This window comes from Vombatus ursinus, unplaced genomic scaffold (genome assembly GCF_900497805.2).
Source record: "Vombatus ursinus unplaced genomic scaffold, bare-nosed wombat genome assembly UNPS02000582.1, whole genome shotgun sequence".
Taxonomy (NCBI): Eukaryota; Metazoa; Chordata; class Mammalia; order Diprotodontia; family Vombatidae; genus Vombatus; species Vombatus ursinus.
Window position 1 is genome coordinate 21,804,753 of NW_020940360.1, and position 72,089 is coordinate 21,876,841.

Here is a 72,089-nt window from a genome sequence, read left to right on the forward strand (position 1 = left end):
TAGTTTCAGCCAATAAAACTGGGAACGAGAAGGAAAGATTAAAGAAACTGTATGCCTAGAATGAAAAAGAGCTTTTTTTTTTAACTAACACACTAGATTAAAATAAAATGAACCACATGTAAAAATAACTCAAAAAATATGTGGCCTAAAACATCAGATGAATTGAAGTTCGTAACCATTTCATAAAGTGCACCAAAGTAAATATTAATGACTTTTCAAATGTCATACCCCTAGAGTTTTATTATTATCATTAATAACAACTTAGTCATTATTTTTAATAATAATAATTAAATAGTTGACATTTTTCCACTGAGGAATGTAAGGTTTTTGGCTCCAATGCAATGGCAAAAAAGCAGCAGTGCCTTCCTAGGGGGAAAAAAACATGCAAAACTCAGTAAGAATACCTTAGCAGCATACAACAATACAACACACCTACAATTCAATGCAAAGTAGAGGCTCAATGAGCACTGAGAACAAACCCATTTATGTGGTAAGAGCAAAAAAAAAACAGGACCCACAACTTTTTCCCCCAAAGTGTGAGCTTCCCTTGAATCCTGGAGGTAACACCTATCATTTCTTCACTTCAGACATCCCTGGTAGCAAACAATAAAACCAATAAATAATTTCTCTCAACTTGTACATACATACCCATAAACACCCACTCAAATATACTCACGTGTACCTATATGTGAATGAATATATATACATATGTGTGTATATATTTGTATGTGTGTACATGTGTGTGTGCGTGTGTGTGGGTGTGTATAAGATGAGGAAACCATATTTTAAAAAATCAGTCAGAAGGTGGGAAAAAAACCACCACTCGTGTAAACATGCAATTGTTTTTGTTTCACACTACTGTTCGGTGCTCTGCACACACATACACAGCACTAGGGCGAATGCGTCGTTTTGTGTGGCCTGGGAGCTGTGGCAAAAACTTGAAGGACTTGGGCATTAAGTCTAGGCAGGCGTCATGAAATTTCTTGATTCTCCAGTAGTAAATCAGTGGGTTCAGAGCAGATTTGAGGTAGCAGAGCCAGAGTAGCCAGGTGCTGATCTCAAAGAAGTTGTGCTTGTAGTAAAAGTGGCTGTTAAATGTGGCCACGAGGCTGTAGGTAGTGAATGGGCCCCAGCAGATGATGAAGACGACAAAGAGAATCAAGATGGTAGTGAAGGCACGTGTCTTAAAGCTCATATCGATGCTCATCTGGAAAGGTCTCTGCAGACTCATGAGGCCCAGCTTGCTGGCTTGACTGAGGCATATGCCCTCAGGATAGCTATGGATTCGTACTGCATTGTGCCGCACAGTATTGAGGATGCCCATAAAAGAATACAGCATCATCAGGAAAGGAATAAAGAAAGAAATGAGGACCACCAGTATGACATAGGCCTGGTAGCCAGGGTTGGTGGTATAGCCAAACACACACTGAGGAGCTCTGGAAGGTATCTGCAGCTCTGGGTTGCCCACAGCCAAAGGGAACGCCACACAAAAGGAAGTGGCCCAAGAAATAGCAATGAGCATCTTGGCACGGTATGGGTTTAGCTTATCCTGCCTCTGAACTATAATCAGGAATCTGTCAATGCTGATAATTAGCAGGATGGCAACTCCTTCAATAACAAAGAGCCAGAAAAACATAGCAGACACCCTGCAGAAGACTTTCCCAAAAATCCACTGAGTTGTGAGAATAGTCACCAGGGCAAAGGGCATATTCAGCACTGCGAGCAACATATCTGCAAAAGCCAAGCTGGCAAGAAGGATGTTAATTGCAGAACGCATGGCAGCCTTCTGGTAGACCATAAGGCAGACAACAAAGTTCCCAAGAAAAGAAACCAGCAAAATAAAAATCATTATGGCAGAAAGAATGATCTGCAGAGGCAAGCTTAGGCTCTTAAAAGCTTCTGACGCTGAAGAGGCTGATGTACTATTCAAAGAACTGATCTCGGTTGTGGCCACGGTATCAGAGCCATGCCTCAGGGGTGACTCTATACCACCATGAAGGACAGACTGAGTTGTGGTAAAATTAACATAGGCATTTTCATAGATAACAAAAGTTGTGTTTACTGTCCCAGGATGGGCAGCTGCCAGCACCGCCGAGAAGACCATGATTTAATTCAGAAGGACAGAATGTTCAGCCCAAGATACCAGGGTCCTTGAAACATTTCACCACGGATCAGCAGATTCCATTTGGCCATCTTGGAAACACACGCCTGGAAACAGAGGCATTCCATCTTCCACAGCTGTCCATCTAACTGAAAATAAACCACAAAGGAAATCAATTAAATCTGAAATGAACAAAAACATTTTTTTCTTTAAATTTCTAATCTTACTTTTTTTTTAAGTTTTACTTTCCTTTGATACTCTGACTTGATTTCATCAGTGCGGTCACTACCCCCAGTAATAAAGATTATCACCTTCCCCACTACCCTCTCATCCATTTTATTATTAATTATTAATACTGAGTCATTTTTCTAACCTTATCAACAATGAAATACTGGTTTCTTATTTCTATATGTAAATTAAGATGGAGAAATTTCAGAGAATTTGTAATATCCTAAGGAAACAGAAAACATTTTTTTTATACCTTGTAACGCAATTTGGAAGATTACTTTTTATTTTATAATATATCATGGTGGACATTGGACAGAACATCGGACTTGGACTCAGGAACACCTGAATTCAAATCTAGCCTCAGATACTTACCAGCTTTGTGACCCTGGGTAAGTCACTTAGCTTCTGTTTACCTCAGTTTCCTCATCTGTAAAATGGGGATAATAATAGCACCTAGCTCCCAGGGTTAGTGGGAGGATCAGATCAGATAATAATTACAAAGTGGTCTCTGGCATGTAGTAAGCACTATAGAATGTTAGCTACAATTATTATTATTATTATTATTCTTTAAACCATAAATATGAAGATTCTAGATTTTACTATTTTGCTTTTCTGAGAACCCTGTCAGTCTGACAAATAACTCCCCCTCCCACCCCTAATCACTTGTCAGTGTTAATTTATTCATACCTGAATTTATTTGTCTTGCATGCTTTTCTTTCTTTAGTAATTCATCTTTAAAATAACTAAGTTGAATGCTACTGGGTAGGTCTCAAGCAAAAGTTATGAATTAAGGCATGTTGTAACACCTTTGTAGTGATTAGCCAATAGCCAGCTGAGAGCAAGAATGAAATACTGGATGGTTATCTAAGGGAAATGTGAAGGAAGTGTAGGGAAAGGTTGATGGGAGGGTAAAAAAAAACCAAAACACTTTTTTTTACTTAACCAGACCTATGGCTGACACTTTAAGGAGAGACTTTATTCAATTTATTTTTTATTATTATTTCATTATTATTCACAGAAAGGCCTGGGATCAAATCTTTCCTCTGACACATACTTGCCCAGCAATCCTGGACAAACCATCTAAGATCTTCTCAATCTTCCAGGCAGCTCTCTAAGACCAGAAGTTGCAAAGAAGATACAGACCTGCACTGGTAGAAGGAATTCCTTACCATGGGTGTTCACTAACCCTCTAAATGAAATTTAGCATTTTCTTCAAATGTTTAAAAAATATTATTCTAGAAAGGAGACCATAGGCTTCAAATAGAATGCCAAAAGGGTCAATGCCACACTCTCACACTCGTTAAGAACCCCTGCCCTATACCAAATCACAGGTCTAGTACCTGCCCTTATAACTGTAAAATATAAAATTAACATATGACATATGTTCCCTAGACTTCCCCAGAGAGACTGACAAAATGTTAACATCATGCCAAAACTGTCATAACTCAGACATTTGCACTACCAATAACTGGCAGGTGGAACAGTACTCAATTCTAAATCTAACCGACAAATACACTTTTATTGAATTAAGATACTTTTACCCATAATGCCAGTGGGGCAGAGCAGCCCTCACTAGTCCATTTTTAAACATTTTCTTTCTATAGTAGCCTATATTATATCTGTGAAGGTATAATCACAAAGCAAATCACTTCTATTATAACATGCTCTGAGAATTAAAGACTGAGAAATTAAAAAAAAAATGTAGGACTTAAAAAGTAGTTGTCTCAAGTGGCTTTGAAACACTTCAAGATCACAGACACATTAAGACCTAGCAGTCGGTCCACAAATAAGGAAATAACATATTCTTGCAGATGGGGAAGCTCACTTTTCTTCTGATTTTTGTAAAGAAGCAACCACAAAATTCATTTGAATTTCCCTACTTTATGTAAGTCAAATACAATAGAAAATCTTGTGAAGTCTTTTCAGAGTCTTCTATTTTTAAACCTAAAATGCAAGGCAGCATAGCATGATGGATACAGAGAAAGTCGAGAACTCTGAAAGACACGGGTCCAAGTCCTACCTCTGACACAGCCTGGCTTGTGTGTGACCTGAGGCAAGGCACTTAATTTCCCAGTGTTCTAGGTCCCTCTTGAAGACTCGGCCGTGGAGAAGTGCCAACCTACATTAGTGGAGGGAGCTTCCTCATCCAGGAATTCCCTACACCAGCAAAATTACAAAGTCCAGTCTTTATTCACATCCTCAGATGGAAACATTTTTAGCAAGATATTCATTTCCTCTGCTGCAAAACAAGGCGGATAGATTAGAGGATCTCCAAGATCCTTTCTGGACTGGTTGCATAATCATTTGTTAATGTAAGATCCTGTGCCTCAATTACAGGTGTTTGTAAATTAAAGGCAGATAGAAAGCTAAGAAGATAGAGTGCTGGACCTGCCTTCAGGAAGACCTGAGTTCAAATCCAAGCTTCAGACCCTTATTAGCTATGTGGTACTGGGCAAGTCATTTAACCTATTTGCCTCAGTTTCCTCACCTGTGAAACTGGCATAATAATAGTACCTACCTCTCAGGGTTGGTTTGAGGATAAAATGAGTTATTTGTAAGTGCTCTGCAAACATTATAAGCACTATATAGATGTTATTATTATTATTATTATTATTATTATTTCATTCGTTCTAATAGTCTAGTTCCATGTGAAGGTTAGCCATTCATACCCTCTAAGGAAAAATGTCATAAAATCACCACAAAGGTAATAGAATTACTATGCTAACAAGTAATCCTCATAATTTAGAAAAAATATCTATAAATTTGCTTTTACAGAATGCATCAGAGAATACCATCATCATTTTAATTTTTTCAGTCCAGTTCCAAGACCTCATTCACAAGGAATATTCCTAGTGTGGGGATCTCATCGTTAATCTAGATCAGTGACTTATCTGTCATTTATAGTCATTTAGAATTTTTTGGAGCAGTGAGGGGTAAAGTACTCCTGGTCACACAGCAAGTTGTATCAGAGACAGGACTGAAACCCAGTTGTTTCTGAATCCATGGCTTGTCCTTTTATCTACTAGGTGATACCTCCTCTCAATAATAACTGGCATTTGCACAGGACTTCAGAGTTCTGTAAAGCTCTTAAGAGACATGAACTCATTTGAGCCTTATAAGAGTGAGGTAGGTACTATGGGCATTATTATAACCATATAAGAAAGCAGGCACAGAGTGAATGATTAATTGACTGGTCCATGGTCACCCAATGAATAAGTATCAGAAGAATAATTTGAAGCCAGGTCTTTCCAACTTCAAGGGTAGTACTTTATCTGCTCTGTTACACTGCCTGGTCTTAGCTGTATCTCAATAAATACATTCCCACATTTGTTCATTTAGAATTCATTTTCTCTGCATTTGTCCTCTTTTCATTCCAGATCAACCTTCTACTTACAGAACATCAGTGTTCTGGATAACTGAATGTCTTAGCAAGGACCAGCTCAATTCCTAACTCCCAAGCTAATCTAAAAGTCATTTGCTAAGCACCTATTACAAGCAAGGCACCTTACTAGGCACTAGGGATATATAGATGAAATGGGGGGGGAGTCTCTGCCCACAAAGAACTTACTTACCTTCTACTGTGAGTTACAATAGGTAAACAGACAAGAATATGTTGGATAATTTAGGGAGGGAGAGATGGCTAAAGCTCAAGGGGTCAGAAAAGGTTTCCCGTAGGAGGTGGTACATCAACTGATGGGGGTTAAGAAGTAGAGATGAAGACACAGTGCATTCCAGGAATGACCCGGCCTAGGAGAAGCAAAAGCATAGATATAAGAAACATATCCCAACTTCAAGGAATAGCAAAAAGGTCAGTTTGGCTGGAATGTAGAATAAATAAAAAGGTAGAAAATAAGCCTGAAAAAGTAGCATGGAGCCAAAATTTGAATGGTTTTAAATGCCAAACTGAGGTGTTTACATTTTATCTTAGCAATAAGGAGAAGTGAGGATTTCTTGACTGAGAAATAATATGGTCAGTCTAGTTCATTAGGAAGATTACTCTAGCAGCTATGTGGAAGGTGGTTTAGAAGGGGTGAAAGATGACAAGCAGGGAATCTAACTGGGGGAGGCTACGATAGTCTAGGCTAAAGGTACTACCCATAAATCTTCCCCAATTATTCTAGCCCACTTAATAGATGCCAGGTAAATGATTAAACAGACCCTTTGCAAAAAGGCAGTTATCACACCTTAAATAAAACCACAGCAAAATGTTTGTGCTATTAGCCTTTATTGCCTCATCTTTCAATAATATAATTTTTTTCCACTAAAAGGGTGGTAGGGGGGAGTGATCATGAACGTTCTTTTCTTTGTTCTTCTGTCCAATTCCTAGATAACAGGGACAGAGGAGAGTCTTACATCTCTGTCTTGCCTTTTATTCTTAGCAAGCCCATCCTTGGTATATATATAGTGTTTTTGTACAGTCTTAGCCAGGTGGGAATCTCAATAAGCATCCTAGAGGTACCCTTCTGATCCTGCTCCCTTGCCTACATTTACATACTTCCTCACTGAAGTGGGATGTGAAAGAAAAAAAAAGAAAAAAAAAGACATAGGTTATAAGAAAATAATGAATGGAGATATACCAGACTATGAGCAAATGGGACTAGGACTATTACTAAAGGACATTTAAACGAAGAGACTAGGACTGGCAGAAGGAAATAAATGCTCAGGCCACATGTGACCCCCTACTCTGGGAGAGCTTGCATGGTGCAGTGGAAAAAATAATAACTGCCATTTGTATATCACTGAAAAACCTGCAAATCACTTTTTAGATGTAACCTCATTTGACGGCTCTCCTGGAAGGTGAGTACTACAGGTATTATCACCTCCATTCTGCAGATGTATACAATGAAGCCCATGGAGGCGAAAAATGACCTGCCCTAATTAAAATAGTAAGTATCATACACCTAGGTCTCAAACCTAAGTTACTCTTAACTCTCAAGCCAGTGCTCCTTCTACTATGCCATGTGGCCTAACCAGTATCCCCAATTCAAGTGTCTCCCCATTACGATCCATCCTCCATTCAGTTGCCAAGGTGATTTTTCTAAGGCACAGGCCTAAACATGTCACCTTCTGCTTGATGAGTTCCAGTGGCTTCCTATCACCTCTAGGATGAAATACAAAGTCCTTTGCGTGGTATTTAAAGTACTTTATAACCTTTCCCCTTTCTATTTTCCCAGACTTGCTATACATTCCTTCCCTCCACACTTTACAGTCCAGTGAGGTGGTGAAGTAGAAAGACAGCTAGGCCTGGCGCCAAGAAGACCAAAGTTCAAATTTGGCTTCAGCTGTGTGACCCTGGGCAAGTGACTTAACCTCTGTTTGTCTCAGTTTCCTCAACTGTAAAATGGGAAGAATAATAGTACCTACCTCCCAGGGTGGTTATAAGGCTCAGATAAGATAATATTTGTAAAATGCCTAGCACATAGTAGATGCTTAATAAATACTTGTTTCCTTCCCTTCCCCCAATTACACTTACCTACCTGTTGTTCCTCTAACAGAACAACTCCATCTCCTGTCTCTATGCTTTGTACTGGCTACCTCCCATACCTTCAATGTTTTAGTCCCTTACCTCATCCTCTTCTTTTTTCCCATGCTTCCTTCAAGGATCAGCTTAAATTTCACCTCCTATAAGGGGCCTTTCCTAGTATTCCTAGCTGCTCATGACTTCACTTTTGAAATTATCTTCATCTCTCTGTCTCTGTTTCTTGTCTCTGTCTCTCATATGCACACATACACATCTTTCTAATTTTATCTTTTTAAGTGACATCTGTCTTTAAATAGTACACTGGGTATGGAGGTATCGAATCCTAATCACTGTCATCTTTTTGATAACAGATTGCTATATCAATATTTAGCAAATATGTTCCATTTTGTGTCTACTTGTTGCCCTCTTTCCATTCTTAGATTCTCTGTGGATAAACTGACTTAGTCGAGCTTCACTGCTTTTCATCGTTTTGTGAAACGATACTGCTTATAGTATTATGATGGAAGTATATATTAAGAATGCAGGGGAGGCCATTGAGTTCACCACCACCACCCCCATTTTACAAAAGAGGAAAGTGAAGCACAGATGGTTTAATGAAATTGCCCCAAGTCGACAAGCGACTGAGAAAGGGTTCAAATCCAGCGCTTCCTCCATTTAAATTAATCACTCTGTCTACTATCCTATGATGCCTCTTTTTTCATCCTTCTCTGTTATATTTTTCAAATGAACTTGTATTCTAAACCAATTTTCTTTGGCAAGAAGATTAAAAAACGTTAAATTATTTCTGAGCTTCTTTTACCACCTTTTTGTGAAAAGAGTCTACACTTGGTAAGGATAAACTACCTGAAAACATTCTATTTACTGTTAGGTCACAACTGGCAAAGAAATTATGGCTCTTATAAAATTCACAAATCAGAAAAGAAAAAATGTATGTGCACACATTGTAAATAGTGTTCTATTTGTAGAACATTCCAACAGGCATATTTGCAAAATGGAAAACAGAATTTTCTCATCAATGTTTCGTTAGGCTGGTACTGTTCAAAAGAACATTTAGAGCTTCCACAGTCAAGTTTGAAATTAGATTAAGCATGGCTACTATTAACTTGTAGTCATGCTATTCTTGTTTCAAATTCAAAATAAAAATTCAGATGAATTTATAAAATATAGGTGTTGCACATAAAAGATCACTTTGATTTCAGAAAATACTTTACATAAGAACAGACCCTCAAGAGAAAGGAAATAGAAAGCAAGAAGATACATAAGAAGACAGAAGTTAGTGGGGGAATCCAACAAATATTTATTAAACATCTATCACATGGCAGACACTGGTCTAGGCACTAAGAATACAAAGAAAAATGAAATAATATCTACCTTGAAGATTTTACATCCTAGTGGAATGGGGACAGGTAACATGTTCTCAGATAATTACAAAATAAATAAAAAGTTATTGTGGGGGTGGGGGTGGGAGAGAAGAAATACTAACAACTGACAGGAGTCAGGTAAGGTCTAAGGCATGAGGGAGCACATGAATTGAGAGCTTTAACAGGGTCTGTAAAGTCTTCAGTATTTGATGGGCAACCCAGTTTCCTCAAGAGATGAGCTTGCAGAGCAGCTTCAATTCAAAGGTCAGAGGTAAGAAAAATTTACCCAATTAACCATCATTCACACCTTTTCAGCTCTCCTTTTTCCTTATATCTTCAGACACTTGAAGTTCTAAGTAAACTACCAGAGGAGAAATTGTTTTCTAGGCCATCAGCAGTAGAGACAAAGCAATAGTATCCTAGCCATCAAACTTGCCACCAGATTCAGTCCATTTGTTTATGTGCTCCACCTAATATAGTTAGACCCTAAAAATACTATGTATCTTGAAGCAGTACAACTCAAAGCATTTTATACAAGATAAAATGAGATAGCTACTCTGGCAAAGAGTTGATAAACCTATTTCATTAAATGCAAAATATTGATGGAATTAACAGCCTTTATTCACAAAAATTAGAAAGGGATGACAGGAGGTGGGAGAATTGGGGGTGGTGTTGACAGAAGCTGGTAAAGAAACATAAAAGTAAGTTTAAATCAAGTGAGGTTAACAAGCATTTATTACAAGCTCACTAAGTGCTGGGATAGAAAGAAGGCAAAAAAAGTCAAGGAGATTCCATCGCAATGGGGAAGATGACAAGCAAACAGCTATGTACAATTATATACATACAATATAAACACAGGATAAACTGGAGGTCATGTCAGAGGGCAAGGACTAGTATTAAGGGGGTCTAGAAAAGAGTTTTTGCAGAAGATGGTATTTTAGCTGAGATGAAGGAAGTCAGAGAAGTCTGGAGATAGAAGTGAGGAAGGTTAACATTCCCAGCACATGGGGACAGTCAGAGAAAATGTATGGGAACATCTTTATTTTTTTTTCCCAGTTTTATCTAGTGCCAAGGACCTATATTAACCTATACCCCCATTCTGCTTCCTCAAAAAAAAAAAAAGGTAGGAAAAGGCAACCCTTCTTGGAAAATCTGGCAAGAGAGTTCTATGATCCCTACCAGCTCTACTGCCTACTTCAAAAAGAGAAGACAAGAGGCCCATGTCTCCAATATAGTCTATTTATTAGATATTCCTAGAAGTTAATTAGTGCCCTTTTAAAAATGCGAATACCTTCTGGAAACATTTATGCTTATTGACCACTCACACTTTAGTGTGAACTACTTCAATCAGATTGTCTAAGACTTGAGGTCACCTGATTTTGGTGGGAAGAGAGTGTTGCTTTATAAACAATAGGCCTAAGTAAGGTCCCATAAGTGCCTCAGTACAAGAGAAAGCAGAACTTGGGCATAATAGAAAGAAACTCACACAGGGAGTCAGGAAAGCCAGGTTCAAGTCTTAGTCCTGACATGTATTAACTGTAATCTTTAGCGAGTCCTGACACCTCTATCAGAAACTATGTTTCTGTCTGTAAAGTGAAGGGGGCGGATCTGGGTGTTTTCCCAGTCCTTTCCAGCTTAGACAGTCTATGATTCCAAGTCTAAATGGGCAGGAGGGCTCCAGAGACAAATGTCATTTGCTTTCTTGCTGTGCTGTCTCTGGGGAAGTCATAGCACTTAGAATGCCCCTGAATTCATCCAATCCAATAAGCTTAATGCTTAATAAGTTAAATAATAAGTTTATGATTAATTACAAATTAATCAATTAATTAAAATAATAATTTAATAAGTTTGATAAGTTAAATAATGCTTAATAAGTTAAGCATTTAACTCATTAAGCATTAAGCATTATTTAACTTATCAAACTTATGTTCAAAGTACTGTATTAGAGGCTGGAGATACATAGACAAAAATATAACCTGTCAGCAAGAAATGTATGCTACTGGAAGGAAACAACATGTATCACAGGTGAATACAAGGGATAGAGACTACGCACGTGACTTCACTTGAATATGGAACACCCTGGTGAAGAAGCTCCCTCTAATAATGCAGACAGGCATCTTCTCAGAATTAATAGTCTTAGAGAGTTGTCTAAATAGAAAGACTCCTGAGGGACCGGCTCCAATTTGCTCATTATCACACAGCCAGTAGATATCAGAGGCAGAACTCAAACCCAGTTCTTCGGGTTTGGAGCCTGGCTTTCAAGTAAATATAAAATATTATATAAAGTAAATACAAAATAATTTCAGTTACAGTGGCTAGGTACTAACAATTGGGCCCATCAGAAAAAAAAATCTCCTAAAATATTGTGAGGACAGTGCCTGGTAAAAACAAAGCAATATGAAGGGAAAGCTATTATCATTATGCAAAATGCAAAGTTCACCAAATCACTAGACCTTTAAGAGCTGTCCCAAAAGAGATGGAAAAACATGGAAAAACTTAAATTGAGAATATGAACTAGGCATGAGAAGTCAGCGAAAGCCAAAAACGTTGAGGATTTCAAATGTGAATAAAGACATAAAGAGCTCTCAAGAGGAAACTTGAATCAGGCAGAGGGTGGCTTGGGGGGTATTTAAAAAAGCAACAAAGTTTTCACATTAATTAGGGCTGGTGATGCTGCCAGCTTTATAGACAATGCTAGAAGATCACAGGTTTAGAACCATCTCTAGAGATCTTACAGTACTGGAGGGGTAGGGGAGGGTGGAAAGGAGGTGAACACATTAATGAGATGCTCATGTTGACAAGTCAGGATTTTACTGGAAAGGTACACCAGGCAGAGAGTTGTCTCACTTTTCCCTTCCTACCAGGAACACTCTCCTATACCTTCTCTACTTATTTAAGTCTCCCTCATTGTTCAAGGTTCAACTCAAATTCCATCACCTTGATAAATCTGAAAACTATCTCTGTGCCTGGGAGGCAGCAATGTCTGGCATGCCCAGTAAACATGCAACAGGGTAGGAGTACTCCTCAAATAATAACATTACATTATATAAATCCAGTCAACAACCTATAGATTTCAAAATGTTCTTCTCACTTCGCTCCTTCCTTACTCATCACCCAACCTTTCCTCCATCTTCTCTGGCTCCCAGGCCCATCAACTGAACCAATTTCCCACTATTTTTAGCAGCTTCTTGGTTTGTTCTTCCTAATCTGTCTTCATAATCATGCCAGTTAAATGTAAGTGTGCTGAGAGGTCTACAGCAGATAATTTAGATATATTCATGATCATAGTCCAGTTTGGATGAGGAAACATCAGCATAATATAATACACCTCTAACACGTCCAGCATCTGACACATGTTGGCTATCAACCCAACCCTAAACAAGTTAACTTGGGCTCTCAGTATCCCAGGAAACTGAAACTGTAGGACAAAAAATTCCCTGTACTAATGAACCTACGTGTGGCCATATCATCTAGTCATTTGTTTATGGGGTGTGTGTGTGTGTCTGTGTGTGTGATATAATTGGTTTCCTTTGTCATCCTATGTATTTTCTTTTATGCATTTAAAAACATTATTCTGAAAAAGGGGGTTCAGAGGCTTCACCAGACTGCCAAAAAATTCATGCCACACACAAAAAAACTACACATCCAGGGAAATCCTGATGAGAAAACTCCTACAGCCAATGCTGACCCATAACCCTTTCTACAACTTGTAGTCCTAGAGAATTACCTGGGGACACTGAAAAGTTAAGTGGTATCCCAAATCATATAATCAAACAAAAAAGAATTTATTAAGGACTTCCTATGGGCCAGGCATTGTACTAGGCTCTGATACAGACACAAAAATGAAACAATTCCAGCCCTCAAGAAGCATACAGCATATAGGAGGAGACAAGATAAGAGACAATGTGATAATGGTAAAAGAGACTAGCTCTGGAGTCAGAGCACCTGGGTTCAAACTATAGCTTTCCAACTTAAAGCTATGTGATTTTGGGCAAGTCACTTCACTTTTCTGGGCCTCAGTTTCCTTACCAGTAAAATGAGGGTTGAACTAGATGACCTTGAGGTTCCTTTTAGCTCTGGAACTATGATCCTATGTACAAAGTAAGTTGAAGGTAATTAATTACATGGAGAGGGAGGAAAACGAAGGGAGAGAAAAAGAAGAAAAAGTGGGGGGAAGGGGGAGGGAGAGAGGGAGAGGGAGAGAGAGAGAATGAGAGAGAGAGAGAGAGAGAGAGAGAGAGAGAGAAGCAACTGAGGGGAGGTCAGGAAAGGTCTCATACAGAAGCTAGTGATCTAATAGGTAGAGATGAGCAGGAAGCACATGGGAGAGAGCCAGTACAAAGGAATGAAGGCAGGAGACAGAATGTCACATGTCCCCAGAGCATAGCACCTGGCCTTGAACAGAGAATACACCTAACAAATGTTTACTGCACTGAAGTTATATGATGCTTATATAATCATATAAGCTATAATGGACTACTTGTTGCTCTTTACACCCTGTACTCCATCTCTTTTCTCTATGTCTTTGTCCTGGCTATCCCTGTTTTCCTTCAAAACTAATTCGTGTCACTTTCTAAAGGCCATTCTTAGTCTCCTTCCTTCCTTCCCTCACCCCCAGGGGCTAATGCCTTCTGTCTCAAAGTTACATTTTATCGATACCACAGGTATATTGCATATAGCTATATGCCTATTTTCTTCTCCATTAGAACGTAAGCTACAGGGGGCAGCTAGGTGGCACAGTGGATAGAGCACTGGCCCTGAAGACAGGAGGACCTGAGTTCAAATCCTGCCTCAGGCCGAACACTCAACACTTACTAGCTATGTGACCCTGGGCAAGTCACTTAACCCCAATTGCCTAAAAAAAAGAATACAAATTGGAGCATCTTTTAGGGACAGCTAGGTGGCACAGCGTATAGAGGTCCAGCCTTGGAGTCAGGAGGTCCTGAGTTCAAAACTGGTCTCAGACACATAATACTTACTAGTTGTGTGACCCTGGGCAAGTCACTTAGCCCCATTGCCTAACCAAAAAAAGAAAAAAAAAAAAAGAACGTAAGCTACCTGAAGGCAGGAGCCATTTTCTCTTTTTCTCTGTATCCTGAGAGTTTAGCACAGTCCCAGGCAGAGAGTGCACATTTAATAAATGCTTGCTGTTTAGTTAAGATTGCTTTACATTGTGTGTGCATGTGTGTGTGCGTGTGTGTATATGCATGTACGTGTGTGTGTGTGTATCCTCTGAGGTAGGCAGAACAAGAACTTTACAGATGGAGAAACTAAGGTTCAGATAAGTGAATTGACTTGTTCAATATCATACAGCTAATAAATCTCAGCACTGTGACTCAAGCCCAGGTTCAGTGTTTTTTGCCATTGTCAGTAGTTTTGTCTTCTTCAAAATTTTAGGATCCAGAAAATCCCAAACATTCAACTAAAAAGTTAATTAAAATAATTAATAGTTTCAGTAAAATAGCAGGATATAAAGTAAACCCACATAAATCAGCAGCATTCCTGCCAGAAGAGATAGCTAGAGATACCCCGTTTAAAAAACTAGAAGAGATAGCTAGAGATACCCTATTTAAAAAGTACAAAATACCTGGTAATACACCTACCAAAACAAACTCAGGATCTATATGAACAAAACCATAAAAAAACTTTGTACACAAATAAAAACAGATCTAAATAAATGGAGAAATATTAATGGTTCATGGGTAGGCAGGGCCAACATAATAAAAATAACAATTTTACAAAAATTAATCTATATATTCAATGCCATCCCAATTAAATTACCAAAAATTATTTTACACAGCTAGAAAAAATAACAAAATCATCTGGAAGAACAGAAGGTCAAGAATATCAAAGGAACTAATGGGAAAAAATGTGAAGGAAGGAGGTTTAGCAGTACCAGATCTTAAACTACATTATGAGGCAATAATTATCAAAACTATCTGGTGTTAGATAAGAAACAAAAATGTGTATCAGTGGAATAGAGTACACCTACGATCTACAACAGCAAACAAATATAGTTACCCAGTGTTTGACAAGTGTGAAGACTTAAGTTTTTGGGATAAGAATTCATTTGGTAAAAATTGTTTGGAAAGCTGGAAAGCAGTCTGGCAGAAATTGGGCAAAGACCAATATCTTAAACCATTTACCAAGATAAGGTCAAAATGGACGCATGATCTAGATATAAAGGGAGATATTGCAAGAAAATCTGAAGAACATGGAACATATTACCTATCAGACTTATGGATAAGTGAACAATTTATAAACAAACAAGAGACAGAGAGTGTTGCGAGATGTGAAATGGATAATTTTGATTACATTAAATTAAAAAGATTTTGTACAAATAAAACAAATGTAGCCAAGATCAGAAGGTAAGCAAAAAACTACGGGAAAAATTTTATAGACAGTTGCTCAGATAAAGGTCTCATATATCAAATATATAAATAATATATAATATATTAAATATATAATATAATATATGCCTCAAATATATAAAGAATATATATAAAGAATCAAATCTATAAGAATGAGAGTCATTCCCCAATTGATAAATGGTCAAAGGATATGAACAGGCAGTTTTCCAATGAAGAAATCAAAACAATTCACTGTCATATGAAAAAATGCCCTAAATCAATATTTATTAGAGAAATGCAAATTAAAATAACCTTGAGATATCATTTTACATCTATCAGATTGGCTAAAATGATAGAAGGGGAAAGTGACAAATGTTGGAGAGGATGCATAAAAATTGGGACTTTAAATCACTGCTGGTGGATCTGTGAGCTGATCCAACCATTTTAGAGAGAGATTTGAAATCATGCCCAAAGAGTTATTAAACTGCCCATAGCCTTTGACCCAGCAATACCACTATTAGGTCTGTTTCCCAAGAGGATTAGGTAAAATGGAAAAGAACCTACACGTTCTAAAATATTTAAAGCAGCTCTCTTTGTGGTGGCAAAGAACTGGAAATTGCAGGGGTGCCCATCAACTGGAGAATGGCTAAACAAACTGTGGCATATGTTCATGATGGAATATTACTCTACTATAAGAAATGATGAGCTCAATGACTTTAGAAAAGCATGGAGAGACCTCCATGAAATAATGGAAGAGTGAAATGAGCAGAATCAAGAGAACATTGTATATAGTAACAGCAGTATTGTTTTAAGAACTTTGAGCAACCAAGTCATTCTGACTATTATAAATACCCAAATTAACCTCAAAGATCCTGCAAAGGAAAATGCTGTTTAAATCTAGAAAGAAATATTGCTGTAGTATAGGGAATGAGGAGCTGGTTGATTTAGAAGAACATGTAAATACTTGGACTTATGAAGGAAGATGCCATCTATTCTCAGAGAATCAGATGATAGGAGGAAATAAGCATAATACAGCCTTACATATATGTGTATGAGTATACATGTGTATATGTGTATATGTTTATGGATATCTATGTATGATAGGTATGTGTTTGTATGTTTGTGTATTTGTATGTGTGTGTATATGTGTGTGTGTGTGTGTATCCATGCTTAATTGTAGCTTTCTTTAGCAGGGGAGGGCAGAGGTAGGGGAAAAAATAAAGTAAAAAGTGCACAGCAGAGAGCAAAAGAAAACCAACAAGGAAGCAAAGAAAAGCTGGGCAGCTTTGAAAACAATGTGTAGTATTTATTATATAGGTTTTCTTGAATAGAGATTTATTGTTTTTTTCAAATATTTATTTATTTATTTATTTTTAGTTTTCACCATTCACTTCCATAAGATTTTGAGTTTTACATTTTCTCCCTCTCCCTCTCCCTCTCCTCTTCCCGCCCAAGATGACATGCAATCTGAAATAGGCTCTACTTATACCTTCACATTAAGCATATTTTCCCATTAGTCATGTTGTAAAGAACAGTTAGAACTAATGGCAGGAACCATGAGAATGAAGTAATAACACAAAACAACAAAGGAAAAGGAGAGCAAATAGTATGCTTCCATCTGCATTCAGACCCCATATTTCTTTCTCTGGATGTGGACAGCATTTTCCTTTGTGAGCCTTTTGGAGTTGTCTTAAATCCTTGCATTGCTGAGAAGAGCCAAGTCTATCAAAGTCAGTCATCGGACAGTGTGGCTGTTACTATGTGCAATGTTCTCCTGGTTCTGCTCATTTCACTCAGGATCAGTTCATATAATAAGTCTTTCCAGGTTTTTCTGAAGTCTGCCTGCTCATCATTTCTTATAGCACAATAGTATTCCATTACATTCATATACCACAACTTGTTCAGCCCTTCCCCAATTGATGGGCATCCCCTCAATTTCCAATTCTTTGCCACCACAAGGAGCTGCCACAAATATTTTTGTACATGTGGGTCCTTTTCCCATTTTTATGATGTCTTTGGGATACAGCCCTAGAAGTGCTATTGCTGGGTCAAAGGGTATGCACAATTTTATAGCCCTTTGGGCATAGTTCCAAATTGCTCTCCAGAATGATTGGATCAGTTCACAACTCCACCAACAATGCAGTAGAGTTCCAATTTTCCCACATATTCTCCAACATTTATCATTGTCCTATTCTGTCATGTTAGCCAATCTGATAGGTGTGATGTGGTACCTCAGAGTTGTTTTGATTTGCATTTCTCTAATCAATAGTGATTTAGAACATTTTTTCTATGACTATAGATAGCTTTAGTTTCTTCCTCTGAAAACTGCCTGTTCATATCCTTTGACCACTTATCAATGGGGGAATGACTTGTATTCTTATAAATTTGACTCAGTTCTCTATATATTTTAGAAATGAGGCCTTTATCAGAGATACTGGTTATAAAAATTCTTTCCCAGTTTTCTGCTTCCCTCTTAATCTTGGATGCATTTGGCTTTGTTTGTGCAAAAACTTCAATTTAATGTAATCAAAATTATCCATTTTACATTTCATAATGTTCTCTATCTCTTGTTTGGTCATAAATTCTTCCCTTCTCCATAGATCTGAAAGGTGAACTATTCCTTGCTCTCCTAGTCTGTTTATAGTATCTAAATCTTGTACCCACTGAATGTAAATTTGTTGTTTTATACTGAATCCTCTCTTATGGTCTGCTGTATACTTGACAACGTTTTTTTTTTTCTTTTCTCATTTTGTATTTAAATGTAAAATAAAAAGATTTACAAAAAAAAATTGGGGATCCAAATTTAGCAATTAGTTGAAGGGACATCAACTTCCTATTGCCAGTTTAAGTGGCTTGGGACCAAAGCAGATAAAATTCTTTTAGACGAGTGTTTTTTTTTTCTTAATAAAAATCCAACACCGCACACAAGTTACTAGACCATCCCACCATTACAAAGCTCTTTGAAAAATAGGAATTTGTATCTGGATTCTTCCAGAGGTACTGGCTTTTCCCAAAAACAAAAAAGATTTCAGGGAGTCAACAGCTTGTATACCCACATCCCAGGTATGAGATCACTTCGGCAACACCTACAGAATGTTAGTAGAATGCTCATCTTATCACTCTGCAGTTCTTTGTGTCCTGTCCGTCAAAATTTATGTTAATTTTTACAGTCCTCAGGCTCTGCATATTTAATTATCTGAACTAAGCAATACTTAAAAACTGAATGGGAGAAATCCCCCACAGCATAATGTCATCAGCAATAACTAAATAATGAGGTATATGAAGAAATGGCCAAGGGACAGATGACAAGTGATGTATCAAACTAACCAAATCTTCCTCAAAAACAGTGATGGTCTGGAATGCAGACAACATACAAAGTGCTATGCACACAGTTAATACTAAACAAATATTAGTTGAGAATTATGAGGAGAGGAAGAAATAATGAGATGCCTTAACTTGAGGAAAATTTGTGAGTCAGTCCTTTATGTTACATGCATCAAAAAAACCCAAAAAAACCCTGAGAAAATAGTATTGTCTATCAGATGTCATCAGACAATTGCTTTGAGCACAGTCACTGACAATGTAGGGCTAGAAAGGTACTATTCCTGGGCCTTTCACTTAATTAGCATTTTACTGGTGACATAGATGACAGAACACAGACCATGATTAATAAATTAAGCTCATGAGTGACTTAAGTTTGGGGAAGGGTAGTATTCTACTACTTCATTCAACAAACCATAAGTGTCTGCTATGGGAGAAGCACTGAGTATCAACTCAAGGGACGGACAAAGTTAAAATAAGATAGTCTAGTCTTTAGGAAGCTTACTTACAGTCTAACAAAAGGGGAAGACAACTGGATTTGGAGTCAGAAGACTTTTGAATCTTTGTTTTGTAACTGAGTGGGTAATCTTAGGCAAATGACTTATCTTCTCTAAGTCTCAACTTTTTAATCTTTAAAGTGAAAGGGATGGATTATATTGTATGCACAGTCCCTTCCATAATCTTATGAAAGATAAATATATAATATTTTGTGGTAAATGCATTAAATAGAAAACAAAATATTATGTGAAGCCCACTGCTGATCTGACAACTCTAAAGGAGATTCTGTTTACCTGCATGGGCACCAGGGAAGACTTTGTAGAAGAGGTGATTAAAAGATAAGATTAAAATTAATAAATAACTATGGAAAAATGAGAGAAGAGGTCAGAAATTAACAATGAATCTCAACAGATTAGAAGTTATGAAAAAGTGAATGGACAAGTTTAAGATATACAGTGGTATTAAAGAAGGTAAGAATCATACCAGACCACAAAATAAAGATCTTAAAATCTTTCTCGTCTTTTTAAAATACAGGATGTAGGAAATACAAGGCACTCTTTCCAGCAAACTGAGTTATTCCTACTTTCTGGAATTCAATGCTGAAATCTAAAATTTGAGGAAGATCTTCAAAGTGAGAAATAAGAGTAACTAAATAGTACCAGATCATATGTATATGTCACTTTGCAGTTTATGACCTGTCCTTACAACAACCCTTCGTAAGACAGGTAGGTGTAAGCATTAGTAGTATTAGGCCTATTTTACATATGACAGTTGAGACTAATAAGAAGCAGAGTGATTTGTCCAATATCACACAACTCTCTGTCAGGATGCAAGATGTGAAACCAGGTCTTTGGATTCCAAGTCCAGTGCTTTCTCCCACTATTTAGATAAGGAGCCAATGTAAAAAAAAAGAAAGAAAGAAAGAAAGAAAGAAAGAAAGAAAGAAAGAAAGAAAGAAAGAAAGAAAGAAAGAAAAGAAATTAAGATGAGAGATGATGAAGGAAGGGAACAAGGTCTTAGAGAAGGATTGGAGAGGATAGTGAGGGTTCAGCTAAAGTTAACTGTATAAATTTGGAATAGTCCCAGTCACTTGCACAGAGATGGATAACAAGTCACTTAACCTTCAATAACCCTCAAATGTCTTCCCTATACAAAAGCCCTTCTAAAAGATCACAAATAATGTGTTGGGTTATATCCTATCTTCTATGTATTTAATAATAAAGAACATCAAGAATTAGAGAAATGATGATATGAAGTTAAAATGCATTTTTACAGATTATTTTCTATGTCAATTACATAATAACATCAGCTAATATTTATATAGCATTTACTACGTGCCAGGCATTCCCCACTCTTATCCATCACAGGTACTATTATTATCATCCCCATTTTACATATGTGAAAACTGAGGCAAACAGGATTTAAGTGATTAGTCCAGGATTACACATCTAGTGTCTGAGGTCAAATATGAACTCAAGTCTTCTTGACTCCAAGCACAGCACTCTATCCCCTGAGCCATCTAGCTGCCCCAAAATATTTACACCTACTACAGAGATAATAAATATTTATTATCTATTACAAACCCCCAAGGGTTGTTGCTTTCCATTTCTGAACATTTGATAAATCATAAATAATCAATTAGCAAGTATGGCAATATTAAAAGACTTTTTCATCTTGCCAATACTAGTAACTTGACACAAAATTACTCTTGCTATGGTACATTGCGAAACCTATTTCACTTAGAATCTCAAGACCATCTTGGATAAAAGCAGGACCTACATCACAGGGCAATTATGAGAAAAGCACTTTACAAATTTTATTGGAATGAACAACCAGAAGATGTACTGCTTATCTCTCCTTCCCCTACTCCTTCAACCTGCACTCTTTAAAACAATTGTTAGAGGAGCTGGAAATAAAATTCTCAATCTAAGAGTTCCAGCTTAATACCAAACAGTAATTCTTATGACCTCAATTCTACTTGGAAGACTCTATACACGCGACTCAAGAATCTCTCCTGAGTTCCAGTTCCACATCACAAGTGTCTTTTGGACATGTCAAAGTGGATGTCTCATAGAAATCTCGAACTCCACTTGTCCAAAATAGAACTCATTATTTTTCCCAGATACTCCCCTCTATTGAATTTAGCTGTTTCATTACCAATCTTCCTATATCCTAGGTCTGTAACTTTGTTACCCAAGACTTCTTACTCCCTCTTACCACACACATCCAATCAGTTATTCTACCTTCGTGACATTTTTCATATCTGAACCCTTCTCTCTACTCACCCAGACATCACCTTGGTTCAGCCCCTCATCTCCCTGCCTCTATTCTCTCCCCACTCTAAAACATCGTCTAACAGCAGCCAAACGGATTGTTTTTAAGTAAAGTTCATTCCTTTACTCAAACTCCCTAAAGCAGCTAGGTGGCACAGCAGAGGATCAAATGAGATAATAATAGTAAAGTGTTTGGCACAGTGCCTGCAAGTAGTAAGCATTATGTAAATGTTATCTATTATTCCTAATTGTTACTATCATCACCATCATCATCACCAGTCATAAACCCCTGTTTGATTTTTAAGACCCAGCATAACCTGGCTCTGAAATTATCTTTCCAATTTCATTATACATTAATCTCTTCCCATACTCTGCAGTCCAGCCAAACTAGAGTCCTGTGTTCCTCATCCATGGCACTCCATTTCCCAACTCCATATCATCCCTTAAGGTTGCAATGCACTTTTTTTCCTCATCTCTTCCACACAGAATCCCTAACTTCATGATAACTTCAGTTCAAGGACCACTTTGTACATGATGCCTTTCCTGACTCTCCCAACTACTAATACCCTCCCTCACTAGTTACCTTTTATTTAATTACCATATATTCATTTTGTATCATGCATACAAATGTCATAAGTATATGTGTGTATATGTTATGTGTATCTATATGTGCACATATATACATATACACACATAAATGTTGTATTCTCCAATAGAATGTAAGCTCCATGAAAGCAGGCACTAGGGTCATTTCTGTCCTTGTAGATAAGCACCTAGCATAAGGCCTGGCACACAGTAGGTACTTAATAAGTACTTGCTGATTGGCTGAAAGAAGCCAGAGAAATTATAACACAAATCTGTTCCAAAATCAAGAAAATGCTACCTTTGGAACCATTTTGTAACCATGAAGGGAAAAAGGAGTAGCAAGTGGTTTCCATCTCAGGCATCCCTAAGGAATATTTTAGCTCTCTTTAGGGGAGCTATTTCTAGGCTACTAGGGAGAACCATGACAATGACATAGAACTCTGTTCAAAAGAACAGAATGGAATGTCATTTCTTTTATAACCGAGTAACTGTACAAGTGGCCATTGCAGCATGTTGTAAAAGTCTAAAGATTCCTTGCAATTTCTCCCTTGGTGCTGCTATTAAAAAAAAAAGGGTCTCTGAGCCGAGTTCCTTTCTGATATGTCTCTGCTCCTATGATATATTATACCTAGGTTGACCTAGGTTCTAGGATATATTATACCAGACAAGTCTGAGCTAGATTTTTGAATTAATAGGTAAAAGACCACAACCTGTGAGCATCAAAAATAAAACACAAAGAAGGACCAAAGTAAAAAAATTAATTAAGCATTTGTAAATGTCTAAATACTTGAAAACATCAAAGTTCTAAATTGCAGAGTAGAAATAAAATTCATTTTTGTTTATTTCCCCATTCATAGCAGACTAGCATATCATTACCACCAATAATGGTAATTATTATTTATCAAGTGCACCAATCACATACAAATAAAAATGATCACTTTGGCCCTGACTGCAAATGAAATATAGATGTCATTTGAGAAGATAATCTCTAGCATCCCAAACCTTAAGCAGGCATCAACATTAAAAAATTACTAATTACAGTGGTAAATATATTAGGATGATATGTCAGTGTACTATCTATATACTAAAATACCAGTAATGATCCAGTTGTTCACCCTGAATTATTTTATCACCTGGAATATGTCACGTATGTTATAGGGAACATCTATACTTAGAATAGATGATTAGACTGGATGATCTCTAAGAATCTATCATCTAACCCTGCTTATACCCATTTGCCCTTATAATGAACAGAAGGCATTCAGAAAACTTTCTCAACGTACAACCAGCTCCAAAAGTAGATTTCCATAAATATCTCAGCATCTAGTAGCTACTCCAATACCTATGGGTTATGTTGACAGATGCCTGCTTCAAGGAACCTTTGAAGTGCTTTATAAAAAGAGTACTGGACCAGAAAGCTAGTTCCAAAGCCACCATTTATTAGCTTTATGCTCATCCTTGGGCAAATCATTTAAACTCTTAGCCTAATTGAATCTGTAAAATACTAACTGTGCCCACCTCACAGAAGGATCAAACGAGAAAATGTGAAAAGAGCTTTGCAAATCATAAATTTTTAATGCAAATAACTATTAATTATTTGTAATTTATGGAAACATTTTGCTGATTAGTTATTGTAGATCAAATTTCATTTCCAAAATTGTTTATATAAAACATTGCTTTGCCATTATGGAATGCATTAAGCAAATGTGAGAGATGAAAAGTTTGGATTTATAAAAAAGATAAATTGGGATTTTCAATAATTCTAACACTCCTCAACCCTTAATATATTTAAAGTATACTAGATTTATACATTTTGTTCATACACAATTTTTCCATGAATATCTTATATAAAGTAAGGTATATCTATATTAATTTCACCATAATCACATTGTCCAGATCTGAAGACTGCAAGAACACTCTTCTTCTTCTTAGTAGTATAATGGAATGATCTCGAATCAGAGGGCTTGGGTTCAAATCTTTCCTCTGATGCACATTACCAGTGTGACCTTAGGCAATTTCCTTATTCTTCCTGGGCCTCAGTTTCCTCATCTCTAAAATGGGGAAGAGGGTCAGAAGTTCAAAGAATTACAGAAGGATTCCAGATTGTATATATTTAATTCCTTTCCTTTTGCTATATTAGAAAGTCAGACACTATCCTCACCTTAAAACTTACCAAAGGAGAATAGTTCATAATGTCCCATGGTTTTCTTATATCTTAAAATCTCAAGTAAAAAAGGAAAAAGGGGTTCTCTCTAACTCATAAAATAAAATTCATATTATTCAAAGCTTATTTGACAACCCCATCCCCACAATTTTTCCTTCACTACATTAAACATTCCTAATTCCATTAGCCTTTCCTGGTAGGGCCTCCTCCCCACATTTTAATCTTTTTGTTTCTCCTGGACCCTTCGCTTCTCCAAGGTCGTTTCTTGCTTAGGTCATGAGGTCCAAAATATAGAACTGCCACTTATGATGATCTCAATTTATGAAGAACAAGAACTTAGTCAATTAAACAGAGATGTCTACTTTATGGCAAAGGAAACCAACTATTGAAAACAAGAAGTGGTGATTACTTTAATTATAAGGGTCATAAAGTTTTACAGTACACATTCACATTTTCAGATGAAGAACTATATCCAAGATAAATTTAAGAAAGTACTAGACACTTCTATTTGTATATCTACCACTTGAGACAATTAAATATTTTATTTTTGAAAAACACATTTACAGTTTTGCTAGCAGTTCTAGATGGGAGAGGGGAACAAAAAGTTTCCAGCTACAAAAGGGTACTCTCTGCTGATGGCAAAAAGAGCATATAATAATAACAACGATAACAATAAAAGTATTTATATAGCACTTTAAGGCTCCCAAAGCACATTCCTTCAGTTCTTCCTTGATTTCTAACCATTTTAAACTTGTAGCTATACAGCTCTTGTGAATGTCTTGATAAATTAATGCCTAAATATTTGGCATAATTTGTCTTTATTGTAAAAGGTACTTCTATCACTTTCTTTTGATTCTTGGTCATAGTAGATCTCTTTTTTTTCATATTTCCCTTTTATCCCTAAATAATAAGTTCACATGGTCTATTGGGTTCAATTTAGGGTTTATTGGTACAATTTAGAACCCCACAAGATAAGTCAAATCAACAAGCATTTGCCAAGTGCTTATTACTAAGTGCCAGACAATGTGATGAGTAGCAGGGATACAAAGAAAGACAAAAATCAGTCCCTCTCTACTCTGAAGGAGTTCACAGTCTAATGGGAGTAACATGCAAACAACTGCATACAAACAAGAAACATACAGGATAAACTGGAGATAATCTCAAAGGGAAGCCACTAAAATTAAATTAATATGGACCAGAAAAAGCTTCTGGTAGAAGATGAGACTTTAGATTTTGAAGGAAGCCAGTTAAGCAACAGATGAAGCTGAAGAGGGAGAGAATTGGAGGCTTAGTGGACATCTAGTAAATATGTCCTGAGATGGAGTATCTCATGTGAAGAACAGTAAGAAGGCCAGAGTCACTGAATTGCAGAGTGTGTGGAAGGAAGAAAGGTGTAAAAAGACTGGTAAGATAGTAAAGGCCAGGTTATGAAAGGCCCTAAAAGTCAAACACAAGATTTTATATTTGATACTGAAGGAAATAGGGAGCCACTGGAGTTTATTCAATAGAAAGGTGACCTATGCTTTAGGAAGGTCAATTTGACAGCTGAGTGGAGGATGGACTGGAGTAGGAAAAGACGATGAAAGGAAACCAACCAACAGGCATGAAGTAATTAGGGCCTGTACCCGTGGTAGCAGTGTTCAATGAAGAGGTGGGCTTATATGATAAGAGAGTCTTCCCAATAAATCTAGCTTCAGATTAAAAGGGTCTCTCTTGTTAGTAAATCTAAATTGCCTTTAAACCACACACTCTTATTGATTGTTATAATCAATTTTCACTTATTGTTGTGGACGAAAGCAATAGCATGAAAAGTCAAAAAATACACAACGAGAAAGAACTGTGTGAGGTATATGGTAGCAGAATTTTTTTCCTAATTATGTTTTCTTAGGGTTGTGTTTCTTGAACGTACAAGTAACAATGAAGGAACGGAACCAATTTGGAATGAAACATTTTGCCACAAATAATCCCAAATTGTGGATAACCCAACCATTATTAAACTGGAAGTTGAAAACTATATTAGAAAACATTATTTGGAGTGAACATTGCCACATAATATAAATGTAATCACTGGTATTTACATGCTTCTACGTTTTTAAAATGTATTGATTTCTTTTTATACTCTACCTGAAGCAAAGTAATAAAAAAAAGAGTAGGGCATGGAAGGAGAGAGAGGGAGAGGAAGAAAGAGAAAGAGACAGAGAGAAACATAAAGGAGGGATGAGTATGGTCTAATATAATGAATGTTGAACTGGGAACCAGAAGACATGGGATTGTGACCCAGGTTCTTCATTTATTAGTCATGTGGTCTTGGGAAAGTCATTTAATTCTCTCTGGGCTTCAGTTCCCTCAACTACAAAAATCGGGGGGAAAAAACTAGATAACTTTTATGTCAGGTATTCCCAGCCTTTTCTTTTTGTCACCTACCTCTTTGGCAGGTTGCCAAATACTATTTACCCCTTCAGAGAATAATGCTTTTAAATGCACAAAATGAAATATATAGGATTACAAAAGAGACTAATTATGTTGAAATATTGTTATCGAAACATTTCTTTTTTTAAATAACAAGTTCATGGATACCAGGTTTAAAAAAAAGCACTCCTACTCTAAGGTCAACCTGGTTCTAAAATATGATGATTTCATTAGTATAGAAGGGGGAAAAATCTTTCCTTCAACTTTGCCATCCACATAACTACACATGTTGCCACAAATCTGATCAAATCTGCCTTATTCCTTAGAAAAGTGCTTCTCCAGAGGGAATAGAGCATCACCACTTACTTTCAAGCAAGCTGAGATGGGTGTTAAGTAGAAGCCAGTTATCACTGAAGTACTGCACTCCATAAAGGCAGAAAAAACAAAGTATTAAATCAGTCACACAATTTTTTAAAGTGCCAAAACATTCCCAGTGCTTAGTTCCCAGAAGCATTAAGACGACAAAGTGTTAGTGTGCCTCCCTCCCCACCCTGAAGTAAGCCTTCAGATCATCTTTCGGAAAAAGCTAGACATTTGGTTCCCAGGAATATCTTAATTTCCCACATAAACCTCAGCATTCAAGCCCTGAAAGCCAATATAATTTAACTATGCCATTTTGGTTTACCTCTTTCTCCATCCACTAGGGTTAAAAATACCACCTCCAACGTGGTCTGACATTCTGGGGACAATTCAGCTGCCATTTCATTTATAATATTAACATGTTTCCTTAGCAACCCTGTACCCCCATCTGGCAACACATGGCTAAATTCTGATATCACATTCCATATCCATAATAAAACCTGGCTACAATGGTATTTATTATTCCACTACCATCATTCACCATCTCAGGGGGATCTGTTTCCAGTCCCTTAAAACCAAGTGCATCTGATCACTGTGGTATGTCTCCATCATCACAGTCCTGTTCTTTGTCTTTCAGAACTTTCTGGTTTTAAAGCATTTCATTCAACTAATTTAGCTGTAGGCCTTTTCTTTTTGTACATTTGTATATGGAGAAGGCAGCTTTGGCATAGTTGGGAAAGGAAGGGAACAAACTTTTATTAAGTGCCTATTATGTACAAGCAGTATGCTAAGCACTTTAGAAATATTCTCATTTGATCTTCACAACAACTCTAGTTATGATCCCTCATTTAACACTTGAGAAAACTGAGGCAGACAGAGTTTAAGTGATTGCCCAGGTTCACACTGGGCAATAATAAGTGTCTAAGGCTGGATTTGAACTCAGGTATTCCTGACTCCAGGCCCAGGGCTCTAGGGGCCACCTAGCTGCCTCCTCTAAGACATATCCCCCCCGCCCAAAATGGGATTCAAGTTCTACCTTAGACACATACTGACTATGTGCCTGTAGTCAAGACACTTCTCAATGTCTCTCAGTAAACTTGCTAAAACTATGAACTGCAAAATAGTTACACATTTGCATTGGCAGAAATTCCCTGCACCAGTGTAATCAGGTGAGCTCCTTGAGACCAAAGGCTGTCTTTTGATTTTCTTTGTATCCCTAGCGCTTAGCACACAGTTGGCACCTAATAAATGCTTATCAACCGAATGAAAAAATAAGAAGAGGAAACATGAGATATTAAAAGAAATGTGGGAAGACATATGAACTGATACGGAGCAAAGTAAGCAGAACCAGGAGAACACTATAATGATTACAACAGTATAAACAAAACAAACAATAAAAGAAAGCCAAACTCCTCAGTGTAATAATTCTTGTAGCCCAGAAAACAGAAGATGAAATGAACTTTTCTGATTCCACTTGAGCAATGGAGCAGCTACAAGAGAAGAATGAGGATGGGAGTGATAGGTGGACATGGGAATAACTATCTAGAATGACTACGATGTAAAAACTATTTTTATTCATAAATTAGCTCTTAGGTCAGGATATTTTTGTTGTTAACTAAGTTTTATTAAACTACACTCCACTCCTTGAACTCTTCAATCAAGCAACACTGGCCTAGGAGCTGTTGCTTCATACATGATGAGCCATCTCCTGTCTCCAGGCCTTTATACTGGCTGTCCCCCATGCCTAGATTTGTACATAGTTGTTTGCATGATGCCTCCCCAGTAGGGGAACTCCTAATGATCTCCTCAAGATCAGGCACTGTCTTTTGTTTTTCTTTGTATACCCAGTGCTTAGCACAGTGTCTGGAACATAATAGGTGCTTAATAAATGTTTATTGACCCAAAGGGCTATAAAACTGTGCATATCATTTGAATCCAGCAATACCACTGTTAGGTCTATATCCCAAAGACATCCAAAAAAAAAAAAGAGAAAAGGACCTATTTGTACAGAAATATTTATAGCAGCTCTTTTTGTTATAGCTAAGAATTAGAAATCAAAGGAATGCCCCTCAGTTGGGGAATGGCTAAAAAAATTGTGGTATATGACCGTGATGGAATATTGTGCTATAAGAAATGATAAGCAAGATAATTTCAGAAAAACCTGGAAAGTCTTACATGAACTGATACAAAGTGAAGTAAGCAGAACCAGGAGAACATTGTACACAGTAATGGCAATATTGTACAATGAAGAATTGTGAATGACTTAGCTATTCTCAGTAATACAATGATCCAAGACCATCCCAAAGTACCAATGATGAATCATACTATCCATCTCCAGAGAAAGAACTAATATTGTCTGAATAGAGACTGAAGTATGCTATTTTTCACTTTAATTCTTCTTTTATTCGAGTCTTCTTATACAAAATGACTAATATGGAAATATTTTACATGACTGAATACATATAGCTTCTATCTGATTGCTTACCATCTCAGGGAGGGGGAAGGAAGGGCAGCAGAAAGGGATAGAATTTGGAACTCAAAATTATCATGAAAATTTCTTTTTTTTTCTTTTTATTTCTTCTCCCCCCCAATTCTAAGAATCACATAATTTTTAGTGGTTTAAAGATATTAACTTACTTTTAGTACTCTAAATGTCAGATTCTTGTCCAACGACCAGTAAGTAGACATATTCCTGTAGAAACGGAATAACAACGATCTTGACATTTGCAACACAAATGAAATGAAAAGGCAAAAGGAAGTTGCAACTAAATGGGAGGATGGCTCATAGGTTCTCCTCAGAGAAACATATAAAAGACTTAATGGACATGGTTTTACTGTGTGTTTGAAGACATCAAAAAACAATATTTCACAGGACATTTAATGGTCTAATACTGCAGTGCTGATGCTAAATATTTCCAAAAGATTAGTCTGAAAATAATTTCAGTTGATACATCAATATTTGTTGTAGAGGCTGAAGACATAGAGAAATCCTATGAATTAAACCAAAATATACTTTGATACTCCATGATCCCAATGTAAATATAAGCATGGGTGAGGAAAACCTATACTATGTAAAGAGAGGCCCAAGACTTGTAGACTACAATGAAACTTTACATCTATAGATTTTGAGCACTTTTATCAAAACAAAAAATCTGGAGGGCAATGAACATGGCAAGCCCTAAATAAAATACCAAGTTATGCTAGACTAAGCTAATTTCTTATTTATGACAGGATTATACAAATAGTTTAAAGAAATTCTATAGACATAGTTTACCTAGATTTCATCAAAGTTCTTGGTAAAATATCTCACACTGTTCTTGTGGAGAAGAGGGAGAAATAGGGATTAGAGGATAATATAATTAGATGAGTTAAGAATAGAGCACTGAGCTGAATAAAATGAAATTAAATGGAGATAATCATAAAGTGTTCATTAAAAAAATCAACTTTATCAGACTACAAGTTCAATAAGTCACCAGTATGCTGTGTCAGCCAAAAAAAAACCATGTTTTTGTACTGTACTAGGTACATTTTGGGTGAGAATATAACTTCCAAAAATAGAGATTTGACAAACTTATTGTGTTCTACTATCCTTTGGCCTTATCTAGTGTATTATATTTCATTCTGGACAATGTGATTTAAGAAAGACATCAATAAGTTGGAAAATGTTCAGAAGAGGGCAACCAGGATTATGAATGACCTTGAACTCACATCATATGAAGATCAACTAAAGGAAATGAGTGGGCATGTTGTCCAGAGAGGGGAAGACAGAGGGGAAACATGACTTCTGTCTTCAAATATCTGAATAGTTATAATGCAGAAGACAGATTAGACTCACTCTGTTCGGCCTCAGAGGGCAGAACCAACAGCAGTGGTTGGAAGGCACAAAGATATAAATTTAGTCTTGATTTCAGGAGAAAAAAAAACCTTGCTAATAATTAAAGCTGTCCAAGAATAAAATGGGCTACTTCAAGAGGTGATTTCCTTCCAAATTGCAGGTCCTCAAGAAGAGATTAGATGACACCTTGTCTGGTATGTTATAGTCAGGATTATTTGTGTACACTTTGGAATAGAAGGCCATCAAAGTCCCTTCCAAATCTCAAATTCTGTGATTTTTCTAGGCAATGAAATAGAAGTCAAATAAGATAAAGTTCATATAAAAATTTATATTCTAGTATTTTGATAGATATAACATGAAACTGAGTAAATACAAGGTATGTAAGAAGTAATACAAAGTAATTTCCAAAGGCAGAAGATGCTAGTAACTTGGGGAGGGGGGAGTTGAGAAGTAGGAGAAAGGAGAAGAACCAGCAATTACATTGTTTAGGTGGTGACTGAGCTGTGTGCTTTGAAGGATGAATGGAATTCTATGAGATGGGGTTGATAAAGTACATTCCATTCTTGAGGAATACCTTAACTCCAAGGTCAGAAGAAGAAGAAGGAGAAGAAAGAGAAGGAGAAGGAGGAGAAGAATGAGAAGAAGGAGGAGAAGAAAAAGAAGGAGGAGGAAGAGGAGAAGGAGGAGGAGGAGAAGGAGGAGGAGGAGGAGGAGGAGGAGGAAGAGGGTTATTTTCAGCTCCCCCATTAAAAACCTGCAGTCTGTTACCAAATTCAAATTCTACCACTTGTAATGTTCTCAATAGCACCAGAGACCCCCAGCTAACCTCAAGGAAGACAATCCATTTGTGCAACTACAAAATTAAAATTTAAGGAAAGAACTCAAAATTCTGTCCTATAGTACACAAATATAATTAAATGCCAGAGTATATTTCAATAATAAACATAAGGGAATAGACAGGGGTATTAACATTCTTCCCAAATAGGAATTTAGACAAACAGCACAGATTGAAAGGCGATTCTGCTCTACTATATGCCATTTCAAAATTTTAATTTTGAAGAGCAATACTGACTCATTCTCAGAGATAATGACAAGCCTGTTTTGACCTGGTAACACCTCCGTGAAAGGAGGAAAATATATGAAGCACTTGAGAAGACACTGAAAAATTTAAGACTTTCTTGAAATATTCAGGGTTTAAGAATTTGGTTTTGGAGCTCCAAGTAACAACTGTGCAGAAGCTATGATAGAACATTATTGATCAACTGTAATACTCTCCTCCCCCCTTTTCTTTTCTTTTTTTCAATCTGGAGCATGCTCATTCAAGAATAAGTAGTTAGGTTTGACAACAGCACAAGAGGACCGGAGAAATGAGTCTGTAAAAGCATCAGTCAATAAATATTTATTTAGTGCCCATGATGTGCCAGGTACTTTCTTAAGTGCTGAGGATACAAAGAGGCAAAAGACAAACCCTGCTCTCAAGGAGCTCATAATCTAGTGGGCAGAAGATGCAAACAATTATGACAAACATGCTACATGGAATAAACTGGAAATGATCAACTGAAGAAAGGCACTAGAATTAATGGGGGATTGGAAAAGGCTTCCTGTCAAAGGAATGATTTTAGCTGGGAAACCAGCAGAAAGATGTAAGGAGAGGGGTATTCCAGGCAATGGAGACAGCCGGTGAAAATGCAAAGTCAGGAGAGTGAGTATCTTGTGCAAGGAATAGGAGAACTACCTCTGACACTAGCTATGTGACCATGCACAAGCCATTTCAACTCGGTAAGCCTCAGTTTACTCATCTGAAACATAAGGACAACACTGGTAGGACCCACCTCACAGGATTATTGTGAAATTCAAATGAGATAATGTAAAAAGAGGTTTGTAAATATTAAAGTTTCTACCTAAGTATGTTTTTATTGTCCAACTCCCTCATTTAAAAATAAGGAAAATATGACTCAGAAGAGAAAAATAACTTGCCCAAGGTCACACAAGCAGCAAAAGCTCTAAAAGATTCAAGCCAGGCGTTGTTTCCGCTAACCCATAGGTTCCCAAAGTAGGCAATACTACTCCCTGGGAGGTGCTGGAACAATGAGGGGGGCAGTAGTAGCCTTGGGAGCAACTGAGGGGTGTTGAATAAAAATAAGGGTTAACCTAACCTAACCCCAGGGGGGCGCTGACTAATTTTTTTTGAGTAATTTTTTAAAAAGGGGCAGTAGACCAAATAAGTTTGGGAACCTCTGCTCTAGCCCACTGAGAAAGCCTGAGAATCCCACCTATGACTCCTCAAGGGAGCCTGCACTGGAGCTTCCCCGACAGGATCCAGACAATGAAGGAGACAGAGAACCTTGGTTCAAATATTGACTTTAACGCCTGCTATTTATGTGATTGTAGGGAGTTTGCTTCGACTCTCTGGATCTCAATTTCTTCATCTGTAAAATGGTGGAGGGAATCTTAAAATAGATGATCTCTAAGGTCCCCTCCAGGTCCAAATCCTATGACTCTAAGAGTAGAAAGGATAAACTCCCCAACCCATAGTAGGCATGGGACATTGACTATGTACAAGCTGAAAGAATGAATGGTCAGAGAAGAGAATTAAGAAAAGAACCAAGCCAGTGCAAAATAGAAGAGAATATCCTGATGAGGATGAACTATAAGAAAAGATAATGCAGGCAGTGTGTAAGGACTAAGAAAAGAACCTGAAACTTAGCCATCAGGACACTGATTACCTTTTAGGAAACAGTTTCCATTAAGTGACAGCGGAAAGATCCAGATTCCCTGGGTAGAAGAAAAAGTAGGTTGGGAGGCAGAAAGTATAGTCTTCTTCCCAGAAGTTTGTCACTGAAGATATAGAGAAAGAATAGGAAATGGTTTTAGGAGGAAAAACAAAGTCAAAGGAATTTAAGCTACTGGTGCACAGCAGCTTAAATTTAACAATAATAATAAATAGCTAGCATTTATGTGGCGCCCACTATGTGTGCCAGGAACTATAAAGACTTTACAAATATCTTACTTACTCTTAAGGCAAAAAGATGGTAAGTGATTTGCCCAAGGTCACACATCTAGAAAGCGTTTGAGGTCACATTTGAACTCAGGTCTTCAGGATTTCACTGGGCCAACAGCTGCCTCTCAAAACAAAAAAGATTGTTGCATCCTACAGTAGTCAGGAGAGTTTCTCTGGGACTTGTTCTAGGCCTTGTAGGATGTGCAGGATTTTCCTAATAATTTACATGGTGCTTTGTGCATATAATCGGACCCTCACAATAATACTGGGAGATGAGTGGAAGTATCATTTCTCCCATTTTTCCAAATGATGTCAAGAGACTTGCCCAAGGTCACATCAGGTCTGAGGTCGAATTTGAACTCGTTTTCCCAACTCCAGACCTAGTGTTCTACGTGCTCAGAACACAATAAGAAGTTAATAAATGCTTGGTGAATTGAACTGAAGGGAAGGATTTTGTTTTGTTTTGGTTTTTAATATCTTGTTTTGTTGGAAGCGAGGAAGAAAATAGATCTTATTTATACTCAAAAGGAATGGGAATGGAAAAAGATTAAAAAGACAGAAACAATATAATTGATAGAATATAGTCAGTGTGACTAAATGGGACAGGGTGAAAAACACAGTAAAGCTTCTGTAGGTAGGAGGCGTCCAAAAGGAGAAGGCTAAAAGTTTTTATTGTTATTCAGGAAAGGCTTTATGGGCTTACTTTTAAGAGTTTGAGTGGGAGGAAAAAGAAAGCAAACAAAACCAAATACTTAGAAAGCAGAATAAAAAGGACCATAGAGTCTAACCTCTTCATTTTACAGATAAGGAAAAAGAGACCCAGTGAGGTGAAATGTCATCTATGTGGCAGATTCAAACTTAAGTCCTCTGACTACAAATCCAACTCATTTTCTATTGACAGCTAGATGCCCTACTTAGCTTTATACAATGGATATACTCCTTAACAGCTGAACAGAAACCTAACCGTAATCAATCCAATAATATAAAATGTACTTCCTGGGGAAATGGACAAAAAGAAACCTAGTAGATCTTTTTTATAAAGCAAAGATTCCTCCTGTAAAAGAACAACCACTTCCTAATTTGTCTTTTGCCTAATTCTGTATTTTTACATATCATATCAGGTTTGTTTACAGCACAGAACTATAATAACAGCTTCTACACTTCAATCAATCAATCATTAAACATTTAATAAGCACCTACTATGTGCCAGGGACTATGCCAAGTGCTGAGGATATAAAAAGGAGTAAAACACAGTCCCCGCCTTCAAGGAGCTCACAATCTAATGGGGGACACAACAAACATACAAATAAGCTATATGCAGAATTAATAGGAAATAACTAACCCAGGGAAGGCACTTTAAACACAAACACACACACACACACACACACACACACACACACACGTATAGTAGATAGAGCACTACACTTTAAATTAGAAGACCTGAGTCCAAATCCTGCCTCAGACACTAGCTGTGTGTTCCTGGGCAGGTCACTTAACCTCTATGGGTCTCAGTTTCCTTATTTGTAAAGATAACCTCTAAGGTCTCTTCCAGCTTTAAATAGAAAGCCTTATGACTAAACTCCATCCATAATGTCCTGCATCCATGCAGTATCTCTAGGTATAAAACCACCCACCTCTTCCTGACACTTAAAAAAGATGCTAGAAAGGAAGTGCTATTTGTTTTAACCAAGAAATACTGAATTTTCTTTTTGAGGCACCATAAAAGAGCTTTTAAAACAAAAAGAACCCAGGTGATGAAAAGGTTTTGTATTCTAGAAGCCAGCTTTGGCTTTTCTCTTACAGCATGAAATCACCAGGGAGAAAAATAAAGTGTCCCAGTGGAGGCCCTAGGTTTTTGTTTGTTACTGCTTTCCCACTGATAGTGTCACAAGTAACACCCCATTTCAGTAAGATGGCTGCTTCCAAGTTCCAGTGGAAAAATGCCAAATATAATTAAAACCTTCAAACTCTCACATGTGGCTGGTTCAGAGAGGCATGAAACTGGAGGGACCTGCCCTTGCAACTAAGTGTCCATGGCTGATTCTCCTAACCAGGTTTTCTTAGTCTTAACTAAGTAGATATAAAGCAAAAGTGATTAGACAATAGACTGACCACTACTGGAAGAAAAGTCACTATACCTCCCAAAAGGCAATCTATTACTAGATCTTCTACCTCCCACTGCTTATTCCCTCATGCACATTTGGCAGTTTTATTATGCTCTGATAAGGTCTACTCTTCCTTTTATTTCCACCAGTAGCAACCACGTACAAGGCAGTATCTGATACTAGTGCAGCAAAATAGTAAATGTGTTTCCTTATTTTTCCTCCATATAAAATGTAAACAATGGCAGGAATTATTGTACTTGACAGTCCAAATGCAAAATTTGATATACTGCTCAACCGACTAACCAAAAAATATTCTGAGAAAAAGAACACTGCAATTTCTCTGGGAGGAAAGCATTTCTCACTGAATATTCATGATGATAGAATTGAATAGAATAAGCAGAATTATACATTTATAAGAAGTAGCACAGGTTCCAGAAAAATCATATACCTAAGTCCCAGATACTGAGCAGGCAGAAGAGATGACTGCCTCCTCCCTACAAATCTCAGATACTGACACATCACTAATTCCCTGCAATATGAAATTTTATATACAATAGGTTAGCCTTAGACACCTAACCTCTGAGGGAATTTAGGATCAGAAGCATTATAATACAGCTTTTTTTTTTAAACCTCTAACAAGACCCTGTGTTTATGGATCCCAATGTTACCATTAATTATAAAGTTCTCATATATAAACCTCAAATTTCATTCATTTCCTGGTATCACTTTCAGATCAATGTAAATCATTCAAATGTGAAAACAAGGGAATAAATTAGGGTTGAAATACAGTGTTTTACTACTTTAAAACCCATTCTCCACATCTCTGCCCACTGACATCCTTCATTTTCTTCAAGGTAAAGCTCAAGGGCTACCTCCCCCACATAGTCTCTGCTGATCTCTCCATCTGAAAGCAAACTCTCCTCAATTTTTCCTAGAGCACTATTTCTCTATTTCTCTCTCTCTCTCCCTCCTCCCCTTCTATATCTTCTTCTTCCCTCTTTCTCCTTCCCCCTCTCCCTCCTCCCCTTCTGTATTTTCTTCTCCCTCTCTCTCTTCCCCCTCTCTCTCCCCCTCTCCTCCTCCTCTCTCCGTCCCCCTCTTCCGCCCCCCCCCTCTGTCCTTTTTTTTTCTTCTTCCCCCCCCTCTTTCTCTCCCCCTCTCTCTCCCTTAGAACTTTGCATCCTACCTACTTATTTCATCCTTTTCAATGATAAGTTCCTTGAAAGCAAAGATTGTCATTTTTCCTCTTTGTATCTGAACTATTTAGGTGTCATACTTGCATGTAGTAGACATTTAATAAATGATGTGGAACTAAGAAAAATTAGAATAAATGTATTTCAATAAGAAAGAAAATAAAAATAGATGTGTTTAGTTTACTAACATTAAATAGTAATTTTTAAAGTCCTTACTGAAGGCAACTGGACTTTATCCAAAATTTCTTAGATCATTGATTCTAGTCATTTCTCCATTATCCCTTGTTCTACTATTGTGTTTTTATTTCTCATCTGCAATAATTAAGAAAAACACAAACTCAGATTCCTGCCTTCCACCTGAGATCAGTTGTCAATCATTACCAATCATTTGGGTCACATTCCTAACTATTAGCACTGTTTTTTTGGAGGTCATTAGTTTATTATTCTTCCTCTCTAAATTTACTGATTCTTGTATCACATGTTTTCTGTGTACTACTTTCCACTTGTTCCCAGGTAGGAATGAGGTACAGAACAGAATCAGAAAAGGTCTCTGTCCAAGAATTCTCTGTGGAATTGGTAGTGGTGTGGTCAAGGGCACATGGTGTTACCGAAGCTAATGACAGTTTTAATATCAAAGAGACAAAACAAATTAGAGCTTTATAAGGAAGAAGGTGAAGTACCACAATTTTGTGTAGTCTGATGCAATGGGGTAGGAGGCAGATTAAATAGCACTTTAAGGTTTGCAAAACACTTTACAAGTATTACCTCATTTTATCCTCACAACAGTCCTGAGAAGGCGCAATTATTAAACCCAGTCTATAGAAGATAAAGCTGAAGCAGAGGTGAAGTGACTTGCCAACAACCACACAGCTAGTAAGTGCTTCGGCCTCCATTTGAATTTAGGTCTTCCTCATTCTAGGTCCAGCACTCTATGGATTTTCTTTTTGAGGCTTATCCAAAGTTTGAAGTTTGGATTCAGTAAAAGGGTCACACTTGAGGACCTTGAGGGTCACATGTGGCCTCGAAGCCAAAGGTTCCCCACCTCTGGCCTACTCACTTGAAAGAAATTTTAGGACTTTTGTATTCCAAGAAGGAAGGAGAAAAATAAAAAAAACAAAGACTTTCTCCTTTTAAAAAAAATTCTGCTGAGATTCCACAATCATTTTAAAATAAGCTTTGAATAATGATTCCCTATTTTAAAAATAAGACACCAAGACAAAAAAGCACTTACTGCAGTTTGTCATCCAGGTTAATAAAAGAAAGATCAAAAGAAAAAGAGAGGAGTAGAGCTCAAAGTAGGATATATTCAACTTTCTCTACCAATGCCAAATCACAGAAATCTGATGCAATAAACAGGAAACTGGCAAATTGGACTATGAAACTGAACAGCTTAAAAAGAACATGGACACTGTAGTTTTATAAAATGGCTTATAAACTTAAACCCCTGACGAAACTGAAAAACACTGCCTGAAGACTAATGTTTAGAGAAAGGAGCCACTGCCACAGAGAGGTCCAGACAAAAATGAAAAATGTACCTGCTAGGAAAAGTGCTAGATTTTAAAATTGGAACCAGGAAGTGTGAAGAAGCAGTTTAAGCACCCTGCTATCATGTGTTGACACATAAAACTTCACTTTCTATTTTCAAAAGGAAACAGTGTCACTTTGCTTATTAACCTGAGTCTAGAAAGTGACTTATAACTGAAATATATATATAAAACTGAAATTATATATATGAATGTACATATATGTTCGTATACATCTACGTACTGCCACTTAATATAAAACGTGTGGATTTTGCAGAGTTTTTTTCCTTTTCCTCCTAAGTCCCCTCTAGACCATTTTCACTCCTCATTATCAAGTGCTACAGAAAGCATAACACCATAGAGAAAGAAGTTTTGATGATAGAAGTTAAAACTATTAGGTAACATGAGCTCTGGGGACTAGCCATAAACTTCAGTGACGTAAGATTATACTAGGGCAGGTCAATATTTTAAAAATCCATAATTTTACTTGTATGGGTAATCCCTCCACAAACCCAGATCACAAGTCATGAGTAGACAACAATGAATTGCTGTGTCACATCCCCCCCTCCCCCAAAAAAAATCTGGCGATCAACCTTCCGGTGATAAGTCTTTGCAAATTTAGCTACACTAATCTTTAAATGACAATCCATTTAAAAAAACTTTTGAAGTTAGTAGGGCCTGACAGAAGTCCTGCTTCAGTGTTCAGAGCAATTGGGAATACATCATCATCTCTACACTACAAGGAGTCAATGGAGCAGGAGGGTCTAAGAAGGTTAATTAATACACAAATTTAGATAAACTAGAGATCAAATCACATTACTGAAAAGGCATCTTTACAAAGGAAATAATTCAAGGTTACACTAAGGCAGGTGTTAAGTCTCAAAGAGTTTCTGCTCTATTACTGTGGAGAATAGAAAGTGTATTGTACTCATGTCCTTCACAAAATTACCAGAAAAGCATCTGATGTTTCTTTTTACTACATCCTCACTCTTACATCCAAAGGAATTCATTTAACTCTTGCTCCCTTTCAAGGCCAAGCCCAATCATTATTCTATTTTGAGGTAAAGTACATGTTACTCTAAAAAAGTTATCTATGTGAACAAAATCTAATTATTCACAAAAGTTGGTACATTAACCTATCAAGTGTGATTCCTCATTCACTAGTGGCATTGTCAGTATCGAGAGTAAATATAACTCTATGTACATTAAGAGGTACTATTCTCTTAACTGTCATTTGTTTCTCTTTTCACATTTTCTCCACGTGTAAAATAGGAATAACAATATTTGTAATGCCCCCTTAATGGGGTTGTTAAATGGAAAGTATTTTGCCAACCTTACAGTGCTATATAAATGAGTCATTATTTTAGTTTCTTTAGCCCTCAGCTTATCCAACAATTCTAATATCTTGATGTCATCATGGTTCCAAAGTAGAGTAATCTCTCATATGTTTTTTGTTTTTTTAAACAAAACACTATCAAACCACGATAACTCCAAGAGACCAAAATTATTAGATAGATTGGCAGTAAAATGCTAAAATAATAACACCTCATTTATATGGCATTTCAAGGCTGGCAAAATACTTTTCCACACAACCTTGTTAAGTGAAAAGACATAATTCAGTTATGTTAGCACTAGTCATGAGCTAACATGGAAAGAGGAGTGTGAAACACCAAAGGCTCTGTTTCTGTAAGTTTCAGTTTCCCTATCTATAAAATGAAAAGAGGTTATATGATTTCTAAGGTTTAATGTGTCACAAATGATTCATTAAGATACTCTATTCTAACCCTCCATCTTGACAGGTGAGAAAACTAAGGCCCAGAGAAACTAAGCTATTTGCCCAGCTATTTAAAGACAGTCTGTCTTTTGCCAACCTATACAACATTCTTTCCATTACAACATAATGCTGCCATGCATTCTGATCAATATGACAAATGGTACTTAACATACCCTAACAAATCCTTAGACTTAAACATGTATTTTTGTTTTTAGACTTATGCTTTACATGTATGTCTGTTCTAAGAAAAAGAAATAAAAGTGCCACTTGTTACTTTAGACATCTATTTTACAACAAAGGTAGACAGTACCTTTTTTCTTCTGGAACAGTAAAACATGGGAGTTTCTGGCATTGCAATCTTTAATTTAAAATAAGTATAGTATACATATGCATAGCATATATTAGATATTATGTATGTGTGTATTATATATGTAATATATGAATATATTTCATATAAAATATACATGTTTTCATTATCATTTTTATATTTAAAGTCCTTTAAGGATAAAGGAACATAGCAAAGGCTAAAAAATCCAAGCAGCTAAATTGCTTTTATTTAATGTGACCCACTATCATTGTCCACTAGAATTAGTTCATGACCACCTTCACTTTACAGGTTCAGAAAACAGTCCCCTTCTTAGCAATGGACATGAATATACTTTCAAAAGAAGGTTATTAGTACTCACTCAATAATTACTTATTGTATACAATTATGTGCAAGGCACTACAAAAGATACAATAAGTCAATAATTAAGTCTTAAGTGCCTACTATGTGCTAGGCTAGGGGTTCTGTAAAATTTGGATTCAGTCAAAAGGCCACACATAAGGATTCAGAAGGCCACATGAGGCCTCAAGGCTGAAGGTTCCCCATTCCTGTGCTAGGCACCGTATAAATAGAAAAAAAAAAAGACAAGAAAGAAATAGTCCTTGCCTTCAAGGAGCTTACAATACTATTAAAAGAGATAGATTAGGTAGGGATAGAAAGTGTATAAATGAGTATACACATAGGTGTGTATGTGCAAAATGCAAATATGAACTAAATAAATGCATAAATACAAGAATTGGGGGCAGTGACTAGCAGTGAGGATCTAAACCTTGATATAGAGGGATGGTACAGCCAAGGCTGCAAGGAGCTTAGGGTCCATCTAGTCCAACGTCTTCATTTTACAGATGAGGAAACAGATCCAAAAAGATTGAGTAACTTACCCTGTGTCACACAGATATCATCAGAAGGGAGATCTGAACCAAGATCCTCTAACTACCAAGCCAGGGCTCCTTTCACTGTACCAAAGATGTGGTATTCAAACTGAAATCTGAAAGAAACTGGGGACTCCTAGGGAAGTAGGTAAAGAGTGTATTACAGTCATGAAGAGCAGACAGCCTGCACAGAGAAAAAGACAGAGTCAACAGCGTCATATGTAACAGCAGGCAGGAAAGTATGGCTGGACCATAACGTGTTAAGGCAAATAATGTACTGTTAGAATGGAAGGGTATAGCAAAGAAGACATAGTTCCTGATCTCATCTCTAGTTTTATGCAAAACTGATATTATACAAGATGCATTCAGGCTCGCACTTATGAAATACCCAAATTATTTTATTGGGCACCATCTTCCCTCTATCTCCAGCCAGACTCTGTCCAGACTAAAAATACATCTGCTAGAGTGGCCAAAGTAATATATGGGTACCAAACTCCCTGCCACCTTCTATGTCTGCCAATTGTTGGGTTTTTTTTCCTTTCTTTATTTTAAAAAAAAAAAAGATAGCAATTTGCCCCTACAAAGGAAGAAAAAGTCCTGTCCTCCCATTATGATTATATACAGTACCAGCAAGCTTCAGTCAGTCTAAATGGGTTGATGGTAGGAGGTGCCATATTTTATTATATAAACAAGAGAGGAAGCAAGGAGGGGACAGTTGCTATATCTTCTGGAGGCTTAATTGTTATTCATCGGCAAGAGGGAGCCATTGAAAGTGCTGGGGCATAGTGACATGAACCAATTATCTACCCCAATCCCCTCATCTTACAGATGAGGAAACTGAGGCCTAGAAAGGCTAAGTGACTTGCACAGTAACGAAGTTAGGATTCAAACCCAAATCCTCTGACTCCAGACCCAGTGTTTTTTTCCCCTACAACATGATACCATGCTTGCATGGAAATGATTTCCCTTTTTAGTACAGAAGATTTGTCATTTTGATTCTAGGCTTTATTACTGCTCCAAAATAACAAGATCCAAAGAGTATACAGATTCTTTCATTCCCTATAAATTTATGGATCCCAGCTCCTTCCTTAAGATGTCCACATAGATGTCAGTAAGCATAGGCAATAATGAAAGTAAAGGGTTGGGGGTGGGAGGAAGTTTGTTTACATGTGAAATTAAGAATATTAAGGTACCTTGAGAAGTTTTTTTTTTTAATTAGTCAAATCACTAAAGTATTAGGATACTTTAGTGGATAGAGCACTGGCCCTGGATTCAGGAGGACCTGAGTTCAAATCTGGCCTCAGACACATAACACTTACTAGCTGTGTAACCCTGGGCACACCACTTAACCCCATGGCCTAACTCCTTTCCCCCAAAAAAAGAATAACAGTAAAAATATAGATAAGAAGCAGGATGGTAAGCGGAGAGATCATGGAACCTAGACTCAGATCTAAGTTTTAATCCCACTTCAACACTTACTAGCTATGTGACCCTGGGTAAGTTACGTTACCTAATTCTCAATTTCCTCACCTGCTAAATGGAGAGATCTCCCATGCTATGTGGCTCATGTGTTCAATTCGATTCAGTCTAACACACATTTATTAAATACTTCCTATGTGCCAAGCACTGTGTTAGACACAGAGGATAGGGGCTGGACCTGTGATTTCAGTGGTACGGGAAACTCCCTTCAACAGTGCAAATAGGGATCTTCACTGCAGTGTGGTATAATCATAGAGAGTTACCTGAAACATGGATAAGTAAAGTGATTTGCCCAGCATCACACCGTCAGTATGTGTTAGAGGAGGGATGTGAATACAATTCTTCTGACTGGCTTTCTATCCACTATAACACAATACTGAAGACAGAAAACAGCATAAAAACAATCGTGTTCACAAGAAGCTTAAATTCTATTGAGAGGAAACAACATGTACACAGAGAAATACAAAATTGATACCAAATAAATAGAAAAGTAATTTTGAGGCAAATTGGAGAAGTACGAACAATTGGGGAAATCAGGAAAAGTCCCATAAGGAGAGGACTTAGAAACACAAAGTACTATTTAAAGGGATGACATTATCATCATGGAAAATTCAAAGTTCCCCTACTAACCTAACTTGTAAGTACTGCTATACCAGTCAGAATAAAAATGTGGGAAAACATTAAGTACAGAATCTGTATTCAACTGCAAAGGATCATGAGAACACCAAAGAAAGCAAAAAGGTTATGGTTTTAAAATGCTTATAATGGTGAATGCTCTCAAACGGAAACTTATTCTGGTGGTTTCAGATATTTAAAAAGGTAACACAATTTATATAACATTACTTAAGGAGAGTGGTAAGACTATTAGCTTTATAGAGATAGCTAGAGGATGACAGATTTAGAGCTATCTCTGGGGATCTGGAAATACTGTGGTGGTAGGGTTAGGAAAGAGATCCCCTTGAAGGGATGTTATGAGGATCAAATGAGATAATATTTGTAAAGCACTTAGCACCCTGACACACAGTAGGCACTATATAAATGTTTATTTCCTCCTTTTCCCTCTTCATGTTAAGATGATAGGATTTTAATCAGCAGGCTCTTGTTCTCCCCGCAAAGGGCAATGTCATACCGGGAATGTTCTCTTCAATCCTCTTCACTCTTCTAAGACAAAATCATTTTTCAAGCCAAGTTCCTTAGCCTGACTAAAGCTTTCCCTAAATACCCAAACCCATGATGATTCCCTCTTTCAACTCCTGTAAGTGAGAAATTTGCACAGATAGCCAACTGAATGCATTACCTTGTGGATATTTTGTAATTTGGAGCTTGGCAACAAAGAAAACAATCAGTGTTCTGGTGTAGTTTTGAATACGACTATGTCCTGTCTTCTCAATTAGTCTATAAGTTACTTGTGGACATAGCCTGAGTCTTTATAAAGTATAAAACAGTACCTGGAACATGGTAGGCACTCAAAAGTTTCCTAGGTGATTCTAATTTGAGGCCCTTTTACTGAAAATCATAATAACAGCTCTGAAACCAAAGCACCTTGAATTTGGCCAATAATTAACTCCAACAAAAACTTGGGTTCTGAATTTACCTCTATCTTTTTATGGCCTTCCCTATCACTTGGTTAACTAGAGTTTGAGGTTTTCTCTACTTCTTGATGTTGAGATTTTTACAGGCCTCTACATTAAAAAAAAAATCTTCCTTTAACATTATTTTCAAAATTTTCAGAGTATGATTAAACATATTTTTTGGGGCAAAGAATCTCAGATGAGAAACTAGGGTTCAAATTCTGGGGAAAAACATAAAATTCACATTAAAGATTAACTCTTATTTATGAACTTTAAAAATTAGAGAATAGATTTAGCAATCATTCTAGGTTTTGGGTTTGTTTGGGGTTTTTTTGGTTTGTTTTGCTAGGCAATGGGGTTAAGTGACTTGCCCAGAGTCATACAGTTAGTAAGTGTCAAGTGTCTAGTCTGAGACCGGATTTGAACTCAGGTCCTCCTGACTCCAGGGCCAGTGCTCGATCCATTTCATCACCTAGCTGCCCCAAAGGAATCTATCCTAATTTTTTTTCCTAGGTTTTAACCATAGTTCAAAAATAAAGGTTTTGCCATTTGAATGACATCAGGCACTTTGATAACATGATAATAATAGAACTACCAATAATGGATGGGATTTATAGACAGGCTGATTTAAGCTCAGTATATGAAGAACTTTAACAACTACAACTGTCCAATGATGGAACAGGCTGCCAGTAAGTTCTCTATCACAGGAAACAGTAAAGCAGAGGAATAATGACATAGTATGTTGTAAAAAGGAGTGCTATAATGGGGAGGAGGTCAGACTAGATGCCTTCTGGGGTTACTTCCAAATTTACAATTCTGTCATTTATAACAACCATGCAAAATTACACACAGTAACGATGGCTCAAAGGTTACAATTTTAAAATTACTTGCCTCATAAAAGTCTTATGAAAAAGAAAATAGAGTATCATTATTCCCATTTTACAGTTGAGGAAACAGAGGATCAGAAAAGTTAAGTGATCTTTCTATCTACGGCCACATGTCTAATAAATGGCAGAACTGGGACCTAAATGCAAGTCCAGTATACTTTATGGCACATCCAACAATATGATATGTAGAAAGAGAGCTATATTTGGGAGTTCAAATCACAGCTCTGCCATTTACTAATTATGTGACCATGAGCAAGTCTCTGTGACTCAGTTTCTTGGTTGGAAAGCAAAGGGTTTAGAATAGATGACCTCTAAGTTTTCTAAGCTTTCTAGATCTATGATCCTACATAAATGTGATCTTAGTAAACTTTTTCCTTTCTAATGAGTTTTTTTGTGGGTGAACCCTCAAAAGCATTTGGCTAAAAATATGTTTTACAGTAACCAGCAGAAGGAGGTGGCAGATACAAGCTGGTTTCAATAGCTATTCAAATTTACCTTTTTCAAAAGACTCATCGGTATTTTAATCTATTCATAAAATTCAATGACCGAAAACTGTTAGAAGGCCAACAGTTTCTAAAATTATCTTTTCCAAGCATGGCTCAATGCTTGAAGCAAATCCTTCACTGGAGTATGTAAGCCTGCCCACACTGCAAATTATTGGGAATGTTCCTCATGTTTTGTGGTTGCAAAAGTACCTACACTTTGTAGTCAAATCCAGTTCAAATTAAAGTCACATCTAGCCTAAAAAAGAAAATGTCAACTTAAAAAAATTGTCAACTAGCAAAACCCCATCCATCTCTAAAATGCTATGGTTTTAGTTCAATAGCCAAAAAAAATACCGATTTCTTGTTTTTCAATCATATAATTATATAGGAGCAAAAAAAAAATGAAACACTCTCAAACCCTAAGAATAAGTTTTAAAATGAGTGGTTAGCTTCAAATTGAATTGCTCTTAAGAGGTTTTCTGCCTCTTAAGAAGAGGGTAGGGATTTTTTTTAGTTTAGTCTTTCTATCTTCAGTGCCTATCCCAGTGCCTGGAACACAGTAGGCACTTAATGAATATGTGTGGTACAAAAAATCCTTAATTGTAAGACAACAAAGGGCACTTGCAGAAAATAAGTACACATGTCTTGAAATCACACTAGTAAATGAAAAAAAAAACCCTCAAATGTTTTTCTGAGTAGTCAAATAGTTAGTACAACAGAAAGGTTGGTTGCTTTGGAATTAGGGAACCTGGGTTCAAATCCCAGCTCTGCTGCTTATTACCTGAGAAATCATGTCTCGATTTTTTCTAGTGCTAAGAAAGTGCCTTGGACATAAAAGATGCTCATTTAGTACTCAGTAAATTGAAGTCACTTAACCTCTCCCAGTTTCTGCAAATTTGAAGGGGTTGGCTCAATGATCCTTAAGGTTCCTTCCAGCTCTAAATCTAGGAATTACTGCTTCAGTTGACAGTTGACTTTATATGCACACATACGCATGGATTACATGTGCAGGTGTTTATATGCATGTATATATACACATATGACATACATACATACATAAGTCTGTGTGTGTCTGTGTGCGTATATCTCAGATTTGGCAATTAAGTATCACTGATGTGCCATCTGACAAAAGTTGGCCAGAGATATTGGTTTAGTCTGTCGCTGAATCACTAGATTTTAAATACATTGTACCTAAACAATCCATTTACTGGCCCTTCTTTCAAATCCAATATCTAATACAATGTTTCCCAAAATGGAATTCTCAAACTTCTCTATCTATAGCTTGACTCCCAGAAAGGTGACTTTTAATCCTACCCAATAAATCTCTAGACATTGATGGCTAAGAATAAAAGGGGGAAAATCTCCAGCAAATTTAACCAGCTACCATAGGAAGAAAAACTTACCTCGGTGGACATAATTTTATGAAGAGTATTACTCTTCTGAAAGCATATTAGAGATGCCAGAGTAATGCTGGGCATGGCAAACACTGTATTGTGACAAGAAACAATACCTTTTAAGAGTCTGGGGGCAAAAACAACCATTGGTAGTGATTGTTTGTATCTGTGGCCCTTGACCAAGTCAAGTTAAGAATCAGCATATGAAAACAAAGGACACAAACAATAGTATTAAAAGGAATTTATAATAACTAACAAAAAAAAACAATAGTCACTAGGGACTGCTTCTAATGACTATAGCTTTGCTCTTTAGGCATATGCTTTAGCAAGTTAAGGCTTAATCTTGTCAGTGATGGCTGGATGTGAATACACATTTCATAACAATGTTTAAAACATTCAAAGAGAAGCACTCACAAAACAGCTATTATAATCCATCAAAGAGAATAAACTCAACTCCAAAATTTCAATGCAGAAAAACCAATTGATAAAATCCTAGGAGCTAAATTAAAGCAGTTTGTGAACCCATTATAATGAACCTGGCTTTACTGTTTTGCCTCCAAGGTCCAGAAATTCTGAAATAAAGAGGTAGCTAGAGTTTAGTGGGAATTTCTTAGTGTTTGACTCAACCCCAAGTAATTGGTTTTCAAATCTTTTTCAGCTCATCACAAATTTTCAGGTGCTGAAGATACTTTGTTGGAGGGCAAAGGGGAAATGTCTTAGTATTTTTGAAAGGACTGGGAAAATACTGTGATCAGAAGAGATCATATATTGTCCAAATATAATTTATGAGTATTAGAAGTTTATTCTGGCATGATATTCTGTAAAAATTCTCCTATTACAATTAGAATTTCTCTCCCACAATCCCTATCAATCCATTTGCAAGCATGCACATTATACTCCCTTGTAGACGTAACAGCATAACCAAGACAGATGACAAAAGAATTGTTTTGACCCTCTTTCTCACACTAAGAAAAAAATCCCACATGCCACTACTTTCTTTGGTTGAGCTTACACAGCTTTTATAAGCTTACACCTTATAAAATGGTCTTGATTCATTTATTTTAAACAAAAAAGTCAACAAAAATTTGCCTATGCCCTCATTTTAGAGATGAGGGAACTGAGATCCAAAGAGGTTAAGCAACTTACCCAACCAATTAGTAGCAAAATGAGGATTATAGTAATTATTAGCTTTTGGAATTGAGAGAAACCTTAGGGTCTTGATTTCCTTCTCGGTATAAATTGAAGGGGTTGGGGCTAAAAGACCTTAAAAGTTCCTTCCAACTCTAAATCTAAGATCCTATGACCTATTCTATCTCCCAGATAAAGGGAGGCCAAGAGAAGTTGCGATTTGCACAAGGTTACACAGTGAGTAGCAGTGCCAAGGCATAAACCTGAGTTGTCTTACTTCCAGACCAAAAAGCCTTTTCTGTCACATTATCTTAAAAACTCATTATATGTTGAAGCACATCACCTTTGGATTCATCAAGACCTTTACCTTTAGCTAAGCAATACTCTCAGCAAAATCATCTAAGTGGAACATCAGGTAATGCCTTCTAATTATCATTCCTGGATATAATAGGCTTTTCCCAATTTAGGCTGTCTTAAGCTAAGATTGAATGAAAAGCAAATTGACCAAATAAAATAAAGAAAAAATACTGATAAATATAAAAAGAGAGGGGGGTAAAATCATACCATTACATTTTCACTGGACACTGCAGCATGATTAGAGGAATTCCTGGATTTCCAACATGCATTAGTACGTAGTCTATATTTTACAGTACTCGTTCATAACTTGAATGGGAGGGGGTGGGGGGTTGAAGGGACAAAATTGCTATGAAGGTATGTTCTTTCTACTACTATGGTTATCCTTAGTAAAAGCCTGAATCCAAGAGAGAGAGGAAAAAAAAAGCTTTTCTGCAAAACTACATAATTCCAAAATGGGGAAGGAGAGAGAGAGGAGGAAGGGAATCAGCTAAAGATCTGAAATGAAGGTTGTCTTGAAAATATAACTAAGGAAACAATGAAAGACACAGATACACATCTGCCTCCAGTTCAATAACATTAAAAGGCACTGTATGCCCCTGAATTATCTGCCTTTCCCAAACTCCTTCTCCCCAAAACCAATTCTTCACCTAATTCAACAGCTACCAGTTAATAAACCATTGTGATATTTAACTACGAAAATGCCAAGACGTTGTCCTAAGGTTCAAAAGGTTTCTAGATCTTTTCTAGTTTTTTCATCCCCAACCTTCTGAACCTGAGCTTTTGGACACTTGAAAGATTTGGAATCATATGCCATACTGTGGCTAAGTGCTCTGATTTCCAAGAAGGCCTAATTGCTTAAGGATCCCTCCTACTCTGGGGAAAGGAGGTGGGAGAGGAGAAAAGGGAGGGTTTAGGGTTAGTAACTGAAAGGACTATATATAAGAGAAGGGGCAAGTGTCAGAGAAAATGAGTGCCCATCTAGTCCACTGGGTGGCATTTTCTCTGGAAAGGCCAATGCTGCCAGGAGTCTTCCTTCTGCTAAAGAGGGGCTCCGCTGCAGAAAATTATGTCTCCAACTGCAACTGGGTTCGCGGTGCCCGAAAATACCCAGCCCCCAACCCCAACTTCTGCAAATTCAGGGAGCCTGCTTGCCACTGGCTCCCATTTACCTAAGCGCATTCCGAGAAACGCCCCAGAACAGAAAGCCCTCCAGCGTTCCCACCCACAGCAACCCCGTTTCAAGGACCCTCCCCATCACCACCACCAAGGAAAACCGCACGCAAAGGGTCCAAAAGCCTCACCTCGGACAAAGGACAAAGCCCGGGGAATCCCTGCGGAGCCCAAGCAGCATGGACTGAGCCGATCCCTCTGGGAACTTTCCGGACATAGCAGCTCTCTCCTCGGCGCCGGAAAACAAAAGCTCTCGTGCAAGCTGGTGGCGAAGGAGGAGGAGAAGGAAGAGGAGGAGGAGGAAGGGAAAGCAGAGGAGGAGGAAGAGGAGGTGGGGAAAGAGAGGCAGCGGCGGGAGCTGGAGCAGAAAGTGAAGAAGAGCATCGCTCGCGAGCCGCTTCTGCCGCTGTCTCTATTTGCACAGGGTGTCCCGCCCCCCTGGGTAACCCAGGGCTCCCTCCTTAAAGGAGACGTCCTCCTTTTGGAAAGAGAACTGGGCTGCGACTCCGTCGGTCTCTGTTACATACACATATTTGGGCTGCGTGTCCTAGACACATCTTTCTAGAGAGAGAATGCTCTGCACCCATACCTCTAGGCCGACGTCTTAGGCTTCACTTGGGCAGACTGAGGGTGCTTTCATGCCTGTTCCTCTGCCTTCGCCCCTCCACCTCCAACAAACCCGGGTTCGCTCCCACCCCATACAAAGGCTTTAACGACTCCGAGCTTTCGCCGCCACTGCAGCTGCAGCCCGCGCGCAGGCAGGAGCAGTGAGACTGAAATGGGGGTGGGATGGGGGGGAAGGAATAGCAAATTCCAGGAGCGTGCACGTGGCGCCGCCCCAGTGTCTGAGCTCAGCCCCAGAACGTCCCCCACCTCCAGAAGCCTTGGATTTGGCCTGGGTCAGAGCCGCGCTAACCAGCACCTCCATAGACTCCCCAGACCGCCCAGTAGGATGTCGGGTCCCCTGGCCTGCTGCACACGGCTCCAGGGCTCGCCTTCCCACCCAGCACCCAGCTTCTTCCCTTACCCGTCCCTTCCTCCTCTCCTAGCCAGACTCTTGAGGAAGGTAACTTAGCCTGCCTAGAAAGCCAGCTTCTTGACCCGACCAGGTGACGGGTCCTTGGAGGGGCTGGGTATGAAGGATGTCCTTGATCAGCCTCAGGGACTCGAGATAGATCTCCCCCAAAGGGCCTCTGCTAATTTCAGAAACCCTTAATGCCGGCAAGAAACTGGTTCCAATGGTGTCACTGGCTTAGGGTGACAGAGGTGACCAGGGCCTCCAAGGGTTGCCCTTTCCTTTCTCTCTCTCATTGCCTTAGCCATTGACTAATTTACAACCGACCCCTACGCAAAAGAGTTTTCTGGGGGAGAGGGTAATGCCATTTTTCTATAGCTCTTTGCATTTACTACTAGCACCTACCCCTTCCTACCAGAGCCAGAACTAGGGATGGGCAAAAGAGGCAGCTTCCTAGAGGGCAACATGGGCGGAAGGACAGAGGAGTTGTGCAATGAAACACTTTTTATTATTACTTTGTATAAACGAAAACTTTTTAATAGCAGAAAATTCCCATCTTAGTGGCACTTAGGTATTTCTTTCATGATTAGTTAAAATCCTATTGTGTCATAGTAAGGACTCAGACTGCCTAAGACAACACACAAGGGGCACAATTGTCATATTCAACAGCGAAGGGTTTAAATGACTCCCTTTCTGATTGAATTGAAGTATCAGGAATACCCGAGCTCAAGCTCTGCCTTTTAATACATTTAATATAATAACAGCTAGTGTGTATGTAGTGTTTTAAGGTTTGCAAAAGCACTTTACAAATAGTATTACCTTTGTCCTCACAATAGCTACCTAGGGGTAGGTCCCATTGTGTGAATGAGCAAAGTGAAAGCAGATAGATATTAAGTGACTTGCTTAGGGTCACATAGCTGTTGTCTGAAGCTGGAGTTGAGTTTAGGTTTTCCTGAGTTCCAGCAATCTAATCCATGGTACCACCTAGCTGCCCCTTTGCCTGACCTACCTGACTTCTAAGTACTCTTTCAGCTCATGATCTATGATTTCATAAACGATGAGTAAGGCTCTTTAACCTCTCAACAATCCAGGCTCTCAAATTCTACCCACTGATGAAATCATAAGTCAAGGAGAAAAAAAAAAAAGGTTTAATTAACAAACATTTATGAACAGAGGCGGTGTGGTTCAGTGGAAAGAGTGGGCTGAAGGTGGAGTCCAAGGATATAAGTTTGACCTCTGGCACTGCTACTACACATCTATGTGATATTAGGCAAGTTTACGTATCTGCTTAGCTGCAATGTAAAAGGAACATTTTCTCAAGACACAGTACAATCTGATTCCCATGCACAAAATTTCCACTTTTGTTTCTCTTTTCTGCTGTTTCTGCCATCCTAATCATCGTTGCTACTCTATCCACATGAGACTATTCTGTTTCTTGCCATAACTAACTGGATTGAGCACCTTCTAGAGGAAAAAGACGGAAAATATGAAACTAGTTTTATTCTGGGATGGTGAGGAAGAATCAAGGCAGCAAAGCATGGTAGGCAGTACATTGTATTTGAAGTCAGGAGACCCCTGACTTTGCTATTTACTAGCCATGTAGCCATTTACAATTCACCTAATCTCTCTGAGCCTGTTTCTCCATTTGTAAAATGATTTGCTAATTATTTCTCTCTGAAAGATGTTTTCATTACCTACCTCACAATGTTATTTGAGTATCATTTGAGGGTAAACTAATATACATGAAGCACATTATTGTAGGAAGTACCTTGTAGGTTCACTCTCCCAGAGGCTCACTTTCCTGATTTGTAAATTTATGGAGCTATGTCAGCCTTAGAGAGGAAAATGCCCAAGGCCTCACTTTATAGCACCATCTCTCATTGCATGCCATTGTCAGAGGGCTCAAAGACAAAAATTAGTCTAAGAGAAGGGGTAACCAAGGCTTTCTGCTCTCTAGTGTCTTTTTCAGGCACTCCAATTTCTATATACAAAGCTAGTTGAAAAGGCTTCTCATCACTATGTGGTTAGCAGAGTAGAACCAGTTAAAGAATGTCTATGCATACTCCAAGGTCTCTCCAAGGCATTTCCATTACATCATCATGACTTCTCTGGAATTAAACTCCTCAGCCTCTCCCACATAGGCATTCTGTGAGAGCCTGTTGCTCATTCCTTTATAAAATATGAAGTATTTGTATTAACTGGATCTTATTTGTCACCCTTTTTATGCAAGGTAGAAATGGGAAGAAGTGGACCTCTACCTTATTTACTCATTATCCAAGAGCCTTCCCAACCCCAGACCTGAGCAAAATGAGTGAGGACATTCACTATGCCTAAGACCCCTTAATGCCTTAATATAGAACTGTGCTTTTACTTGGCATGAGTGTACATGTCCTCAGAATTATTATGCCAATGGAATAGGGCATATGAATATAGTGCTGTGAATAATAATAATAATAATAATAATAATGCTGTGAAAATCTAGTCCCATGATCCTCAAATTCTTTCTAAAAGTGTTTAAAATAATACAAGCCATTCCCCAATTGATAAATGGTCAAAGGATATGAACAGACAGTTCTCAGTTGAAGAAATTAAAGCCATCTATAGTCATATGAAAAAATGCTCTAAATCACTATTAATTAGAGAAATGCAAATCAAAACAACTCTGAGGTATCACCTCACACCTATCAGATTGGCCAACATGACAAAACAGGAAAATGATAAATGTTGGAGAAGATGTGGGAAAATTGGAACACTAAGGCATTGTTGGTGGAGTTGTGAAATGATCCAACAATTTTGGAGAGAAATTTGGAGCTATGCCCAAAGGGCTATAAAAATGTGCATACCCTTTGACCCAGCAATAGCATTTCTAGGGCTATATCCCAAAGAGATCATACAAATGGGAAAAGGACCCACATGTACAAAAATATTCATAGCAGATCTTTTTGTGGTGGCAAAGAATTGGAAATTGAGAGGATGTCCATCAATTGGGGAATGGCTGAGCAAGTTGTGGTATATGAATGTGATGGAATACTATTGTGCTATAAGAAATGATGAACAGGCTGACTTCAGAAAAACCTGGAAAGACTTGTATGGTCTGATGCTGAGTGAAGTGAGCAGAACCAAGAGAATGTTGTACACAATAACAGCAATGTTGTGTAAAGACTAATATTGATAAACTTAACCCTTCCCAGCAATACAAAGATCTAAGACATCTCCAGAGGCCGTGTGATGGAAAATGCTATCCACATCCAAAGAAAGAAGTATGGAAGTTAAATTGCTATTTTTTTTTCTCTTCTGTTGAGGTTCGTTTCCTCTTTCTGATGGTTCCTCCTATTGGTTTTAATTTTTACTTACAACATCACTAATGTGAAAATATGTTTAATATGAATGTAAATGTATAGCCTATGTCAGATTGTGCACCATCTTGGGGAGGGTGGTGGGGAGGAAGGGGGAGAAAAATTTTAAACTCAAAAGCATATGGAAGTGATTATTGATAAATCAAAATAAATTAATATATAAAAAATAAAAAAGAAGAGAAAAAATAAAATAAAAGTGTTTAAAATAATAGAACTTTTTAGGATTAGGAGGAAATTTGTTATTGTTGTTCCATCATTCGGTCTTGTGGAACCCTTCATGATCCCAAGGACCATAGCAGGCCAGTCCTTTCTATCCTCCACTATCTCTAGAAGTCTGTCCAAGTTCATGTTCATTGTTTCCATGACAGTATCTATCCATCTCATTCTTTGTTGCCTTTAATCTTTCCCAACATCAGGATCTTTTCCAAAGAGTCCCATCTGCTCATTATGTGGCCAAAGTATTTAAGCTTCAGCTTCAGTATTTTACCTTTCAGTGAACAGCCTGAATTAATTTCTTTAAGTACTGACTGATTTGATTTCCTTGCTGTCCAAAGGACTTTCAAAAGTCTTCTCCAGCACCACAACTTGAAAACATCAATTCAGTGGCATTCAGCTTTCCTTATAGTCCAGCTCTCACAGCCATACATTGCTACTGGAAAAACCATAGCTTTGACTGTTGACTTTGGTCTTTGTGAGCAAGGGGATATTTCTGCTTTTTAGTATGCCATCCCTATTTGCCATAGCTTTCCTTCCAAGAAGTGTCTTTTAATTTCGTGCCTGCAGTCACCATCTATACCAACCTTTGAGCCCCCAAATATAAAATCTGGCACTGCTTTCTTTTCCCTCCATTTGCCAGGAAGTGTTGGGACCAGTTGTCAAGATCTTAGTTTTTGGGTTTTGGTTTTTTTTTTTTTTTGATGTTAAGCTTCAAGTCAGCTTTTAAGAGCTCCTCTTTCACCCCCATCAAGAGACTTCTTAATTCTTCGTCACTTTCTCCCATCACAGTGATATCATCTACACACCTGAGATTGTTGATATTCCTCCTGGAAACCTTAATTACTGCTTTTGATTCATCTAGCTTCGCATTTCATATGATGTACTCTGCATATAATTTAAATAAATAAGTTGACAACACACAGCCTTGTTGTACTCCTTTTCCAATCTTAAACCAGTCAATTGTTCCATGATCTATTCTACCTGTTGCTTCTTGGCCAGCATGCAAGTTCCAAGGAGACAAGTAAGATGATCTGGTCCTCCCATCTCTTTGAGGACTTGCCACATTTTGTTGATCCACATCGTCAAAGGCTTTAGGAAATGTGTAATGGCTAGCATTTATACAGGGCTTTAAGATTTACAAAACACTTTATGTATGCTGTCTCATTTGATCCCCACAAGAACTCTTTGAACTAGGTACTATCATTATTCCCACTTTACACATGAAGAGGCTGAAGCTTCAAGTACCTAACAAAGGGTCACGCAGCTAGAGTCTCAAGCAGTATTTGAATTCAGATCTTCCTAGGTCCAAGCCCAGGACTCCATCCACATAGCCACCTAGAGATAACCCAGCCTAAACCTTTTCTTTCACAGATAAGAAAGTAAACCTAGAGAGATCATTTGACTTGATCCAGGTCATTGGAGATTTTGTTCATTGTACTGCAGGGGTGGGGAATCTTCAGCCTCATGTGGCCCTCTAGGTCCTCAAGTGAGATCCTTTGATGGAATCCAAACTTCAAAGGACAAATCCCCTTAATGAAAGGCCACACCCAAGGACCTACAAGACCACTTGTGGCCTGGAGGCCACAGGTTCCCCACCCCTGTACTAGGGCATTCAATAGCTCATACCTGCGAAGATGTAATTTCTTTACTGACTTCTCAGAAGTCCAATGGAAGGTTCCTATTCATAATATAATTTACTAATCAGCAGTCTACCAATAGCTTTCTATCTTCTAATTTTATTATTGCTGTTCTCTCCTTTGCATTCCATTCCAGTGGAATTAGTAAATATGTGCAGCTTTGTCTAGTTGTTGGCAAATATTATATTATTTAGTCGAACTGGAGATGAAACTGGAGAAGTTCATTGGGATATTCATCATCTCCCTTTAAAAATTGCATGAACAATATAATTTCTTAATCTTAATAACAATGCTAACCTGATTTGCAATCTCTTGTAATTCTCATTTATCAGTCTAATAAGAGACAAAGCCTGGAGAATTTTTTTCACTTAGCTCATTTTTTTTACTTACTTCCATTCAGCCAACCTCCTCACACTGGACGTTTCCTCCTATTGGCTACTAAGAAGTAAAATTGACTTTTGTGTGTGTGTCATTTCCCTAGCTTGCCCTTTCTATCCAAATGGTACTTGAATAACATACAATCACAGAATGTCAGAATCAGAAGAAACCTTAGAATTTATCCAAAACAACTTATTCAATTTATACACAAGGAAATAGAAGCTCCAAAAAGTATAGTGACTTACCCAAATAATGGGTGGCAGATTTTAAGAGGACTTAGTTCATTATCATTTCTGTTCAAAGATAATATTACTCATTATGATGCCTATGATCCTTATTCATAGGTCTGTTTAAAAAGATAGTACTTCAATCTGAGAATGTGATTATTATTTTCAGGTCCTATCTCCCACGCTCATGATTTACTTGTACAAGATTACATAGTTAGAGAACACCCAATAGGACTTCTAGTCCAGCCCATATTTAAATAAGAACCTATTTACATTCACACCTGACAAGTAACCATTCAGCATTTTGCCTGAAGACATATAGTGAGGAGGAACCCAATAGCTCCTGAGACAATCCATTCTATTTTAGGACAGTTCTATTGGACAACAACAACAACAACAACTTACATTTATATAGCACTTACTATGTGCCAGGAACTGTGCTGAGTACTTTTTAAGTATTATCTCATTTGATCCTCACAACAACTATTTGAGACAGGTGCTATTATTATCATTCACATTTTTACAGATGAGGAAACTGAGGCAAAGAGGTTAAATAATTTACATTTGGTCACACAGTTAATGAGTTTCTTAGGCTAGATTTCAATTGGGAATGTTTTTCCTCACATCAAGCATAAATTTGCCTCTTTACAACATCTGCCATGTCTTAGTTCTACTTTATAGAGCAGGACTTTTGTGAATTGTCATTTGTGAATTTTTTAAACTTTTTTTGTTGTTGCTGTTGTGTTTTTGTTCTTTGCTAGGCAGTGGGGTTAAGTGACTTGCCCAAGGTCACACGGCCAGCAAGTGTTATGTGTCTGAGGCTGGATTTGAACTCAGGTCCCCCTGACTCCAGGTCTGGTGCTCTATCCACTGTGCCACCTAGCTGCCCCTCCATTTGTGAATTTTTAAAAAAATATTTTGATAACTGTATTTCAAAGTAATTTATTTCTTGTTTTTAATCTGATGCATTTTGCTTTATGCATTTAAAAACATTATCCTGAAGAGTCCATAGGTTTCACCAGATTGTCAAAGGGGTCCATGTCACAAAAAAAGGTAAAGAAATCCTCCCTAGGGTAAAGCAGAACAAATCTACCCTCTTCTTCTACATGAAAGCCTTCCAAATATTTTTAAACAGCTGTCATTTCCACCCCTGCCTCCCAACCAAGCCCTCTCATCTCCAACCTAAGTATTCCCAGTTCCTTTGACAAATACTCATATGGCATGATCTCAAGACTCTTCAACATCCTGCTCATCAAAACCATTTCAAAAATGTTGCTATCAGAACTGAACCCAACACTCTAGATATGATCTACCCAGTGCAGCATACAATGAGACTATCATCCACCTAGCCCTGAATGCTATGCCTCTCTAATTGTAGTCCAAGATAATATTTAACAAACACTTGATTCTTTTAGCAGCTGTGGCTACCATATCACATTGTTGACTCCTACTACTAAAATATCCAGACATTTTTTTTAATTGCTGTCTAGCCAAATCTTCCCACATCTTATTCTAGCGAAGTTGATTTTTCAAACCTACTTTTATATTAAATTTAATCTTGTTCAATTCAGTCCACTGCTCAATTCTGTCAATTTTTGTTGGTGGTGTTCCTGACTGCCCTCCAAAACTATCTCTCCTAGCTTTGTGTCCTCCGAAAATTTGATAAGCATGGTTTGTGTCTTTTCCCAGTTATTGATAAATATGTTAAATTGCACAGAGCCAAGTACAAATCCCTTAGGAATTCCATCTGAGAGCTCCTTGCAAGCAATGCTTTATTAACCATTTACTAACCATTAATTAACCATTTAAATAACCATTAACCATTTAATTAACCATTAATTATTAATCATTAATTTATTATTTGAGTCCAGCCATTAAAAAAATTTGGTATCTACCTAACTGTACTTTTTTCTAGTTCACATCTCTACATCTCATTCTCAAGAGGAAAACTTTGTCAGATGTTTTGCTAAAATCTAAGGGAAATACATCATTCCTCTTCTATAACCCAAAACCCTGTCTGAAAAGAAAATAAGGTTAATCAGGCATGACTTATCCCTGATGAAACCAAGCTGGGCTCTTTGTGATCCCTCCTTTCTTTTCTAGGTGTTTACGAATCATCAATCACATTTTCAGCAAATTCTTTCAGTACTTAAGGTTGTAGTTCACCTGGGCCTAATGACTTACTCTCATCAAACACAGTTAGGTGCTCTCTCTCAATGTCCTTATTTAGCTTCATTTTTCAACTCTTTGTTAGTTATTTTATTTTTGACCTTTCCTGTGCAAAGATTATATTCCTTTGTAGAGAAAACTATCAAAATAAGGAATGAACAGCTCTGCCTTCACTCTGACATCAGCTATCATGCCATCCACCCCAAGTAGCAGTCCTGTTTCAGCTTTGTTCCTTCTCTTTCACTCAATATAGCCAAGAATACCATTTTTGTTGATCTTGGAGTTTTCTCTTCAGCTTCAGCTCATTCCTGGTTTTGGCATTCCTGGCACCAGTCCTATAAGATCATGCAACATTTTGCATTCATCTTCGACTACCTGACCTTGCTCACATCTTGGATACATGTCTTTTAAAAATCTAAGTTGGTCAGCAGGGTCCATGACCCCCAAAAAAGGTAAAGAATCCCTCCCTAGGGGAAAGAAGAACAAGTCTACCTTCCATTCCACATGAAATCCTTTCAAATAATTGAAAATAGCTGTCATTTCCACCAACCTCCCCAAACAAGCCCTCTCTTCTCCAGGCTAAACATTCCCAGTTTCTTTGACAGATACTCATATAGCATGCTCTCAAGACTCTTCAGCATCCTGCTCATCAATACCATTCAAAAACACAATACTTTAGATGGAATCTATAAATCTTCATTGATCCCTTTAGGCAACTCCCCTTGACTTCTTCCATCTTGGGTCTTAAAATCTAAGTTGGCTTTGATCCAGCAATACCACTACTAGGTGTGTATCCCAAAGAGATTTTTTTAAAAGGGAAAAGGACCTATTTATACAAAGATATTTATAGAAGCTCTTTTGGTGATGGCTAAGAGTTGGAAATTGAGGGGACGTCCATCAATTGGGGAATGGCTAAACAAATTGAGGCATATGATTGTAATGGAATACTTGGTGCTATAAGAAATGGTAAGCAGGATGATTGCAGAAAAACCGAGAAAGAGTTACATGAAGTGATACAAAGTGAAATGAGCAGAATCAGAAGAACATTATACACAGTAACAATATTGTAAGATGATCAACTATAAATGACTTAGCTATTCTCAGCGATACAATGATCTAAGACAATTTCAAAGGACTTAGGATGAAAATGCTATCCACCTCCAAAGAAAGAACTGATGGAGTCTGAATGCATATTGAAGCATACTAATTTTCACTTTTTTTTCATTTTTTTTGGTCTGTGTCTTCTTTCACAATATGACTAATATGGAAATATATTTTTCATGACTGCACATGTAAAACCAACATCTAATTGCTTACTGTCTCAGGGAGGGGGAAGTAGAAGAAGGAAGGGAGAGAATTTGGAACTCAAAATTTTTTAAAAATGAATATTAAAGACTGTTTGTAAATGTAATTAGGAAAAAAATTGTTAAAAAATCTAAGTTGGTTTAGTTCCCACTGCATCTTAATTAGGTCTTTGGACAACTCCCCTTTTTTCCTCCTCATTGGAATTTTTTTCTCTTTCTGTCTTTAAAATTTCATTCTTGAGAGCTTCTTCCTGGGTCAATTTCCCCCATAGAATTTTACTGTACTGGATTTTGCTTATCCTTTATATGGACCCCTTTATCTTTGCTTCCCCAAAATCTAGGTATGTGTCCATTTTTCCTGTTGTTTTTAAGATAGAGGGGTCATTTTTCCCTGGGCTTATCATTTACAACTCAGCAACCAGTTCCTTCTTGTTGGTAAGGATCAGATAGAGAAAAGGAAGTCCAACCATTGATTATTCTACCTTCTGAAGTATGAATTCTCTTTTAGGGAAGCCAATGCATTATTAGTCCCTCTGCATAGAGAGAGTTCCAATGGCTATCTAGATAATTTATTTCTCTTATCACTACTATGCATACCCTCATGCCAGGCTTGTGATGTTTGCCAAATGCTTCCTTTATTACCCCATTCTTTCTAAGTGGTCTGTAATACACTCTTGTGACTATTGCTTGTGTTAGTCTTCACTGCTCTTCACCTAAGTACTCTTCTTCATGCCTCACTCCTGGATTTTTTATTAAGTATATTTGCTGAATTGTGCAGTATGGATATGCTTTAAAAAGAAAGGTCAGTGGAAACTAGTTTAATTGTGGGAAAATTCCATGAAGAATTGTGGGAGTTACCACCAGATATTGAAGGATAGATAGGATTTGTATAAACAGTAGGAAAGCAGGAGTGCTTTCCAAATAAGAAAGCAACACAAAACAAAGTTATAGATGGAGATATAAATGGTTTGTGGTTGAGTCATTTCAGTCGTGTCCAACTCTCCATGACCCCATTTGGGGTTTTCCTGGCGAAGATACTGGAGTGGTTTGCCATTTCCTTCTCCAGCTCATTTTATGGATGAGGAACTGACACAAACAGGGTTAAGTGACTTGTCCATGGTCACACAGATGGGAAGTACATGAGGGTGGATTTGAACTCCTGACTCCACAGCTGGTATTCTATCCACTGCACTATTTAGCTGCCCATATAATTTTGGCAGAACAATAAAGAACTCTTCCTAACTGGAAACTATCAGGTCAAATCTCATAGTATCAGGAGGTAGTGAGTTCCCTGCCACTGGAGATGTTCAAGCAGAAACTGTATGACCAATCGTTGGAGATATGATCGAGTAGATTGAGACTTCAGATAAGAGTGGAATACAAATAGCTAGCATTTATGTAATGTTTTAAAGTTTGTAAAACATTACATCATATCTCATTTGAGTCTTATAACAACCTCTTGAAGGAAATGCTATTATTATTCTCATTTTACAAATGAAAAACTTGAGGCTGAGAGGTTAGTGATATGCACTATCTGAGATAGTTTTATCTTCTGCACCACCAAGCTGCCTATCTAGCTTCTAAGGTCTCATACAGCTAAAAGTCTGCTTCCAAAAGTTAGGGTACTACTTCTGATTAGTAGACTAGATTGTTCTGGAGTTCAATAATATATTGATATCATTATATGTTTAATCTTTTCTGGCCTTCCTGATTATTTTTCTACTTCTTCATCAATCATTGGGTCATTAAGCAACAGGATTCTGGGACTACAAGTCAATGTGTAGAACTGAAAATCTTAGCTGTGTGGAAGGTTCTCCTGCTACAGATTTGCATATGCCCTGGTTTCTTTCTAGGATTTCTCAGTAAGTAATAGTACTAACACTGGAGCCAAAAACTCTAGCATAATCTTACTGAAAATGACAACACTGAGCATTTTGCTTGTGTGTATATGAAATGGCTTTTATTTGTGGCATCCAAACAAGTGTCCATAGAGATCATCTTATATTATATAAGGATATATAAGATATAAATCTATATATCATATAAGGATATTGAGGATCACAAAAGTCAAGTGATTTGCCCAAAGTCACAAAGTAAGTAATAGCACAGTGGAACTATAATTTCAATATCCAAAGTGCCAGCACAGTTTTCTTTTTTCTGCTGTATTCTGACTGAAGTGAGATGGTTAAACTGGGTCTCTTCTCCCAAATGGAGTAGGAGGGATAAGTAGACAGAAACATCTAGAATGACAGATCAATTCATAAGTGCATCCTCTCTAAAAATAAAAGAATACCAATACTATACTTCCTTTTTTCTCATCTACTCAGGATTGGTGAATTCAAGGGTACCTGGAGTCAGTTTATCTTAGACTAATGCATTTGTAAAAGGTTTCTTTAAACCAGAGGTGTCAAACATGCAGCCTGCTGACCAAATGTGGCCCACAACACTTCTGAGTCCACCAGAACCAGATTGAAATGTTATTGGTAAATATTTAACAAAATATTCCTTCTTGCTTCTAGAATAAAAAATAAATTTCACCAACCCTTTTTACAATTTGGTATTATGTGAAGAAGGTGATGAAAATGTCTATACCATTTGACCCCAGAAGTTCCACAGATAGGTGTATACCCGAAGGAGACTGATGATAAAAAGAAAAGCCCCAGATACACCAAAATATTTATAGCTACACTTTTGTCATAGCAAAAAAACTGGAAACAAAGTAAATGTCAACTAGTAGGAGGACAAACACATTATGGCACACTAACATAAAGGAATATTAATGTAGTATAAGAAACAAAGAATATGATGGCTACAGAGCAGCATTAGAAGACCTATGTGAACTGATGCAAATTAAAGTAGCACCCCAACTTTTCAGTTACCTTTTGTGAATTATCTTTCCCCATTGGAATGTAAACTCCTTGAGAGCAGAGACTGTCTTCCTTTTTGGTTCTATTTGTATCCCTAACACTTAGCACACTGTCTAGCACATGTAAATGCTGTTGCCTTGCTGCAACTTTTAAAAAATGTTTTACTGATGGCTTATGCCTAACCCTATCCATTTTGAACATTACTTTATGCCAAACAACAAAAACAATTTAATAAAAATATCTAAAATGGAATTGTCTGACAATACATACCATCATATGTCCTCATGGTCCCCTACTTCTCTGATATGAAGCAGGGAATTTCAGAATTTCTTTGATTTTGTTTTACAGATCAACTTCCTTTTAGTGACCTTTGTTTTATTTTCATTGTTGAAGTCATTGTATATATTTGTCTCTTGGTCCTTACTTATTTCTACTCTGCATCAGTTCATACAAATCATACAAGTTCCCCACATTCATCACTTCTCATAACACAGTAACATTTCATTAGATTAATGTGCCATATGTTTAAGCCATTCCCTAACTGATGGGCATTGACTTTGTTTCTATCTTTTTGCTACCACAAAGAGTGCTGCTTTGAATATTTGGGAATATATTGGATCTTTGTTTCTGTCTTTACCTTCCTTAGGATATATATCCAGTCGTGGGATTGTTGGGTAGAAGAATATGAACAGTTTAGTCATTTTTCTTGTATAATTTGAAATTTAAATCCAGAATTTCACACTGGTTCCCAGCTCCAACAATAGTTTATCATGTGCTTTTCTTTCCACAGCATCTCCAACACTGATATTTTCCCATTTTTTCATCTTTGCCAATATATATGATATAAATGAAAACAGAGTTGTTTTGGAGTGTGTTTTCACATAGTCATTTAGAGTATGCAAATCTTTTGAAAATTGTTCATATCCTTTGATCATTTATCTTTCAGATAATGTCTCTTGTTTGTGTCAAATCCATGTATATATGATTCAGATAAAAAGGTTGATACTTTAAGTAAACTGAGAGAGCAAGGAATAGTTTACCTGTCAGATTTATGGAGAACAGAAGAATTTATGACCAAACAAGAGTTAGAAAATATTATGAAATGCAAAATGGATAATTTTGATTACATGAAATTGAAAAGTTTTTGCACAAATAAAGCCAATGCAACCAAAATTAGGAGGGAAGCAGAAAACTGGGAATTTTGACAACCAATGTCTCTGATAAGGGCCTCATTTCTAAAATATATAGAGAACTAAGTCAAATTTATAAGAATACTAGTCATTCCCCAATTGATAAATGGTCAAAGGATATGAACAGGCAGTTTTCAGATAAAGAAATTAAAACTATCTATAGTCATATGAAAAAATGCTCTAAATCACTATTGATTAAAGAAATGCAAATCAAAACAACTCTTGAGGTATCACCTCACACCTATCAGATTGGCTAATATGACAAAACAGGATGATAAATGTTGGAGAAGATGTGGGAAAATTGGAATATTAGTGCATTGTTGGTGGAGTTGTAAACTGTTCCAACCATTTTGGAGAGCAATTTGGAACTATACCCAAAGGGCTATAAAAATGTGCATAGCTTTTGACCCAGCAATAGCACTTCTAGGGCTGTTTCGCAAAGAGATCATAAAAATGGGAAAAGGACCTACATGTACAAAAATATTTATAGCAGCCCTATATGTGGTGGCAAAGAATCGGAAATTGAGGGGATGCCCATCAATTGGGGAATGGCTGAACAAGTTGTGGTATATGAATGTGATGGAATACTATCATGTTATAAGAAATGACGAGCAAGCAGACTTCAGAAAAACCTGGAAAGACTTGTATGGACTGATGCTGAGTGAAGTGAGCAGAAAAAGGAGAACTTTGTACACAGTAACAGCCATACTGTGCAATGACTAACTTTGATTGACTTAACCCTTCTCAGCAATGCAAGGATCTAAGACAGGTCTCATGATGGAAAATGCTATCCACATCCAAAGAAAGAACTATGGAGTTTGAATACAGATCGAAACATATTATTTGCTCTTTTTTTCTGCTTCGTTTTGTTTCTTCTTTCTTGTGGTTCCTCTTACGGGTTCTAATTCTTCTTTACAACATGACTATTCTGAAAATATGTTTAATAGGAATGTATATGTAGAGGCAGGGAAGGAGAGGGAGAAAATTTAAAACTCAAAAGTGTATAAAAGTGACTGTTGAAAACTAAAAATAAATAAATTTTTTAAAAATTTCTTGTTCCTTTCAAAGATCAGTTCAGGTGCCAACTTCTACAAAGTCCCCCTAATACCTACAGCCTAGCCCTACTACTCACCTTCCATTCATTTAGTATGTACTTTTATATGTGCACATGTTGTCCCCTTCCCTCATAGAACGTAACCTCATTGAGGGCAAGAAATGTTTTCTTTTGTTTTCCTTTGTACCCACAGTAACTAACATAGTGACATGGTACCAAAAGAGATCAATTAGTCCATGCTTTTTGGTTGATTAATTATTGACTCCTATCATTCTCAGTAGAAATAATGCAATAAAATGAGAAAAAAATAATAAAATAAACTTTATTAAAAAAACAAATTCCTGTATATTTTAAATATCCATCTTTTATCAGTCATAATTGATGGAATTTTTTCTACTCTATCATTTCTCATCTAATTCTAGCTTCATTAATTTTATTTGTGACAAAGCTTTTTAAATTTTACACAGTCAAAATAGTCTATTTTTTAAAATGGGATGACTTTTATATTCAGGTTACATATCCATTTTGAGCTTATTGTGGTATATGATTTCTGACAAACTACTTTCCAGTTTTCCTAGCTGTTATTGTAAAAAAAAAAAAAAAAAGGAGAGAGAGAGAGAAAGAGAGTCTTCCTTCCAATAATTTATGTTTTTTGATTTATAGAACATTGGAATTTTAAAATTATCTTTCTTATTTATCTGCTTTGTCACACTTATCTGCTTCTCTTTTTTTAAACTAGTGCCAAATATTTTTAAAGAATAGTTTAATGTATGGTAATGGTAGGCCCCTTTTATACTTTTTCTTTTTATTTTTTTTTTGAGATTCTGAACCTTCTGTCCTTCCAAATGAAATTTCTCATCATTTGATCTAGTTCTAAATCACATTCCCCCAGTATTTTGATTGGTATAGCATTAAATAGGCAATCAATTTAGTTATTTTTGCCATTTTATTCTATTAGTATGGCCCTTGCATGGACAATTAATAGTTCTCTAATTATGTGTCTCCCTTCATTCTATTAAGATTGTTTTATATTAATATTTTATAAATCTTGTGCATGTCTTAGTAGCTTATTTCCCAGGCATTTTATGCATTTTGTAGTTATTTAGAATGCAATTTCTTTTATTATAGTTTCTTACTGTTTTGTATTAACATTATATTAAAATGCTGATGATTTTTGTGTTTTAATTTTATGTCCTGCAAATGTCCTATAATTACTTGTCTTCTCCACTCATTTGTGAATCCTCTGGAGTTTTCTAAGTATATCATTAGATCTTTTGCAAACTGAAATAGTTTTGTTTCCTCCTTACTAACGCTTATACATTTTTTTCTAGCTGATTTTTTTTATCTTGTCTTATTGCTATGGTTGGCATTTCTAGAACAATTTTGAATAATGGTAGAGAGGGGAACATCTTTGCTTACCCCTATTTGCATTAGTAAGTCTTCTAATGTTTCTCTTTACAAACTCACTTGGACATTTAAATCATTTCACAATCTGTTCAGTCTCTCCAAATGTATAAAATACATTTTTGTATTTTATTTTTGTATATTTGTATTTATGTCTTGACAGGAATAAAGGTAGAAAAATACTTGGAGAAGTATTAATTGAAGTAATTAATTGTGTAAGGGCTATTCCAATAAAATAAAATTAGAAATAATTACTAAATTGATTGTCTATTTAATGCCTCACCAATCAAATTACTGAGGGGGTTTCACATTACTTTCTTTTATATACTAATAATAAATGGAAGGGTCAGAAATGGAAGCCAAGTTCTCTGACTCCAAATCTAGCCCTCTTCCCATGGTACCATGCTGCCTCCCACTATTTTAGGGTTATTTTAAATTTTGAGAGATAAAGTAGTAAAGATGTGAATTAAAGCATAAAATGAATCCCATATGAATAATTTAATCTTTGGAATTTTGTTATATATTGACACTTTACAAAATTTTAACCCCTTTACATGTACATTATACCTTTAGTTATATACCAGGAGAAAGCTAAATTTTAAGTCAAACTCAAACAATGTTCATTGTCAAGGCTTAGTATAAAGAAAGTTATTTTTTAAATGGAGACGTGAATCCCTGAAAACAAATTTGGGGAAAACTCAATTATCCCCAAATGAATAATTAACTTTGAAGAAGATCTGCAGTGATTCAGAATAGATAGAGCTAATGAAGGTGAAGAACAGAGGCCCACCATTGAGTGACTGAGGTTATAGCTAGAAGAATTTCCCACTTTTTGTGGTTCAACTGAGTTCCTCATTTAATTGACTGTTTTTTTAATTAAATTATCTAACCTGACCAATCATTTTGGTGTCATAAAACAGAACTTGACAATAAGCCTCTGTAATTTAGATAGCCTATGTTACATAACAGCTACATTCCTTCCCAATTACCCTGGATAATGAAGTTAACCATATTCCAAGGAAACATTTTTTCATAGTGATAAAACTGTGATGCCCTTAGAAAGCCTTAGAAAGATATACAACTTTTAGTTATGTCACCAGAAAAACATTTTTCTTCTCAAAAGTTAATAAATACAACAAAATTGTCAGGAACATGAGCCCTGCAAGTATTCTATGAAGCTTGAAATTAACTCCATGAATATTCTTAAAGTAGCTAGTCAATGCTTCTTACACTGACACCCCCATTATATATTTACTATACAAGATTATGCTATTACCAACAATCTAGGGAATTAAAATTCCCACAGCAAGCTGCACTTATTCAGCTGGTTGTCTGTGTACACAGCTTGTAAGAAGACCATTAATTAATATTGGCTTCAGTTGAAAACACCATAGCTATTAACTACTTGTCAGTCTAGCATATTTTCTTGTTTGAATCCAGAATACTAGAAAGAGTAAAGAAAAAAAGAAACTGAGAAGGAAGAATAGAGTCTTGAAAGGTTAGAAATTTTAGTTGGGGAAAAGATCTAACCTATTAAATTTTCACAAAGATATTTTCTTCCAGTTCTAGAATGCTATGACTTGACTACCAGTGAAACTTCATTTTTCCACTTAGTGAGACTGCAATGGACTTACAAATCCCAGAATGATTCACTTTTCTCTTCTTTGTGTATTGCTCTAATGGCTTCCTTTTGATTCATTGAAGTGCTGAGTAGAAGCAACTGAGTAAACAGAAAATTTCCAGGAATTTTTAGTTTCTGTCAAGTAGAGATGGTAATATCTATGTAGAAAGAAAGACTATGAAGTGCTCAGTGTTGGAAAAAATAGCTACAATAATGTTTTAGCTTACTAGCACCAATAATACTGCCATAACTAAACTACTTATGCTATGTATGCTGTTTTCAAAAATTGATGCCTATGGTATTATCAATTTATCCTTTACTGATTTTTGTGTGAGAAAATGAGAAAAAATATTTTATTCTTAGAAACTTTTGGCAGGTAAATAAGCACATATACAAAGAACCTATATAAAAAATTTCCGATCCATCCCAATGCAAGTTATAACCAAAGAATCAAAAAAGGGATTTTGCATGGTGTATATGGAATGATTATAACAGAAGACAGAGGGAAAAGAGAACTGCTCATCTCCTATTTGCCTTCTGTTTCCTCTACTAGTCATAATATACTTTGGACTGGAAATGGCAGAACAAAAATAGTCAGTAAGAGTTGGAATTCAAGATAATTAAGAAGATTCATTGAGAGGCTGATTGTCCCCCATTCCACCCCTGCCTCCCCAACCATGAGTTCAGATCACAAATCCCATTCCAGTTTCGATTTTGTCAGTCACAGCAATCTAATATGACCTTAGAGTATTGAGAGACACACTATCTTATTCTACTCAGATCAACTATCTGGAGTACTGTGTCCAGTGCTGGGAACCTTGGCAGGAAAGCCAGGGTAGTGAAGAGGTAAAGGGAAGGGAATAAACATTTATATAATGCCTACTATGTACCAGGCACTGTGCTAACTTCTTTACAAATATTATGTTATTTGGTCCTTACAACAACCCTATGAGGCAGGTGCTATTATTCCCATTTTACAGTTGAAAAAACTGAAGCAAACAGAGGTTAAGTGACTTGCCTGTGGTCACAGAGCTAGTAAGTATCTGAGGTCAAATTTGAACTCAGGTCTTCCTGACTTCAGGCCCAGCTCTCCATCCAGTGAACCACCTAACTGCCTTGTGAAGAGTCTCCATTTCATGCAGTAACATAGGTTGAAAGAACTGGGAATTTTTGGTCTGGAGAATATAGGACTGAAGAAGGATGTAACAGCTGTTGTCAAACATTTGAAGAAATATGTGGAAGAGGGGGGTTTATGGGGTATTTAGGAAGAACTAGCCCTTCTGGTGCGAAGGTTTGCCAAGCCCTTTTTTAAAACTGCTTATCCACCTATGGTGTCCACTTGTCACCCAACTCACCCAACTTCTCCCCCAACTCACCCAACTTCTCCCCAAGAAGCTGTAGCAGCCCCAGTGGCCACATCCTGGCAGACAGGCTAAACCAAGTTGAGGGTATCCAACAGGTCTCAAATTTGTCAGTGAGTTAGTGAGATGTCTACCCCTAAAGATGTGAAGACTTCCCCAGCAGAATGGGCAAATGAGAACAATTTGTTCCAATGGCCATGGAGGTGGTTGAAGCAGGTGCTGTAGAGAACTTAGAGCTTGGCCAGATATCAATGACACCATGGTGATCCACTGCACCTTGGGTCATCTCCAGTCATCCTGATTTTTATCTTGCCATTGGACTTAGATGACTCTGTAAGAGAGAGTGAAGCTGATGACTTTGAGCAACTCTGCTTCACTATGCAATTTACTTGCAAGTCAAGATAGCACCCTGTCAGGTCATTGATCCTCTTCAGAAATAAAAGACGAAAAACAGCATGTGGAAGGCAGACTAGATTTGTTCTGCTTGGCTCCAGAGGGCAGAATTAAAACTAATAGTTACTAGTTGCAGAGTCACATTCCAGCTCAACATTCAGGAAAACAAAACAAACAAAACAAAAACCTCCTTGTTAGCATTACACAAAAAGTAGACTGGACTGGCTTGGGAAACAGTAGATTCTCCTTCGATGAAGGTTTTCAAGCAGAGGATGTGTTACCATTTTGGAGGATGTTGTATGTATGGTTTTGAACTAGATGACTCTGAGGTCCCCTTCCAAATCCAAGATTCTATGACTCTATGAACTGGATTGTGTTATTCTTCTCAAGTCACATTTAAGGGTGTGCCTTTGTGTTCTGTCCTTAGTCCTATTCTTCTTAACATTTTTACCAGTGACTTTGTGTCAGAAGGAATACTGGATCTGGAGTGAGAAGCCTGGGTTTCCTGTCCCATCTCTACCACTCTTTAGCTGTGTGAGCTTGGACAGTCACTTCCCTTATCTAGGCCTCCATTTTTTCCAAATCTGGTCAAGGAGGGACGACTAGGTCTCTAAGAGCTCAACATTCTTAGGTTTCCTGGCTTTGAGAGAGATATACATGGCATGCTTATCAAAGCTGTGGATGACATCGGGAGGGACAACTAATTCTTTGGATTGTGTGTTCCTGTAGGCATCACAGGACTCTCTAACAGGGCTGTGATTGTTCTGGCTGCATATTTCTACTTCTGAAACTCTCCTATGTACATTATGTAACAGTCACATTTGGAACCAAATGAAAGCAGAGAAAATCACAAAACTCTTCTGATTGGATCCACTCCAACTTTATGTTATACAACAACTGGGCTTTCACCACTATTAGGCAATCCTTCTGCCAGCACAAGCAATCCCATTCCATTCCATCTCTTTCAGAAGATTTACCATCTCTGTCATCCCCACTCTCTAATTTATCTCTCTCTGTGTCCCCTGGTTGCTTCCTTGTTATGGACAGACATGTCTCTCATACCTTCAAAAAAAAACCCTTATCTGATCCATCCATCCCTGCTAACTACCATCCCATATCACTATCATTCACCGTCTTTTTCTTGATATTCTCTTCTCCATAGGTTTTTGAGGTACTGCTCTCCCCTGGTTCTCCTCCTACCTATCTGACTGCTCCTTCTCAGTCTCCTTTGCTGGATCTTCATCTAAGTCATGACCACCAACAGCAGATATCCCACAGAGCTCTTTCCCGGGCCCTCTTTTCTTCCCATATACTATTTCACTCAGTCATCTCATCAGCTCCTATGGATTTAATTATTACCTCTATGCTGATATTTTCAACTCTCCCTACTAAGTCCTAACTTCTCTGTTGACCTCCAGTATCACATTTCCAACTGCCTTTCAGACATCTTGAACTAAATATCTTTTAGACATCTTGAATTCAACATGCCCAAAATTGAACTCATCATCTTTCCTCTTAAACTCTCCTCCCTTCCAAACGTCACCATTATTGTGAAGGCACTACCATCTTCCCAATCCCCCAGAATTACAACCTAGGTATCATTCTTGACTCCTTACTATTTATCAGTCAATTAAAAACATTTAAGCACCTACTAAGTGTCAGGCAC

At 37.2% G+C, this 72,089-nt stretch overlaps 1 protein-coding gene across 2 annotated transcripts; it reads right to left on the reverse strand.

Annotated features, from left to right (window-relative positions):
- Positions 1 to 738: 738 nt before the first annotated feature.
- On the reverse strand, positions 739 to 50,524 carry GPR63 (G protein-coupled receptor 63). Of its 2 annotated transcripts, XM_027856026.1 has the most exons (3): positions 50,363 to 50,524; positions 29,770 to 29,824; positions 739 to 2,250 (listed from the first exon to the last, which is right to left on the reverse strand). In XM_027856026.1, the coding sequence occupies exon 3, from the start codon at positions 2,102 to 2,104 to the stop codon at positions 851 to 853; it is 1,254 nt and encodes a 417-aa protein (XP_027711827.1). In that variant the 5' UTR covers positions 2,105 to 2,250; positions 29,770 to 29,824; positions 50,363 to 50,524; the 3' UTR covers positions 739 to 850. The 2 variants fall into 2 exon arrangements, with proteins under 2 accessions (XP_027711827.1, XP_027711837.1); XM_027856036.1 differs by lacking the exon at positions 29,770 to 29,824.
- Between the last annotated feature and the right edge of the window lie 21,565 nt (positions 50,525 to 72,089).

Excerpts from the sequence above, each read along its gene's own strand:
- GPR63 (XM_027856036.1), bottom strand. The coding sequence starts at position 2,104 with ATGGTCTTCTCGGCGGTGCTGGCAGCTGCCCATCCTGGGACAGTAAAC.